At 31.6% G+C, this 72089-nt stretch overlaps 2 long non-coding RNA genes across 2 annotated transcripts in view; one reads left to right on the top strand and one right to left on the bottom strand.

The window, feature by feature from the left end:
• Positions 1–23934: 23934 nt before the first annotated feature.
• On the bottom strand, positions 23935–39177 carry LOC134725024 (uncharacterized). Its single transcript, XR_010108510.1, has 6 exons — positions 38846–39177; positions 32229–32428; positions 30205–30322; positions 29071–29137; positions 28121–28235; positions 23935–24136 (listed from the first exon to the last, which is right to left on the bottom strand). It is a non-coding gene; the product is annotated as an uncharacterized LOC134725024 (long non-coding RNA).
• A 24150-nt stretch (positions 39178–63327) lies between these two features.
• The window catches only part of LOC134727002 (uncharacterized), a 10933-nt gene continuing 2171 nt past the window's right edge, over positions 63328–72089 (top strand). Inside the window, exon 1 of the long non-coding RNA XR_010108699.1 lies at positions 63328–63430. This is a non-coding gene — a long non-coding RNA (uncharacterized LOC134727002). The remainder of the gene's footprint in view (positions 63431–72089) is intronic.

Consider the following 72089-nt stretch of genomic DNA (forward strand, 5'->3'; position numbering starts at 1 on the left):
TCTTAATAGGTCTCAATTTGTTGATAACTGTTCACTTTGAAACCATAAATGTCCTACCCGTCCACAAATTGTACATTTGTACGTACTCAACGTGTTAATATTATATGCAATATGACTTAATTCATATGATTTGAAATCCGTTTCAGAATTTAAATATCTCACATTTACAGTAGAACAAAAATTGCTCTCATCTTGTGTGAAAAACATCCAATGCCTTATAAAAGCAAATTTGAATGCCACTAATCCCAATTTCCTATGTTTGCTTATACAAATGTATGCATGCCACCGAAACAGCAATTACCTGTGGTATTTTGATACATGTAATTGAAGTTGTACTTATTTTAATAATTGCATACATGTAGAAGAAAATCACAAAATAGTGTGATACTTATGAGTACATTTATAGTTGTTCGTGTGTTGCCCTCGGATATAATAGTTTGTAACCTGGATTTGATTTCACTCAATCGATTTATTACTTTCGAACACCGATACAAAAATGTTGCCTTTATCGGATGACCTAACATAATCATGATTATGTACATCTCACAAAATGTTTAAGAAAACAATCGTCTAAACAGAAAAAAATCTTGACAATATGACAGTCAAGGTAATGAACCACAAAATTTAAAAAATCTGATAAACTCAAATTATGTTAATCAATCAGTATATTCTTTATTTTAAACCATTACAACAATAGTGCTCATTAGACTAGGAAAACTAGGACAAGAACCTTAAATTAAGATATTATCTTATTTAAATAGAAGTGTTGGTAATATTTGCTGTTGGTTGGTAAATATCAAAACCTCTATTACTTTATCACAAGCCCAGTAGTCAGCGCTTCTGTGCGGCATTGATTATTGTCATATTCATATTTAAATGATTACAAAAAAATAGATTTTTTTAAATGCAAAGGCTTAACTACCTCAGGAATAGATTACCTCAGCTGCATTTTGGTCAAACTTTTAGGAATTTTGGTCCACAATGTTCTTCAACTTCGTACTTTGTTTGGCCTTTTTTTAATAACTTTTTATAACTTTTTTGGATTCGAGCGTCACTGATGAGTCTTTTGTAGACGAAACGCGCGTCTTGCGTAAATACAAAACTTAATCCTGGTATCTATGTTGATTTTATTTACAACCGTAGAGAACCGTCATGCAGTATTTGCAAAAAAGACTAGTGGTTATCTTTCTTCCTACATATAAACAAAATACAAAATATCTTCTGTTTACTCACAAATAACTAGTGCAAATTTGATATAAAAGTAATTTTTCAGCTATTGTCAGATCATGAATATGGAATAAGTCACTGTATGTAAAATGAACAACGATCAAATCAATACTTCCTGCTACAATGTATGAATACTCTAATTTAATGCGTTGCTTGGCTTTTTCCTGAAAGCAAAATAAGGACATGTAATATGAACGTTAATACTCATGAAAGATGCTCGGCTAACTACATGGTACGTCATACGTGCATAATGTTATCTGGGGTACAATGTATAAAAGAAACCTAGTGTTAACATTTGTATTGTATTGATTTTATCCATTCAACGCCTTAGGGTATAAATGTGCATTTCAATAACAAAAAAAAAGTTAACGAGACAACTTTGATTGTTGACAAACGAATAAGATGAACAATTTGTGTGTGTAATGTAATCCTCAATTTATATACTACATATCGATAAGTAGGATGTATAAATAAATTCATTGGATATTCAATATTTTTGTATAGCTTAGACCGTTGGTTTCCCGTTTAAATGGTTATACACTAATAATGTTGAGAACCCTTTATAGCTTGCTGTTCAGTGTCAACCAAAGCTCCGTGTTGAAGGCCGTACATACATCTATAATTGTTTACTTTTATAAATTGTTACGCATACGACATCTTCCTTTATCTATAGTCATCATTTATTTTTACTGGAAATGTTGGTAATATTTAACATCCAAACCTCTTTCATTTTATCAACAGCCCAGTAGTCAGCACTTCTGTGCTGACATGAATTACCAATGATATGGTCATATTTATAAATAAACTGTTTGAAATTTTTGAATTGCTAAGGCCAAACCATTTAGGAAAAGTTGTATTTTGGCAAAACTTTTAGACATGATGGTCCTCAATGCTCGTCAGCTTCGTACTTTATTTGGCCTTTTTTGTACTTTTTTGGATTCGAGCGTCACTGATAAGTCTTTTATAGACAAAAGGTACGTCTGGCGTAAATACAAAATTTAATCCTGGTATTTGTGATGAGTTTGTTTACAACCATAGAGAACCGTCATGCAGTATTTGCAAAACAGACTAGTAATTTTCTTTCTTCCTACATATAAACAAAAATACAAAATATATTCTGTTTCTTTACATATTACAAGTAAAAATGTTATTTAAAGTTATTGCTCTACTATGGCCATATCATGAGTATTCAGTAAGTCGCTGAACGTAAAGTAAGCAACAACCAAATCAATACTCCCTGCTGTGATACTCTAACTTGATGTGTTCCTCGACTTTTTTGTGATAGCAAACAAGGACATGTGATATGAATGTTAATACTCCTGAAAGATACAAGACTTAAAACATGGTACGTCGTACGTGAATAATGTTATCTGGGGTTTAAAAGAAACATAGTATTAATATTTGTATTGTATTTTTTATGCATGCAACCCCTTATGGTATAAATGTGCATTTCATTTATACAAAAAGTTAATGAGACAACTTTGGTTGTGGACCAAGATGGAATTCATAATACATTTTTGTAATGCACCATATACTCAACTTCAATAAGCAAACTCCATATCGAAAAGTATGATACAAATGCTCCCTGTATGTTGAAATTTTAAACATTTGAATAGCAAAAACCGACAGCCTTAAACAAAATTATCGCAGGCACCAACTAACGGTAACAAATGGTTACAAACTCTTCATAATGGATGGATCAATTGTATTGTATTCGAGTTCAAATGAGAGTGTGCACCAACCCGATCTCAGTGGAGAACTGAAAATATTGGTAGTTCGGTATTTATTTATTTTTTTATTATAAACCTCTTAATAATGATTTATTTCCTTTTTTATTATATAAAAATTGGAAGGATTTTAATTAGCATAAGTTGGTTTGAAATGCATTTTTTTTTAAACGGATTTGATACAGAACATATTTAATTAAGTAGAATGTAGAATCATTCTAATACTTTATACTGGAAAATGACAAATTTTGAATAATCCCTTTAAATCAAGTACAAATCAGAATCACAAAATCTCCCTGAAAATTCCAAATTTGTACCAGGAGGATTCAAATTGAATGCTGTACCAAATTTCAAATAGGAAAAATGAAATTGAATAAATTTATACTATGATATGATATTCTCCGGAATAAGTTTAAAATCAAAAACATTCTAATCAAAAGAATTCATGAAATTAAACTTTAGTACAAATTAATCTTATTTTTTTTTTATATATATCTGATGTTATTGAATATGATTTAAAAAAAAAATGTCTATCCAGTTATGATTTTTCCGGTATTTTATTTTTACCAAATAATATTGGTGTAACAAAAAAAAAACGAATAGCATAATGTTTTTCTGAACAGTTGCAGACCGAATCCATTCGACAGTCCTAGCGAGTTCAAAGAAAATAAACACCCTATTTCACTCACACAAATGTGTTAATTACAGTGAGATATACGTATAATTAACTTTTTTCAAACTTAAGTGGCAAATATTTCAACGAAAAAATAAACCCAGTATAATCTATATCAAAACGAGAAACACTTATGTACCACATCAACAAACGAAAATTACTAAACATGAGGTTTCTGTGATACCCAGCCTTACGGTTATCAAATTTAGTGTAATTTACAATCTCGTTTTTTGTGAACTATATTTTATTGTAATAATTTGAGTTAAGTTTAGTTCATTGATTAAACATGATAATACAATTTGAAGCAGGACGGTTTTTTTTCCTGTTGATATTCATAATTAATGTTATCTTAAAGCTAGAGTGCAAATAGGTGTTATCTACTTCTACAACAGTGTGTATACTGCTCTAATTTCTATAAATGGTTATTGATGAAATGTATATATAGATATACCAAAGCAAAAACCGATTTTTCGAAAGTTATTTTTGTAATTCACAGGTAAATAATTGATACATTAGAATATATTTTATTTGAAAAAAGCGGTGTCAGAAGGTATTATACAAAATATGACATGAATCATAACTTTTAAAAACAATTTCGATTCTACTAACAAATGTATCCGTAAATGACCATTACTTTTTTTTGGTTTTAATATAAACTATTTTTATTAACTTAATAACTAGAGCATACAATAGTTATCAAAAGTACCAGGATTTTAATTTTATACGCCAGACGCGCGTTTCGTCTACATAAGACTCATCAGTAACGCTCAGATCAAAATAGTTAAAAAGCCAAACAAATACAAAGTTGAAGAGCATTGAGGACCCAAAATTCCTAAAAATTGTGCCATATACGGCTAAGGTAATCTACTCCTGGGGTAAGAAAATCCTTAGTTTTTCGAATAATTCAAAGTTTTGTAAACAGAAAATTTATAAAAATTACCATATAATTGGTATTCATTTCAACACCGAAGTGCTGACTACTGGGCTGGTGATACCCTCGGGGACGAAACGTCCACCAGCAGTGGCATCGACCCAGTGGTGTAAATAGTTATCAAAAGTACCAGGATTATAATTTTATACGCCAGACGCGCGTTTCGTCTTTCATTATTAAAGATATTTGCTGTTTTGTTAAATGTGGTCTTAATTATTAAAAAAGCATTAAGCATATATTTAATTCACATATTTGCAAATGAGTTTGAATTCAATCTGTTTAACTGATTCTGAACTTGTGTAATGGTATACAGTAACCGACAGGCGTCGGAACGCCAGCCTGGTCCAGAGATCCTTAAATATGAAATACCTACAATTTGTAAACTTCTATTTATCTATCTATCTAACAGCAGTAATATATTATCTGCTCCATTGTACGGTGTTTATAATTTACATATTTCAGTTCATCTTTTTATGCTGGTGTGTATGTTCACACTGTACGAACTGTTACAACAGGAGTATGCTCCTCAAACAACAAGTGCTCAAAGAAAGTTATGAAAAAGAACAGCTGTAGATTTGTAATTTGACCGTTTGTGACCAATACATTATATCAATACTTCGACTGGGTGTAATTCTAATGGTGGATTTTGCATGCATAGCAGGAGACGTTTACCGCATCTGGCGAGGTACATTGTTATTGTTTATATGATAACCATATCGACTCATTCAGTTTCGCTCCCTTTTGAGTTCAAAGGATTTCCTCAGGTTTTTAAAATAAGAGGAAAAATGAAAACAAAACTCGAAAACAAAATTGAAATTCAAGGATATTACCTCTAATAAGAAGTCATCTTACAGGTTTATTATATAGGACAAAAGGATGATCTTGGTTTTGTGAGTCTTTGTTTACTCCTTGGTTTTGATTGTTTTTGTCTCAACCTTCTAACATTTGTAGCCTGGTCTGGTTTTTGATTTTTACGATAATACACTAGACTTGAAATTTACCCTCATTGTCGATTTTATCCGTGGCTGTCATGTAATCGGCAAGTTGGGTCTTTGCACTCAATTGTTAAATGAAATACATCAAGGATAGTATGACAAAAATTCTTTAAAATTGGTCAAGTAAGTTCTGAGAATTTCTTTGTAAAAGTAAACGAACAACGATGGACGTCAGGTGATGTGGCTAGCTCCAATGACCCATTTCGCCAGTTAATTATATAAACTAAATATCTGCCATCGCACTAACAAAACTCTTGACAATATGACAGTCAATATCAATATGAACCATAAACCTAAATAAAAAAATGTCCTCTAAATGCAAATTATGAATTATTTGGTGCTATAAATGCCACTTTGACCGCAGTACGTAAGAGTGAAATAAAAAAAAACGTGTCTATTCTGAGATTATGAATTTTTAAAACTCTTGCTTTCTCAGCTAGCTGGTTAAAACTCCGCATTTTGGTAATGTTCAAAGAAGAATTCATATCTATAACATATTTTTTTATCCTACAGGTTCATGGAAATTTTACAACTGGTGGTTATATATCAAACACATTTGTTTCACAATATCTATAGTGTGCAAAGATGATATCGGATATGTACCTTATGCTGTTACTACAATCCCTTCTCTTGTCACAAATCTAACCTACCGAATTAGACTATTTACTTGGTTTGTAATAACATGAGCAGAACGACGAATGTCACAAGTAAAGCAGGATCTGCTTACTCTTCCGAAGCACATGATATCAAGTTTTCGATGGGGTTTATGTTGCATAGTCTTTAGTTTTCTGTCTTGTGTACTATTATTTATAAAAAAAGAAGATGTGGTATAATTGCCAATGGCACTCTCCATAAGAGACCAAATCACACAGAAATCAACAACTATAGGCCACCGTACGACTATTAACACTGAACAAGATCCATACCGTATAGTCAGCTATAAAAGGCCCTGAAATGATAAATGTAAAACAATTCAAACGAGAAAGCTGACGGCCTAATTAATATACAAAAACATTAACAAACTGCAACCACCGAATTACAGGCTCCTAACTTGGAACAGGTACATATATGTATATATATATATCTATAATGAGGCGGGGTTTCACAACCCTTCCTATACATGAAACAATGGGTGTTTGTCTTTTTTTCTTTTATCAATGGCGTTGTCAGTTTATTTAATGATTAATGATTAATGATTAATGAGTTTAAACTGTTTCTCTGGTATCGTTTATCCCTATGCTATGTAGCGTACCATAGTATACTATACAACAAAGGCACGCTGTGGAGGTGCATATTGAAAGTGACAATCTAAGTAAGATTTTACTGTAAGAGTAACAATTACTCTCGGATAATCACCGACTCAATGGGCTATAACTCTTTTAATATACAAACAAACTATTAAAATAAAAATAGCTGATTGTTTGAGCCCTTGTCACAATGAACCCACGACACGAAATTTTGTCAAATGGCGGGTCATCTGTGAACTTCGTACGACAATCTCAAGATCTTTTGAGCATCGTTGCGCTGTCGTGTGTCGTGGGACGAAAATTGAACATGCACCTTTTTTGCTCTACAATTTGTTTTGTCATTTCACCGTACAGTCCTGTGGCTGTCGTGAGAGTGTCTGACCACAGTAGTGCGGTTGTCGTGCGATAAACACGTTGTCTGTGGTACCAACATAAACCATTTGAATAAAACAACCGTACGTACAATGCCTGCAGAACATTGATTGTCTGTCGTACGACAGTGCTACGTTCTTCGTGCAACATATTTTCAATTTATTTAGAAGACTACAATTCGGCGAGAATGAATGTTTGGCAGCAGTTTCCGATTTGTCTTATGTTTCAGCTTGTGGTAGGTGGTCCTTCGTCTGGTCAACAACATACAGGTTCATGCTATCCCTTTCTTTTGTTATTTTTTTCTTTTCGGGAGTAATACACTTTGATATCTGATGTAATTGAATTTCTTTTATAAAAGCAGAATTTGTATGATAATGTTAATGCTATTTTATTGCACATCAAGAGATTTTCATAAGTAGAATGCATATAAGCAAGATGTTTATGATACTATTTTAGGGTTTAAATGGTATCATAAATATGTTTGATCAATAACATACATAAATAACAAAATGAGCTATATTTTTCAAAACAGTTGGAGACAGAAACCACCCATCAATAATATCGTAGTTAAAGGACCAACAAAAACATATTGAACGCGCCAAATCTTTATTTATCACCGTTATAGATACGTATACGTCTACGTTTTCAAAACTTCAGGGTTCAAAACTCGAATCTTTCAATTTTCTGTCTTTTATTTGCTTAATTTATTTTCTTACAATGATTTTCCTGGATAATTTGTTGATTATAGAATATTTTACAATTTGCAAAAAGGCGCGTTGTTTTCCATTGGTCAATGGTTTCATCTTTTATCTCCAGTCAAAACATATCGATCTATATCAAAAGAATTGAAAGCAGGAAGCACGACATGAAAAACATAAATATAAGGAAAAAAAACCCGTAACACTGAAGATAAAGTGAAAGCAAAGTAATGGTAAGTAAAAATTGATAAATATGAATTTCGTAAAATAATCATCGACGTTTTTCACTTCATCGGATTTTATCTGTCAATATTGTAAGACAATTATATGATGAGTGTACAACTTTTTTGCAAATGTAAGACATTAAATTTTACAAATATTTGCAGTAAAATTGGAACCGATGCTTAAATGAATTCATATGTCCAGCCATCATTTAGCCAACTAGTCTATGTAATTAATTGTGGTCGTTAGTCGAGCGGTGCTTTTCCTTGTCGGGTATCTAAGGTTGTTGCACAGAATGTGAAATGAATAATGGTATACATAACAGATCAAATGTGTTCAACATTCGTAAAGGATCATAATTATGCCCCATATAGGCATTATATTTTCTGGTCTGTGCGTTCGTCCGTTCGTTTGTTCATCCGTCTGTCCCACTTCAGGTTTTTTTTTTGTCAAGGTAGTTTTAGAAGAAGTTCATGACCAATCAACTTGAAACTTAGAACAAATGTTCCCTGTGACATGATCTTTCTAATTGTATTGCCGAATAAGAAATTGTTTATCTTTTTACGGTCCACTGAACATAGAAAATGATAGTACGTATACGGCATCCGTGTACTATGGATACGTTATTGGTTTACTAAAGAAACAGTCATCTTACATATATTGATCTATCAAAAAAAGATTGCTTGTTTTATTTCTAAACTTACATTTCTTGGGGGTTATTAACCACATCTTTATCTCAAAAGGCTAACGACAAATATTTTCATTGTAGAATATTCAGACACAACACGAGATAACAACAATGCTTTTAGGCCCATCTGGTGCAGGTAAAAGTCGTACAGCAAATAATTTACTCGGTAATAAAGTATTCAATGTTGGTGGCGGTGGTACACCAATTACTAATAAATGCATACCTCAAACAGGCGAGCGTTTTGGCAATCGGCTTCATGTCATAGACACACCTGGAGTTCGGATAGATAAACACGAAAATAAAAAAATATTAGATGAAATAAAGAAGTGGCTGGAGTTGACAAATGAAGGTGTACATGTGTTCCTTCTGGTCATAGAAATGGGTCGCGCCGTCGATGTCCACAAAATATTTCTTCGATACAAGTGTTTGTTCGGAGATGAAATGTTCAAGTATGCTATCATCCTTTTCACTAATTTGGATGTTTGGAAGGATAGGTTTAAAGAAGATAACAACGGGCAAGTTCCAGATGAACATCAGTACATTAGAAGCTTACCACAAGATGCAATGAATTTACTTCAAAAATGTGGAAACAAATATGTTCTATTTGACAACAAATGCTAGGGGGAAGAAATGGAACAACAGTTAAGAAATCTGGTGAATATAATAACAGAACGGATTGCATTAAACCAAGATGAAGTCTTTACGAAAGAAATGTGTGCGAGAATTGATCAGCCTCTCAGAGAAGACATTGGTTGGGAAATAAATGCTGGGATTGTTGCAGGAATTGGCGCTATTGCAGGATTCATCATATCGAAATGTCTATAATGATTTTTTCCCATATATTTGGCATTTCAAATATTGTCTTTGAACATAGAAACTAATGAAGGAAATAGTCCTTAATTAAACAGATTGTGTATTACATAAATTTTCACAGTGGGATCATCAGTTTTTGAGGTAATGCAAATAAATAGATATCAGAGCAAAAATTGATTTTTCAAAAGTTATTTTTGTATTTCCCAGGTAAATCATTATGGTATAGTAATGTATTTTACAAAAGAAAGAAAAAACGGTGTCGGTAATAAATGAACAGGTTCATTATATAAATCAAAAAGTTTTCATTTTTTTCAATCATAATAAGAAATGTATCTTCTTATAAATATATACATGTATATAGTAAACATGATCTTATTTTGTTTTTAACTAAACACATTCACCTCGAATGTAGTCGATAATTCACATCCTGTTGTATTGGTGATGCAGGTTTTCAAATTAAAATACGTGAAGCACGAATTTAAATCATCACTTTGCAAATATAGCTTAGATAATTAACATTGTTTAACATCGAAAATGTTAAGATTGAGTAAAACAGGATTCAGCAGGACAGCATCACGAAGCTTACCATCTGTATTTTTTTTTTCGTCTGATTTTATCTAATAGTAAGGTACACTCAGATCGAATATTGAAACTCTCATAGAGTAAAACAAAAAAGAGTCATTATAATATTTGACACACTGTCCCATGATAACGCTTTATCTTTCCAAATATCACATATTACATACAAAAACAATAAAGATTTATTTTGATAAAAATAAGGCCAAAGACAAGACAATACTATAAAGTTCTAAGTCGACATTGATGTCAAACTTGGTCGCACCAAATTCTAATTTACCAGCTGTCTTGAATGGACATAGAAACTAAGTTTAAGGATTAAAAGTTTTATGATAAAGACAACTTCTTACCATGATATAAAAAAAATCAAGATTGACCTTATAGTCAAGGATTTGAAGAGAAAAAATCATCAAGAATTTTGAAAGGCACAGTGCGTGTACTAGTAGTGTAATCGCATACAAAATTAATTTCAAAGATAATAAAAAAGTGATCTTTGGATGGTCATGGATCAAGATGAAAGCAGCACCAAATGGTACATGGCACATCGTCTTAAAACACACGCAAGTCAAATATAAAATACCAAAAAAAATCTAAAAAAAAGAACTCCGAGGAAATTCAAAACGGAAAGTTCCTATTCCCATGTCTACAATCATCACAAAAAAAATATTACAAAAAATGAAGCACGATAAAAGAGTTGGCGGCATTTTATCTAAGTTTGTGGTTTTCTTTCTGATATTGTTCAACATTTCACATAAGTAAAGCAACACGACGGGTGCCTCATGTGGAGCAGGATTTCTCACCCTTCCGTATCACCTGAGATCCCCAATCCCCTGTTTTTTTATGGATTCGTGTTGCTGAACCTTCAGTCGTCTATATTGTGTCTTGTGTACTATTATTTGTCTGTTACTTTTAAATTTTTTAAAATTCAAAACAGAAAGTCCCTTATCAAATTGCAAATCAAAGGATAAAACACATCATGCAAGCGAATGGGCAACAACTGTCATATTCCTGACTTGGTTCAGGCATTTTCAAATGTAGCAAATGCTGGATTGAACCTGTTTTTTAGCGCTAAAACCTCTCAATTTAATGATCATGACAGTCGCATTAAATTCCTTTATTTTAATAACGATGTTTCAACAAAACAGACATAGTTAATACCGTAAATGTTGTACTCAATTTTAAAAGTCTCTGGTACTTTTTTTCTTATTAATATTTCCTTTCTGTTGCCTACTATTCTTTTGTCGTTTTGTGTAAATAAAGAATACGTTTTGCAATGGAGATGCGTTTTATACAGCGAATCATGAGACATTACATAAATATCGAGTGGTGGAAGTTAAAGTACAAGTTTTAAGATTTAAAACGTTACATGTCTTGTTCCAGATAAAGTAGAAATTTCGTAGACTTTAAGGGTAAAAAACTTGACTTTGAAAAAGGTTAATTATTGTTTTTAGATTTTACGTTGACCCTTATAATCATCCGTTATTGTCTCTTAGTACTGAAATCAACAAAAAAATTAACATGATTATTTTGTTTTCAAAACAAACAAGTGTACTGTTCGATATAACGGATTCAGAGGCTAATGTCCATTGTACAAAACAAAAAACACATCCGTCGCAGACTAACAATTTGTATGTGCTAAAGATATTTGATCATAGCCCTAACAAATGGATTTCTAGAAAATACCCGAAATGTACTTTCAATTTTTGTTTCATATAGTTATTTTTAAGGACACTTCTATTATATATTGATTAAATTTGATTAAATTTTAACATGAAATAACTGTTTTATTTTCACTCTTGAGATTTACAACTAAAGATTCGCGTTTCGAAACTTAAAACTATTTGACTATAGTGCGTGATGACATTTTGTGAGGTAGTTAGATGTTTGCTATACATGTTTACCACGGTTCATTTCAACGCACTTTATGACAATACCATTTTTTTTTGCTGTGTGTTAAGAAATCATTTTACTTTGTGTCCTACATTGGCCACGAGCATCACTGAAGAGACATGTATTGTCGAAATGCGCATCTGGTGCAACAAAATTGGTACCGTTGATTTTATTACTACCACTGGGTCGATGCCTCTGCTGATGGACTATTAGTCCCCGAGGGTATCACCAGCCCAGTAGCCAGTACTTCGGTACTGGCATGAAAATACGGATTTTTTCTGTTATTAAAATTTGCTGTTACAAAATATTAGAAATTTATTATAAATTAAGGAATGTATCTCCCTCATGCAAAGCTCTGATTCCTTTCACGAATTTGGCTATACTTTTTGGACCTTTTGGATTATAGCTCTTCATCTTTTATATATACTTTGGATTTCAAATATTTTGGCCACGAGCATCACTGAAGAGACATGTATTGTCGAAATGCGCATCTGGTGCAACAAAATTGGTACCGTTGATTTTATTACTACCACTGGGTCGATGCCTCTGCTGGTGGACTATTAGTCCCCGAGGGTATCACCAGCCCAGTAGCCAGTACTTCGGTACTGGCATGAAAATACGGATTTTTTGTGTTATTAAAATTTGCTGTTACAAAATATTAGAAATTAATTATAAATTAAGGAATGTATCTCCCTCATGCAAAGCTCTGATTCCTTTCACGAATTTGGCTATACTTTTTGGACCTTTTGGATTATAGCTCTTCATCTTTTATATATACTTTGGATTTCAAATATTTTGGCCACGAGCATCACTGAAGAGACATGTATTGTCGAAATGCGCATCTGGTGCAACAAAATTGGTACCGTTGATTTTATTAACCTTTTTGATGTTAAATCTATAAGTCGTGCAGTCATATGTTTAATATTTAGAACCCAAATGATTCTGATTTTAAACATATTTTTTTCATAAAGATATGAAAAAGATTGAACAAAAGACACATCATTAACAAGCTCTCTCTTTATCAAATATTCAAGGTATCCATACTATATCAACAGCCAGATCTGAAATATAAAGCATTAAAATGGAAAATGGAATGCTACTTATGAGCATACACAAAAAAATACATATAAACAGTGTGCATCACAACTAATATATTATGTAGAATTGTGAAGGCGTGTATATATCAAATTTATATATCACCATTTGAAAGTCATTAAAAATATATAAATAATGTTTGGAAGAGACAATAAAGTTCATTTGTGAACTAAAAAAATATAAAATGACGAGCACTTGTGTCATTAATATATTTCTGAACAGATCTAAAAATAGCAATATTTATACCATTCAAGAAAATAATCTATTTCTAAAAGGAATAAGTCATTATCTATTTCATCTTTATTATCAACAATGTGGATTACGGAATCAAGTATGATATGTATAACATCCGTTGTATTAACACATGAAAAGGGAAATGGTGTTATCTTCAACAGGGTAGTTAGAGTTGATCAAACAAATTATTTTTAGGTTGATAGCATTACTTATAAACTGACAATGATATAAATATAATAATTCCGTAAAACAAATTATCAGTGATTTTACATTTGTCTAGTCAACTTTCGAACATACTTTGTGATACTTTTATGTTAAGATGGGGATTATTACAAAGCATTATAGGAGTATGAACAACTGCCAGTTCAACCAAATGAGGAGTACGATTCCATTTAAAATGTATAAAACAGTATCATTTTATGTTATTTTTCTATTCTCATTCTAATACAATGGAGGTTTATGTCTAGAAGCATTATGCCTTTGTCCAGTAATACTTCCAGCAAAAATATTGGACACTTTTAAAAGGCTTGCATTCTCGCGCTGAAAGCAGTTACCCCCAGACAAAAAAAGTCAACTCCAATTTTGATATGATAAAATCATGGTTAATACGTTTATGTGAATTCCTGTCGAATAAATGTTTAACTAGGGCGAATAATAATTTATATATTAAGTAAAAACAACATATCGACGTTGAATGTATTTCTATTATTTCTATTTATTCCGCTGAAATGAACTTGTTTGAAATTTAAAACACCATTGTTATTAGATTTGTATACCGCTGTCAACAAGACTAAACATGGCGACAATAAGTACATGTTTGCAATGTTTTTTTGTTAGCGAGACAACGGATGATGAATTGATAAAAACTAGTTAGGTATCTATATAAAAAGACAGACAATACACAGGCATAATACAAAATCTCAAGTAGTTACCATTGTTATTATACATAGAAAACTAAGTGTGCAAAACACATTTACTTTTTTCTATCTCTTCAAAACTTGAGCTGAATATTGAACAGCAATATTCATAATATGACTATTGAACCATGCGTGATATATGTAAACTTTCTTTCACTCAATTATGGCTATACATAAAAAATAAACTTTCGATTGTCATACTAAACGGTACATATATATTTATATCGACAGTAGAAGTGGAACAGGAAGCGCGATAGTAAAAGCATAGAAACAGGTAAAAAAACAGAATCAGAAAAATAACAGCGGGTAAAAAACAGAAACAGAAAAATGAAAGATATTATCAAAACACAAGGATAAATTAATAAGGGTAAATATTATCTTTCTAAAGCATACTGGATATTTGTACCTGTCAATCTACAAAGAAACCTATGTAGATGTAAGTATAAAATTGAGAATGAAAATGAAGAATGTGTCAAAGCGACAACAACCCGACCATAGAGCAGACTTACAAATAACCTTTTTGTAAGTGTTTTATTGAATTATAAATGCTTCATTTCAAGCGGCAAATATTATGAACATGTGCGGGATATTGACTTTTTAATGACATGTAGATATAAAAAAATAGACACGCTGAGTCAGACTTTTAACATGGTACCACAAGAGAAAAGTTTGATTTCTTGGGGTGATGTATCTATATGGCACTTATGAAACAGCCATTTATACGGATTCCAAAGTTACATGTATGACAATGACAAATACGTGTCGGTAAAATAACACTAAATTATGTCAATTGCACATAATAAATCGTCTTTATGTAACTTACCCACATTCAAATTATCAAAGCGTATGTCAAATAAGACACGTCGTCGGAAAAATATGTATTCATATTCCTTATAATAATTTAATACATAATAAGATTCAAGATAAGGCCAAAAGTTCAAAATACCACGACATTGCAATCAGCAGTCATATATATGATCAGCAACAAAATGCATTTTCTGGTACAAGATTTTTTTAAATGATCTAACTATCTATTTCTTTTATATAGAAAAACATGATTTATGTTCCAAAAAAACTAATGATAGGTGAAAGTCATGTTGAATAACTTTATAATGAATAGTTTAGAGCTGTCATAAAATGATTTAACAGTAACGCTGATGTCAAACGGACACCACCGTGTCCTGATGGATGATCTACTTACATGACACACAATAATATATCTATAAATAATGTATAAAAAATTAGTTCCGAATATATTTATGTTTTAAGTTTACCATGATAGTGAAGGTAATCATAAATAATCACTTCAAATATCACACGTTGTCTTTGGATTTGTTCTTGCGTGCCGAGTAAAACAAATCCCCTTTCATAAAAAGGACAACAATGTTTACAATATTTACAAGGCTTAAATGTATGTACATAGTACGAAATTAGACTCATCAGGAGCACTCAAATAAAATCTGATGTTAGGTCAAACCAATACGAAGTTGAATAGAATAAATTATTGAAAATTCAGATAGATGTACCAAAAACAATTATGGTAATCTTTAATTACAGGTAAAAACCTTAATGTTTCAAAAAATGTAATATTATATATTCGGTTAACAGTTATCAAAGGTACCAGGATTATAATTTAATACGCAAGACGCACGTTTAGAGTACATAAGACTCATAGGAATAAGAATCAATCATATTCAATGTCGACGAAAAAGCACTGACTACATGTATATATTTGGTGATACCCACGTGGAAAGTAATTATAAGCACCTTCCATTTCTACGCAGTGAAAGAGGCGCAAAAAATACCAGAGTGACAGTCAAATTCATAAATCAAAAATTAAACTGACAACGCCATGGCTAAAAACGAATAAAAACTATGTGTGATCCCAAGGGCTCCGGAAGGTAAAGCAGATCCTGCTCTACATGTGTCACTCGTCGAGTGGTTCATGTTATAACAAATCCGCTAAATAGTCTTATTCGGTAGGTCACATTCACGAAAGGGCAGGGTATTGTAATTATGACATAAGGAACATATCCGATATCATCTGTGAAACTTACCCTTTACGACATTGTAAAGCGTCTACATATCTCAGCTGTTACATTACCCTCGTGTATGTTCACACTTTTTCTTCACAAAAGAACTTAAATAAAGTTATGAGGAAAAACGACTGACTTAATCTTAAATTGTACCCTCCATCTTGGTCTGAATTTATTTTTTCTGCTTTTTTGAAGTAGTATAATGTCGATAAAAATCTTATTCACACAATTATAATCCTTGTGTTTTGGTTTTATTTTTATATTGAAGGAGCTTATCGTCTATTGGTACAGTGAAGACTGCCCTATTGTCTTAATTTGTGATTGAGCTACGAATGACCATAATTGAAAGAAATTTTTTTTTTACTAATTTCTTGAAAAACTCCAAAAACATTGAGCTAGAAAGAAAATCATTGGCGAGAAAATTGTTTGAGAAATAAAACTTATGCTCGTCGATTTATTAAAACAAGATGCAGATAAAAAAAAATGTAAAGCAAATTCGCGCAGACAGAGAAATGATCTATTCTAACCTGGTGGAAGTTTTTGGAGTTATTTTAAAGTTCTTACTTATAAAACGTACGTTTTCAATTGAAAAGAAAATACTATGTTTTGTTTTTTTCTTTTGTTGGTACACACATTAGCAATTGAATTTGTCTCTAGGAATTTGTATATTTCTTGAATTTGTGTGGGATTTGTTTTGTCAACAAGAAGGTTTTTAGATAAATCAACCCTGCCAACTTATACTAAGGCTATGTACTGAACTATTTTAAAGATGTGTCCTATGTTTATTTCAAAATAAACTTTTGTAAAGTTGCATGCATGCAGATGCACATAGGTAACTGCCCAGTATCATTTCTTTCTGTTGTTATTAGACGTAGCTTCTATAGTCACTGTTAGGTTAAAATGATCAATTATAAATACATTGTCTGTAAGCGCCTTGCATAATAGTTATGAAATGTACCTGAATGATAATTATACACCTATGAGAACCTTATTTGTTGAATGATCTATTTATAACAAAAGTAGAATTCAGAACAGGAAACACGAAAGGAAATACACTACATTTAGTGCAAAAAAGAAATATAATACATTACATAGAGAATAATACATGGCAAAATCCGTATCATATGTCGTATCATCCCGAGACATCAATATCAGCCCAAGGGCCTTTAGGCCCGAAGGATGATATTGGTCGATGGTGATACGGCATGTGATACGGATTTTGCCATGTATTAAACGCTCTATCATATATTTCAGCAGAATAGTATTACATTATATGAACTGTTTTCTGATCCATAGCACTGGGTTACCTTCATTTCTGCTTTTGTCTTGTTTCAAATCCTTGAAATGGCTGCTCAATTATTTATACGAAGCACCTGGGTTACCTTACAATCTGTTGTTTTAAAAATATTTTGTTTGTATATATTCGAGTGTTTTGTATTTTTTATAGTTTTTAGTGTGCCAAAAAATATGTTGTGAAAACTTGATGTTCGTGTCGTCACATACAAAATATGAAAACTTGACGTTCGTGATGTTACATACCAAACAATGACGTCATTAAAAAAAATGACTATTTTGAAGATTTTTTTTCTTAAGCAAAAAAAAACAAAAAAACTGACTTTACGTAAAAAAAAAAAGGTATGCGATACGGGTTTTACCATGCGATACGGGTTTAGCTATGCGATACTGGGTATGCGATACAGGGTAGGTGATACAGACTGGAAAAACGAACCTTTATTAGACTGTATTCTGTACTAAATTATATGATAAATACAATTGATTCACAATCACGGGAAGTAAATATTGATACTAGTAATCTAACTATCTCTTCGATATGTTTCTCTTATTCAAATTACATTGTTTACAGAAGACAAGAAGAAATTTCTTTCATGCATCTAAAAATATTTGATTGATTAATTGAAATAAAAATCGAATTTGAAGAATGTATATTTTATGAGCCTTCATAACACGCCTGGCTAATAAACCCCTTACATGTTCATAGTATATGACATGTAACTTCACATATTTTATAACTCATATAACATGTAACACTACCATGGATTTTATCAAGACTTGATAACTTTAACAATGTGTGTGACCTTCGTCGCTACGCCAATTAGCATTATGATTGCACGTCAGAGAGAGAGAGAGAGAGAGAGAGAGAGAGAGAGAGAGAGAGAGAGAGAGTTGTTGAACTTTTATATTAATTCGCAATTTGTTCACACTTAATGCACCGTTTAAAAGAGGTCCAAAGTAAACATGATTTTCTGAAGAGCGTCACTGATGAGTCTTTTATAGGCAAAACGCTTGGGTGGCGTAAATACAAAATTTCATCCTGGAATCTATGATGAGTTTATTTACAACTATAGAGAACCGTCATGCAATGTTTGCAAAAAAGACTAATGGTTTTCTTTCTTCCTACATATGAACAAAAGATAAAATATCTTCCGTTTCTTTACACATAACAGGTAAAAAATTAATTTTTAAATTATTGCTCTACTATGGCCACATCATGCATATGCAAGAAGTCACTGGACGTAAAATAAGCAACAATAAAAATAATACTCCCTGCTGTTAATACTCTAATTAAATGCGTTGCTCGACTTTTTACTGATAGCAAAACAAGGACATATAATTTGAATGTTAATACTCTCAAAAGTTGCAAGACTAACCACAACGGTACGCCATACGCGCATTACGTAATCTGGGGTGTAGAAAAAAACCTAGTGTTGATATTTGTATTGCATTGTTTAAATGCCATCAACCCCTTAGGGTACAAATGTACATTTCGTTAATAAAAACAGTTAATGAAACAACTTTGATTTCGAACCAAGATGAGATGAACAATACATTTTTGTAATGCATTGCACCATATACATGACTTCAATTAGCATAATACATATCGAAAAGAGAATGCAAATGCTTTTCTGGGTGTAAAAATGTTTAACATTGGAAAAGCGAAAACCGACAACCGTGCGCAAAATTATCGCAGGTAGCAACTAACGGTCACAAATGGAAACAAGTCCTTTATTTTGGATGGCTGAATTATATTGAATTGGAGTTCACGATGAGTGTATGCACCAATCCGATCTCAATTGAGAACTGAAAATATTGGTAGTTGTGTAATTTTTTTTTATTATAAACCTCCCCATATTGATTTCTTTTCTTTAACTATTTAAAAAATGGAAACGATTTTAACTAGCAATAGTTGGTTTTAAATGCATTTGTTGATTAATCAATAGAAAGACCACGTATTTGTTACAAAACATATAAAATTAAGTAGAATGTAAGATCATTCTAATACTTTTCAACTGGAAAATGAAGGATTTTGAACAAGGATCCCTTTAAATTGAGTACAAATCAAAACCAGGAAATCTGCTTTTTTATATTGAAATTTCCATATTTGTACGAAGAGGATTCAAAATGTTGAAACAAATTTTAAATTGGAGCATTGAAATTGAAAAAAAAATCTACATTATGACATTATATTCTCCTAAATAAGTTTGAAATCAAAATCATTGCAATCAAAGGAATTCACAAAAGTAACCTTTAGTACAAAAAAAACAAGTCAAAAAACACTTTTATATCTGATATTATAAAATTTGTTGAAAAAGAAAAAAATAGAAATTTCAATAATGGTGATAACGGCATTTCATTTTTAACAAATATATTTGGTGTAACTTGAAGAACGAAGTGTAAAACGTTTTTCAGACAAAAACATTTAACAATCACAACGAGTTTCAGAAATGGATTCACCGTATTTCACTCACAAAAATGTGTTTATCACAATGAGATATTCGTATAAATCAACCTATTCCAAACTTCAGTGGCAAATTCAAAAGTTAAAGGAGTTGTGAATAGATATGAGAAGATGTAGAACTGGTTTCAATGAGACAACTCTCCATCTAAGCTATAACTGGCCCTTAAATTTACTACTGTAATCTGTAATCTATATAAAAAAAACGAGAAACGAGAAATTCGTATATACCACATCAACAAACGAAAGCTACTCAACATCAGGTTCATGGGTAACCAAGCCTTGAGATGATCAAAACCCGATTTAGTGTAATTACGCAGTGATATTAAGGCACTTTACGAGAAAAATACGTTAAAACACATATTAATTTTAAACAATTTTAACTTAATATTGCCAGAAAAGAATTTCTTATCAGCAGTAATAGTGTTAATCATTAGAATCTAAATTTAATTTTTCACGGTTTGTTTATATCAAAAGTGAAAGTAGTCACGTGACCCGAGCAGCTACTGAAGGTGTTTATTTCATTTTCAACTCCAAAGTCCAGCGTGTTGCTGGAACCTTTCAACATAAAATAAAGCATCAATGAAATCGTCTGAATGTATATTTTCTGAAAAATGCTATCCAAAGTTTAAGCTATACTGACAAAAGGTAAAAACTGGTGTAAATCTGATGAAAAAAGGGATATTTTTACGATTTGTCCCGTTTACACCACTCGTTTTCATTAATATCAAGATATTTACGTGTTTGGATAGCAATTATCTGTTAAAAGAGACATTTCTCGTTTCAGAATGGTTACAATCCAGTCATTCTGTCTCCGGGAACACGCTGGACTTTTTAATATTATTAATCGAGTTTTATTGTGTATCGTTTCAGGGCCATTATCAATCGCTTGAATGACGTTGTATGAGAACACCTTGAACATTTGCGGACAGATCCAAATTTCCGGAGAAGTGTAAATACCGCGAAAACTTGAACTGATGGACAGTTTTGCGCCTTTAATACAATGTGTTATTAGGTCTTTCCACTTTTCCGTGGAAAGACCTATTGTATTTGTTCTGATTATTATTATTTTTTTTTTTTTTTTTTTTCTTCCGCCTAAATTTTTTCTTGCGTAGTATTGATGTTTCAAAAGATGTCGCTTAGATATTTGGAATATGATATCGTAATGCGTATGCGCTTTTAAAACTGACAACTGCGTAACCAAATACTTTACGTTGTAAGAGTTATCTCCCCAAACATTGTTATTCTTGTGGCCACTACTCCTTCGCAACTGTAAAAGATTACGACAAATTTATTTTACCAAATTGCTCGTTACATCTTAGGGATTAGGATATTCATTTGGACCGAAGCTTTACGGAGACTCCATATGAGAGTTATTCCCCCTTTTTCATTTGATTCAAGTGATATGCATTTCTAACTGGTAAACTATAAGTGATAGAGATCTAGGGTCTTCAGATTTTAAGTCCTTGGTCCCAAAAAATGAAAATGAGGTCAAGGTCAAAGGTCAAGGTCATATTCTAAATTTTGATTTTGGCTTATTTTCACTTCTTTTCAAATACCGTATGACATATTGACAAATAATTTTTCATAAATTGTTAGTTGCAACATGTCCTTACTTGTATATTTTGGTTGAAAGGGTGCGCATACAATAAATGGGAGTTTTGGCCCATCTTACATTTAGAATTACGCGTAAAGTTAAATTACTCATTAACCAAACATATTAAAGACCTAGCTACTTTTGATTTAAGGTCCTTGGTTTATGACCTTGAAGTTGAGGTCAAGGTCATAGGTTATTACGAAGTTCTAGATTTTGACCTTTGCTTTAAATTCATATAAATACATCATAAAGTCATAGGAACCAACATTTTAAACTGATTTTTCATATTTCAATATCAAAATAGATCTTTACTAGTGGAAAGACCTACAATTGTTCTCTGAACAATTGGTTTTTAATTTGTATTTATTTTTATTGTTTATATATTATTTTAGTTATTCATTTGATGTATTAAACTTTTACTACTGCCAGAATTGAAAAAATAAATATTTTTGTGATCAGATATTTTTTTTGTCAAGTCCATGTACGCTTTTAGGGGTGCTATCTTTTAATACTTTGTAAAATATACCCGATTTTGTGATATAAGATGCATCAAGTTGATAAATTTTAGAATGAATATTCAGATGTACAAATTCTATTGTCCCTCATTTCTCACTGCCCACTTTTAAAACTTTCCTACATATGGCCCTTGCTACCTTCGGCCCCCCCTTGTAGAGTAGAATATTATTTCCAGATTCATTTTTGAAGAGGACACCTTGAAATTTTCCACCAGCATATTTTGTTTAAATTTCAGTGTTTAAAGTTTAATTGATCGACTTAATTTCACAATAATATTTATATTTGACTTAGTTTTCCATCATTTGTGGAGAAACACCTACCTTATTCCAGCCATACCTTCATATATTCCTGAACATCAAGTTTACCTGCATCACCAACGGAAAGGTAATGTTCTGCATTTTTCAAATGAAAAAAATCTTCAACTAACAATCCACTCTACAGTATAAAGTGTGGAATAGTTCATAAAATATTCAGGTATAAGAACACGGGAAATTTTTGTTTGGAAAACAGGGTTGTGCCTGTTCCAGAATCACAGAATACAAACACGATTTGATTTTTAATTCCTATTAAGGGGTGCTTCAGAAAATACTATGTCCCAACCAAGGACCACACTAATTTTACACCCCCACCGCCCACAGAAAAAATAATAAATTAGAAGAATACTCTGTTCGCATTTAAAAAATAAAAAACACCAATTAATTATTATTCTTCCCTCGGGATGACATAGTATCTTCTGAAAAAAGATTTCTCCAAAAAGAAGTGGCCGTAAATTTTCAACTGTATTTCTGTATAATTTAATTTTGGATGTAACATGTCTTCTGATTGGCTGATGTCGTTCTGTTAATCAGCCCATAGAAATAATTTACCGACCATGCAAGGGCCTTTTAGCCAGTCAAGGTATTTAAAAACTTCCATTTGGCAGACATAGTTATGTCATGTGACTGATCATCATCAACGTCTTTTCATGATTTACTCTGGTTAAAAATTGAATGACGAATTAAATTATAGGAAATGACTAATATTATTTTCTGCCTTTAAATTACACGTGTTATTTGGTGTGCACCACATTTTTTAATGTTATTTCTTCATAGACAAAAAAAATAAATAACAGTCATTCCTTAAATAAAGGGAGTTGAAGGTTTGACCCTGCCAATTCTGTGTGACTGTTCTCAGTCAGGAGCCTGTACTTTAGCAGTTGTCTTTTGTTGCTGTACATCATATTTGTTTTTCATGCATTATTTGTCATTTCTTGGCTTTTACGCATAGCAGACTATGCGGTTTTGTTTTTTTCTCATTTTTGAAGGCCATACCTTAAGTAGCTAATTTCTGTGTCATATAAATGAAGATAAAATTGAGAATGGAAATGGTGAATGTGTCAAAGAGACACGGAACCGAACATAGAACAGACATAAAAGTTGTTTCATCATGTTCATAGGCATTTATATCATTTTTTTTTTTTTTTATAAATGCCATACAACTTATTTTTTTTTCAAAACAACTTTAGTCTGAGATTGCAATATCAGGACCTGTCCCTCAATTTGGTCTTAATTTTTCTAAAGAAAACAAACAAACACTGTTTTTCTCCGTCATTTGATTACATAATATTATAGCAATTGTGAAAAATTCAACCTTTGAGATACAATTTTTTATTCATATTTTTATATCACAAGTTCACTAAAATTGTATTAATACCAAATTCATTTTATATTTCACTAAAACTGTATTACATGTATCAAGATTATTTCCCATTTCGCTGAAATTGTATTACCAAATTAGTAACACAAAGCTATAAAGCAATATTCATGTACATCAAATGCAAACTTGGATGTCCGATTTAAACAATTCAGTTGTAGTGGCAGTTTTTGGTCCTTTTGTTACTTTTCTCTGTTGGCTGCAACACATAAATACTACTCTGGTTTAGAGAAAGTCTGAAATTAGAAATAAAATAATTACAGAATTGAGTGAATAACATAATACCTCAAGCTATACTGTATAATACATAATATACAAAGTATAGCAGTCTAAAATATTTGGCTTAAAAATGCTATAAATGAAAAAGTTCTTGAAACTGTCACATCGTCATTGGCATCTTAACAATGTGACTTTATATGTATACTCTGGATACCAAACATGAATACTTAAAGTATTTTTACTTTTAGTACGCTTCAGAGTGGTTTCAATATAGACAAAGAGAATATTTTGAGGCTCAGAATGTGACTATCTTGTTTATTTTTTTTGTTGAGAAATTGCATACCCCAAAAAATTAAATTATTGGAATTCAAAATGGTGGCTTTCATAGTTACAGACTGGTAGAACGTGGAATCTAACACCTCAAAATATTTGTCAACGTCAAATAAAAGTATCGTTACAAACTAATTGCATTAGAATGGATTTTAACCAATGAAGAACTGAAATAAATTGAACCACACGTTGATTTTTTTTTTTCATACAATTGATGTCATGATGTAGAAAGGGATACATTGACAAATTACAAAAATATATGACATTAATAACAAATGAAATTATTAAAAGCATCAAGTTGAATAGAAGCCTTGATTCACAGATAATTACCAACCGATGAATCTAAACAAATCACACAGTATAGCAATGTTATTCATATGAATTAAAAATATACCAAATTTCATTAAGTGATTTATACATAGTTCATGAGAAAGATAGGACTGAACAGTGTATATATATGTATGGTAGACAAACATTACTTTCTTGACCTTTAAAAGCCCACCCACAATATGGTATGTGTTTTTCTCATTGTTGAAGGGCAAACAGTTGCCAATATTTGCTTCTTCCCATTTTTTTTATTAGTATATATAACAACTTGTGTACTTTTATCATAAAAATTCCATAAGCTATCACATGTATCTAACATTGCATATTAACCCTTAACCTTCAAGACCTTCCCCCTAAAATATATACTTACAAAATGAATTAAATTAATTTTAGGATGAACTACTGCAACTTTGCAAAAGTGATCATCAGCAGATCCACCAAAGATATAGAGACAATAAACTGGTGGAATACCCAAAAAGATAAAGAAAATAAGAAGGAGAGACTGACAAATAATATCAACATGAAAGATAGATACTACAACTATTCAATTTTTATGGAAAAGTACCCAAAAATGTATTTGAATTTTGATCAATTTAGAAGCAAAACCACAAAACTACAATCATATCTCTCAGACAAGAAATATTGGCAAAATCTTAACAAATCTGGACAGCAGCATTCTTTTCTTGGCCATTTTTCTCTTAAAAATTGGCTTTCACTTAGCTCCAATGAAAGGCTTCAACACCAGCTAGTCGACTGTAGACCTTGTTCAACTGTTCATTTCAACTTTTCAACTCTTCATAAATCCATAGCACCTAATTTTGAAAATGCACACCAGCTTTACGAACAAGGGACAGAAAACATATTAAAGATAACATCACCAAACAGCAATACCACTACCAAGGGAATGAAAGTAATAAAATCAATCGTCAACATCATCCAACCCATAGTAGAGCAACGTTTAGATATGAAATTTCCAAGACCCATTTCAGATTCCATCATGCTGTCCCCACCAGTAACACCAAAGGAATTGCAATCAACAAAAATTAAAGTTATGCAAGAAAGCAGGAAAAAAATCAATGAATCTTTCACCGACGGAGGAAATGACGTTAACAATTTCCTTTCTTCATCAATTTCCTTCCGTGAGCATGACAGGATCCGCCTCGGCAATTTTTTTGAAACCAAAGACAACGCCCAACAGAGAGTAAATAAGAGTCTAGAGAAAGAGAAAACTGGTAAGAGGAAACACAAAAACCACCATGGACAATTTGACTCTTACAGATTTGACAGAACAGAATTTTTAGCCGAGATTAAATCCAAAAATGAAGGGGACACGATCAACTGGACAGCTCTAGCCCGTAAATATCAAATGACCTGCAACGACAAATTTCCTGCAAACGGGGGGCAAATTATACAGGAATATGCTAGAAGCAAAGGAATTAACACCATCAAATTCAAATCAAAAGTTTATAAAAACCAAAGGGCATATTTTAGAAGGGTAAGGAGGGCAAAAAAAGTGGTTATCGTCAGCAGAACAAAGATTTCCCTCCCTACTCCAAGGCAGTCATCCCACTTGAAGAAAGATATAAAGGTAAAGATAGCTTCCGGAGACTTGTATTTAGGGGAAGAAATAGCACCAAAGGACATCATTTCAACTACAATAACAGATGGAAAATTGCAGCAGAAAACAACAGTTATACATGGTAGAAAATTCCCCCTCGTTAGACTGAGAAGAATAGCTTTGCAGGAACAGGTAAGCAGTGGAGTATTACGATATTTTAGTGACCAGGAATATGACAGCTTAACCATGGACCAACTTACATCTCGTTATATCAGGATCGGACAAAAACCACCAGCAGGAACTCTTTCAGATAAAATAGAACATCTAAAACTCACTGAAAGAACAAGAAAAATTAAACTATGGCACGACCACAGCTGCATCTTAAACCATTCCTATGTATGTTTCACCATCTCATGGCTATATGATCCTGCCAACTATTTTACTGACATAGAGTACCAAGAGAAGTATAAAGACCGTAAGCCAATTAATGTTCAAGGTATAGTAGAAAAACCAAAGTTATATATTTTCGGCCAATCAGGTAGCAGCGACGTAGAACAATCCAGTTACACTGCAGTTAGAATTGAAGACCTCCAAATTTTATCGGAACCTATCACAGCAGACAATGGTAATATTAAAATTTTTGATGTGATGTGTGTATTCAGCGGCGACGGTCCAGCAAGACAATTTGAAATCGGACAGCAGAGAGGTGGAAATTATCCCTGTGTATGTGGAGTTCACGCGAATGCTCATGGAAATTTTGTTCTTTGTTATGGCATTTCACCTCTTACACTAGATGAACGAGTCGGTTTAATAAAATCCACACGATGTTTCGAAGAACTGAAAAAGGGAAATTTAAATCCATTCCAAAATTTAAAGAAAGACGACCTCATAGAAGAACTAGAAAGCAGAGATATTGATATTCACAACATGTTACGTCCTGAACTACAAGAAAATCTATCCGCCCTACTTCATGGAATTTGCAGACCACCAGCTCTAATGACAACAAATCCTACTCTTTCAACCCATGATCTGAACTTAAACAACTATGAAATATTTGGCATGGAACCATTACATGATCTTTCCAATTTTATACAGAACATTATAACTGAATTACCATCCCATATAAGCGACAAAAAACTTCAAAAAGAATTAGAGGAATTTTCAAAACACACCATCGGAGATAAAAATCAAATAAAGGGATCCGATGCGCGCCTATACTTAGTAAAATTATCCCATTTTTTAGCTTCTTCACAACAGACTGATCCAAGCATAAGACAGATGATTGACTCGCTTCTTGAAATAACCAACATTTCGTATTCTAAGTACAACACCAGATCTCCAAAACAGATACTAAGGCTATATAATCAAAGCTTTCTTCTCGCGATAAATTGCAGAAACGTTGTCGGAGTCCCGTCTAAAATGACATCAAGGAAATTTTTTGGTAGTCATTTCCACAGTGTATCCATCCATCTTGCAGAAGTTCAAAGAATATTTAATTTAAGGTCCCTCGTAACAGAACAAGAAGAAAGATGTTTTGGAGATCTACGAAGAATTTCAGAAAACACCAGTAACCGTCAACCAAAAACCGTATGCGACAACGCAGTTCTTCGATTCACTTGTCAACAATCCAGCAAGCAGGACAGTATTTACATTCAAGAATCTATCATTCAAAAGCTCGCGAAACAAATTCAGGCCAAACCCAGAACTTTAATTCCTTCAATCATTCTTAATACAAGACCTATTTTATTACAAAGCCATCTGGAGAGGATAAGTGATTACATCTCACCTGGCGAAGGAGTTTGGTGGCATATGGAAGATGGTAACATGATCTTCCATGATGGTCCTGATGATGAACCTTTTCACATCGAAGGTCCAGATATGCACCACTTCCGGTCATCCTCCTATAAAGAAGAACATCAACAACTGAAAGACATCTGGGAAAAGGTTATAGAAAATTATAAAAGAAACATCATCACATTACCACTTCAAAGAATTAAGACGTTTGACAAAGATGGCAAAGTCGTGTATATAACACCAACTGAGACAGGTATGTATAAACTGTTTAAACCAATGTCAACTCCAAAATATTATATTATTGATGATATTTCAAGACTATTCATGAGAAATGCAATGAAAATTTCCCAAGCAACAACATAATTTAGATTATAATATTTTTTGATAAATCGGGTCCAGACATAACTGAATACTCTTGCAAAAATTCGAATTTTTTTGTTATATATACCTTTCTTAACTGATAAACTTTTGTTTTATGGCTGCATCTCTACTAATCAATCAAAAATAACTTTATGATTAAGGATATAAAGAAAACACGTGCTTGTTCATGTTTGGAATTAATTGTGTTCCTTGTTTACAAGCATGTTTAAAATCCAGCTCAGTATAACAATTGTGTACAAAGCAATGTAGAATATTGATTTGCATGTTCTCAATTTGAATTTGCAAATATTTTGCTGCTAGAAGTTTTAAAGACCTTATATTATATATTCATCATCATACATATATTTGGAAATCTAGGTATTTTTTCGAATAATAATTTCATGATTTTTTTGGTGAAAATCTGGTATTTGATACATTTTAATTCTTACTTGTTTGACAATATTTCAAGTTATGAAAGTTATGCCTAAAGTAATAAATGTTAAGTGAAAAATAACTTAAAATTCTTTTTAGATGTTATTATTTAATTCCTTAAAATTGCATCTTAATACTGTATAAACTTACCAGAAACTACTGATGTTTTTTGTAGACTTGCCATCTGAGTCAACAGACAACTACCAGCACAACATACCTGTACAAGGTAAATGATAGATTTGAATGTTTCTCAATACTTAAACAATCATGCTAATATCAGTGATTAATCTTAAGGTAGATAGGGTGTCTTCTTCAATCGTTGATTTCGGAATACCAGAAAACAAGGTCTATATCTTTAATAGAATGTGCAAATTTTGAGAGTAGTTGGTAATTCATGTGTAAGTACTTTTATTTCAATATAGAAAATGACATGTTGTATCATATTTGTGGTTGTATTTTACAAAAAACAGTCAATTTTGTTAAATTATTTTTTTTACTAATTTTGCAAAATAAGGGGAGGCAACTCAAATGCAAGGGCAGATAATTCAGATTAAGGTACTTTAACAATGGAATGTTTTAGGAATTTACCTGTTTTATTAAGTAGCAAGAAAACGGGTCTGGTGACCACATTTTTTTCTTTTTCTTCACTAAAAGCCTACTATTAAAGTTATATTCTCATAGGTTATTTCAAAATTCTATGGCGTAGATTATGATTTATTGCAGAAAATTGGGTTTTCCGTGCATACTCTTTACAAAATCTGTCAATTTTGAACACCATGTAGCGTGAAAATAAGCCCAGTGATCATTCTTTTTATTGTTTTTTTTTACGGACAATTTTTATGAAATCAGAATCTGGAAAAACAAACACAAAAATAGTTCTTTGTATTATAAGTTATAAATGTGTCTTTTTATCTTCTTATTATGATCTGGAAAAAATAAACTTGATCGTTGGTTTTCCTGTTTGAATGGTTTAACACTAGTAATTTTAGGGCCCTTTATAGCTTGTTGTTCAGTGTGAGCCAAGGCTCTGTGCCATACATTAACCTGTAATCATTTACTTTTTAAAATTGTTATTTGTATTTGGATGGAGAGTTGTCTCATTGGCACTCGCACCACATCTTCCTATATCTATTGACCAATTTGTGTACTGTCTTTCATGTCAATTGTATAGCATATATATATATAATTATGTCTATCGCCTTTAGCAAGATCAACAAAATCAATTTTGGACAGAAAAGCTGTTTCTGTTCAGAATGATTAAGCATCATAATTGTAATTCCTTACCTGCATTTTTTTTTCTTTTTTTTCCATAGAATTTCAAGGCAGTAGTGGCACCATAGAACCTGCCAACGAGGATCAACCATCAACTTCGCCGGAAAAGAATTTAGAACAAGGTATATTACTACAAAGGAAATAATGTATTAATATAATATTTATATTCTTAAAAGGTGTGTGTTAACTTCATTGATTGTTTATTGAATATAAATTCAATCACCAATAAAGTTCATTTAGCATATTAAAAACACAGGATTATAAATACCAAAATTATTCAGGTAAGAAAGGTACAGCCTTCAGGTTAATATCCTAATCATAGTTTGCCCTTTTTGTTGACACTTTAGTTAACATTCCTTTCAGAAAATGTTATGTAATGTAATCTGCATAAATTTTATTTCAGTAATCTACATAAATTTTATTTCATCTGAACATTTATCATAGATCCAGATCAAATTCCAGACATAGAAAATGAACTTGAGACCAGGGAGGAGACCAGAGAGGAAACAGAGAGGAGACTGCTTGAGAACAGCAACATTAAACATTTGTACAAATCACATATGAAAGGTAATTAAATACTTCAAATCAAGTAGAGATTCAAATTGATGTGACCATTAAGTAACCTAGAACAAAATTGTATTTTACCACAAAAAAAAATCCAGATTCATACAGACACCCATACCAGGAACATGCCTACCTAATAACAGTGTTGGCATAGCGTACAAAAAAGACTTCTAAAATTCTTCTGCACTTTTTTTTTTTTAATTGATGGACATGATAGATTTATTCCTGCATCATTAACATACATACATTGTTCCTACATGATGCCTTTAATAAACATTTTTTTTTTATATTCTTGTACAAATATATAAACAATAAGCAGCTGTTAATGACATATAATTTTATATGTATATATAAATAAACCAATATTACATGCATGCAAATACTTTTCTACTTTGTTTTGTCATAGAAAAAATAACATTTTGAGATTTGTTGACCAAATTATGTTGAATGAAGTATAGTAACCTGTAGTTTTTTTTATTCTGGGTTGATTTGGTCTCTAGTGTAGAGATATCTCATTGGCAATCATAACACTTCTTTCTATTTATATAACTGCACATCATTCAGATATACAGGACATATATATAAAATATGTTTTAATTTCAGTTTTGAGATGGGTTGAACAACCATACAGCACTGATGCTCATGAAAATCCGATGGTCAAACCTAAAAAATTACCAGGTAGGTTACACAATCATCATTTTCTAATACTTATCAGATATTACAGCTAATTTCCTAATGCATGTAAAGCAAAACTTTGGTTGGCTTGCTTGCTTTGTTTGTATTTGTTTAAACAAGCTTTGTAAACAAGATTGACATCTTTAAACAATATATATAGTCAAAGTTTAACCTGTATATATAATATTTGAATTTAATTGGGTGTTATCCTAATGATTCTACAATATAAAAATAAAGCAAGCAAGATAACTAAAGTCTTGCTCTGCATGCTTTAGGAAATTAGCTGTAATCATATATTGAAGCCAATAATGGCTTTATAATGTTAGATTGCTGTTAATCACACCTTTTTCAAAACAAAACCTTTGATTTCAGCTAAGAAGCCAATATCATGCAAAAGGAAATTATTTGATTCTGAAATTTCCAACCAAGAATTTGGTAAGTAGTAAAGTATTAATAGTATTACCTAAACTTTAATGATAAGTTAATTAGAGCAAAATAAGAAGTAAAATACCATTTCTGAAGAGCTATTTCTTAATCAAATTTGTAACTATAAATACAAAAATTAATCACTGATTAATATAATGCATGTCGATAATTAATATTGTTACCAGTTGTGTGCTTAATTAAAGATTATGATAAGAATGATAGGTATGCAGCATCTCATATTTTAGGGATAAAACATACATTTTCATGTAGCTATTTTTGTAATTTAACTAAATTAAAAGAATAAATAAAGAATACTTGTGAAAAGGGATGTACGTAAAAATTCAGTATAATTTTACTATGATGGTATTTACCTTTTTATGCTTCAGCACCACGTAGAAAGAAGACAACATTCGATCTGGTTGTCCAACTACTCGGCCCATCATCAGATGTGGATGACTGCATTAAGTACAGGGAATTGAAGCTAAAACACCCCGGTCATAAATCCTTCATATCAGCTTTTGATCAATCTTTCTCTAAGCTACAGATCGAGGTCAGCAAAAGGTATTTTGCCCTGAAAGATAAAACAGCAAAAGATGATGGAAAGGAGAACAGGGAGAATCTGTTAGCCGACAAGGAGATTGCTCAAAAGCTGCTTGATCACTGGGGAGTGTACTACTTTTAATGTCCAGTGCACTACATAATAATTCTTAAAATGTTTAAATGTTGCATATAAAATAATTTTACTAAATGCCATACCTACTTAAGTTATAAAATAAAGAGATGTAGTATATTTGCCAATGAAAAGTTTAGCTCAAATTGTCTAAAAGGACATGCATGTAGTTTAAAGCAGCTATTGGTCACCATGAAGCACAAGAAATTCAAGAAAAAACAATTTTCTCAATTCTACTTTATCAAATACTACCTTTATAGCATTTGACTATAATTGTTATTTCTTAAAAACATCTAATGTAGGTGCAAGTTATGTATCATAGCATTTTTAATAGATATAAGTAGATCTATGTGGTTTGAGTGCCAAGGAGACAACTCTCTCATCCAAGTCACAATTTGTTAAAGTATTTATAGGTCAGTGATGTCTTCAACACAGAGCCTTTGCTCACACCAAACTGCAAGCTATAAAGGGTCCAAAAATTTGACATTTGTAAACCAATTTTAATTGTAAAACCAACGGTCTTAAAATAACAAGAAAAACTTAAAATCCACATCAACAAACGACTACAACTTAACATCAGGTTCCTGACTTAGAACAGGGGCAAATACATGTAATGTGTTTAAGTTCAGATAAATTCCATATTTTTTAGCCTCTTGGCAGTTGTTTAACTGCAAGTGGCAAATATCACATGCATATTAGGACTAGAACATATTTATGTTATATGCTTTAATTCATACTAGATAACCACTACATTAATGCACATTTAATAGTGAATTGATCAATCATATAATTATATAATTAGTACTTTAATATGTTAAATGGTGCACTGGATATGTTTTGTATGTGCACCCTTAATGGCTTGGATCATAAGGCTATTTTCATAAAGGCAACATATATATAAGGGGACGGGGTCAGGTTGTTAAGAACATACCCTGGTTACACTTTGAAACAGGGAATTATAACAAACTACTAAAATATGTGTGTTGAATCCTCAGAATAATTCCTACTGCAGATGTACATGATGTATCACGATAAGGGTAGGAAAATTTATACATTATGTAATAGGAGGCAAGGAATAAGGAAATGTGATATAATTGCAAATGACACAACTATTCTTGGTAGATCGACTAGAATGTTATTTCCCATTAATATAAGCATGATAAGAATAAGGTAATGTGATAGGATTGCAAATGACACAATTATTGTTCATAATACATGTATGTATAGTCATAAAATCAGAATAGAATATAATTGTAGATTATTGTTTGGGAGGGCCTTTAACAATGAGCAAAACCTATACCAGGAAGCAAGATTCAATTCAAACCAGTAAATATATTGCCTGATTTGTACAAAACAAATGGTAATTTCAATGGCTGCTCTTCTATGTGAACCTTAATCACAAACTGACCTTCGATAGGTGCATTTACTTAAACCTTGTTGCAACTACCGGTATATTCATTTTCAAAGCCTGCCCCTGTAGTTTTAAATAGACCTTGTGGTTAATATGAAAGGATTTATGAGAGGGAAGTCTTCAATAGACAGACATGGCTGATACTGTATTCATCTTTAGTATTAACTTTTTGAAATTAATATATTTTGTAATTAAGTCCAGAAGACTGCATACCGGTATATGTTAATCTGAAGAACAACCTATCAAGAATATAATATTGAGACTTATAAGTGGAAAAAAATAGGAAACTGAAGTCATTTACATGTTTGATTTCAAAATAGTTTCATTCAAATACAATTTTCAAATATTTTAGGTGTATAATGAGAATATTAATTCAAGTTTGGTTTAATAATAAGCATGGTTGGAAGCTTTTTCCTAAATTCTTTTTTTAAAACCGTGAATACAGCATCAGCCTCATTGCCTGTACTTAAGTTACTGCCACGAGTACAACCAGAGATTCCTATACCAAGCTTCCAATAACATCAGGATGATACCGCTGTCAAGATATGACAATGATTTACTCAATAATCCCAGGGGTGCAGAAATTCTCAGTTCAACCCATAGGACACATTTATGTAACAGGACAAGTATCTTTAAAGAAGTTATAAGACAACATCTGAATTTAAGAGTCCTTCCTTTAACTATCAGATATGACTAGTATACTATCGGTCAGTGTGGGATTCCGCGCTATACCATAATAGGATAAGCTAGGTCATTGATAGGATTCTGAAAGTATTTTGGGTCAGTGTGGGTTTTTCTACGCTATACCCTTATTCAAATTCTTTGCTCAGAAGGAAATTTTGGAAGAGACTCAAAGATCATGAAACACCTAATCAACCATGTATCTTGAATTTAGACAGAGACCCCTGTACAGACTTGCTAGATGAAAGCATAAGCAGACTGGATGGTGTATTAGACTTTAAGTACCAGCAGACACCCCTGGGATACGACAACATAGTTTACCGGATATGACTTTTCTCTTGATTCGACAACAATTAATGAATATGACTTGACTCAATAATGTAAGACAAGTGATTTAACTTCTCATCTAGGATTTCAGTTTAAAGATGTTAATGTTTTGTACACAGTTCTTGTGGGCATTAAAAATTTCTCCTTTTGAAGAGTTAAATTTAAAATATTAATAAATAACGATCCAAAAAATAATAAAATAATTCACAGGACAAGGTATTAAAAAAATAAGGCCCAACAAGAAAATCAGAATGACTGGCATAAATGACTTATATAATTTTTTTTAAAATTGCAAATTATTTAGTCTTTGTGTTTCAAAGAAGCCTGAAGGTGCAATTAAAACAGTGGTTTCAAAGAAGAAGTAATGAAAACAGTGGTTTCAGAGAAGATGTGAATGGCATTTAAGTGTTTACTTGCTGTGTAAAAATTCTCAATGCTTCATTTCATGCCATATTTTGTTTTGCAATATTTCATCAGTCCAAGTCAAGCACCATCAGGAACTTTGAATATTAATTCAAACTGATATTTTTCTCTTCCTGGATATAAAAAGTTTTATAAATAGAGTAAATGATAAATATGAGAGTAAGTCATATTCTTTCTTAATTCAAATATAGGTCAATGTTTAAAAAATATCAATAATGTCTACATGTAACCTTATTCTTCAAATGATGGCAAGCATAAAAACTGCATTTAATTTGTTTAAAAAAACGTAAAAATAACAAGTACATTTTGTAATTGAAATCAGTATTGTTTCTTCAGACTAAAATAATAAAGGTTGGCTTCAAACATGGGAAAGTTTAATACATACATGTAAATAGAAAATTTAACTAATTTTTACACAGCCATTTTGATAAAAGTTAAAAGTATAAAAAAAAATTCTCTTGGACTGAATTTTGCAATGTGGTGGTGGGTGGGGAATGCAGCCAAGATATTTAAAATCTTGCCAGTCACAAGCCTGGAAGGAAGGTAGCTTCGATGGTTATGGAAGTAACCTTCTGAATGCAGAGTGAACCACCATAAGAAGTTGAGCGTTATTTTTCAGAATATATTATAAATTTGTAAATAAAAAGAAGATTTTGTCTATCATCTTCATTATAGTTTACTTTAATATATAAATTTGCTTTGAAAATAAACTGAAACATATATCTAACATATTTATTTTATGATTTGATCGATCTGTGATGCTTGAATATGTTGATTCAGTTTTGTATGTGTTGGAAGTCAATTTCAAAGATTTCATTGGTCAACCTAATAAAAAATGTTCAATAAAATACAAATCCTCCTTAGGCTAGTACGCAAGCTTTAAACAAACTACAAATGCAAGAAACCACAAAAGAGATGAATCCACAGCATATTATAATTTTGTAATTCTTTTGAAATTTCACTTCATGAAAACTCTAAGGCACTAAAATTTCAGATATCCAATGCATGTGTGTACAGAAACAACCTTTACTTTTCATGCTTGTAATAATATTATGAAAATAATTCAAAATAAAATTCAGGAGATTTGGTATAATTGCCAATGAGAAAAACTATCCAAAAGAATCCAAATGACCTTGATTTAATCAATTATAGGTATATATACAACCTTTAACAATGAGCTGAAACCATACTATGTAGTAAGAGGGCTTATATTATCGACAAGTCAAATCAGAATTGTACTCATCCGGATAAAAATGGTAATCAGCGATATTTGTATAATATATACATATAAAATCAGAAGATGTGGCATGCCAAATATCCAGGGGGAAAAAATCAAAGAGAAGTTCACAGTTTAACTAAATGTCACAGTATGGCCTTCAAACTTGAGACAAACCCAAAAGGGGGAATAGGACCTTTACCAGGACTCCAGGATCAGGTGTTTTTAAGCTCCAGATTTACCCAGGACTCCGGGATGCAGGAATTCTTTTTTTTCGAATTACAGGATCAGGGATTTTTATTTTATTCAAATTCGGGACTTCAGGATTTTGTGTTTTTAAGCCCCGAATTTCGGGATCATGAACCCTCCCATGGCCATATCACATATAATATAAATAAGAAAATGTGGTATGATTACATATGAGACAACTGTCCACAAGAGACCAATTTCGCACAGAATATTTTTCCCTCAAAAAGGGGGGGGGGGGGGGGGGAAACCCTTATGAATTTTATTCACCATCTATGGATCCATAGGGGTTCCTTAGTTAACTGTATAATGAATTTATTGCATGCTAGACTGTTTCTGCTGCGTTTTGATAAAAATAAACAATTAAACACAACATTAATAGATGATGTCACCATTAACGTGCCATTAACCCCTATTATGGTCTCAAAGGGGGTCACCACGTGGCGGCTTTAAACCAATCACAATGTGATACATGTAGTTTACCCGCTGTGCGATAAAAGCCTATATTGGAACTTTAATGACCTTATTTAATTTATATTTTTGATAGCTTTCCAATATTTTGACATATTCTCAAGCTGGAATTTGAATAAAAGACTTTTTCAATGACTGCTAGGCACTAGTATGATAAACTTGACAAGTACAGCTGAAAATAAAAAATTGAACCAGCAAGTTTTAAAAATCTTTACTTAAAACATATAAATAAAATGACGGAAAACAGGCCTTTTTGTTATCACTGAACTACACTGCAGTATATACATATTATATATATGTTTAAGGGTCAGCTGAAGGATGCCTCTGGGTGCTACAGGGGATTCTCACTGTATTGAAGACCTATAAGGCTATTGGTGACCTTCTGCTGTTGTCTGTTCTATGGTCGGGTTGGTGTTTCTTTGTAATATTCCTAATTTCAATTCTCAATTTTTACTTCAAACTAGTAGTCAGAAAGATTTTTGGTGCAGAATATATATACCTATTCCAGTAGCACATAATACCAAATATGATATGTGTAAAGGAACCAGGTCTTGCAAGGTTATATGTATATGTATTTTAATTAATACTGTCTGGGTGTCCCACAAAATATATTTTATTAGAGCGGCCATAATTATTTTGACTAAAGTAAGACAATATGTTACTGCCAGATTGCAATGAGACTTGCCTATCAACCAGTGACCAAATGAGGTAAATATTAGTGACCATTGGTCCTAACAAAAAACAAAACCATAACTTGTACCAAGCTATTATACTAAAATAAGGCCTAGTCCAAGTAATTATGACGTCTGGAAAGGCTATTTTAATTTTTATCTTCGCTGCTAGGAAGGTGTCCCAGAAAAAAATTAAAATATCCTTGCCAGACGTCATAATTATTTAAACTAAATGAAATAAGGCCCAGACAAAACAAAACATAAACAAATTCAAACAAAATACTGACAGTCTAATTTATCCACACGACTACAAAAGAACAAATATGATATTCGCATACTGACTTCAGATGCACATACAGAATAAGGTACATGTAGGGTTAGTTAAATATGTTACAAGAAAATGAGGGGGGGGGGGGGGGGTAAATCCTCCTCTTCATCAATTAATTAAATAAATTATGACTTTTGTAGGGCTAATTAAATTCTTATCTATGATATTTTAATAGGCTGATTTTTTTTGTTACTAAATTATAAATTGATCACCAGAAATGATTTATCTGAACTAGGACAAGCAGGTGCTCACAACAAAACAATAACAATTGTTACGAAGCAACCCTGTGACAGTGCCGTAACTATCGGGAATGCAAGTGGTAGTATACGTACAAATTCATTTCATCCGCTCCTCTATCAATTTAAAAATGAAAGTCAATTATACCTTTCTTAATTTCCCCCATCTGAACACGTGTAGCATGTTTGCCAAAGTTAAACTCGTTATTTTCTAACTCTCCACCTTTTCTCATCTACTAAAATGGATGAATTACAAAGTAAACAACTTACATTCATTAATGCTTACATATTTTGTAGCTGTCACTTACTTTTGTCGGTATATTTTCACACATTAGAGAAAATAATTGCTCCGGCAAGGTGCTTCCATTCTGCAAACTTCCAAACATCTAATGACGGCGATTTGGGGACGATCGGCTTCTCATTGGTTGTTACTCGGAAGTAGGCGGGGTGTAATCCCGGCAATAAAAACATCTATTGCAACCATTTATTATATATTTTCATCAAAAAAATGCCGTAATCTTGTTTTAATAATTAAATGACATCATACCAGTATCCCTTTTTTATCCGATTGCCTGCATGCAATTTGTATTTTACAATTTTATCGATGGACGCTGCTCACGGAGTCCGCCATTGATGAATATATAATGAGGTAATTGCGGAGTTACCTACCCCTGACAAAAATTCGACGAAATTGCCTTAAAACATCACTGCGTAACAGCCTTTTTTTGCTGAAATATATTTTATCGCAATAATTTTACTTAAGTTTAATTCATTGATTACACATAATAATACAATTTAAAGCAGAGCGTTTTCTTTCCTGATAGACAAATGATGTTTACTTCAGCTTGAGTGCAAAAAGGTATATCTAAATCGGAAGTAGAATTTGAAGCCGGAAGAACTACATTAATACATACATTCAAGTTATACAAAGAAACAAAGAACTTTACAGGCAAAAATGGTGAGTAAATATTTTCATCGAAGGTTTAACCTATTTAATCTATCAATTTATTACACAAATAATATGCTTATATTTGATTTGATTAATTCATGTCCAGGGCCAAATACTTTGGACTACAAGTTAGACTTGCCCTTTTTTCATAATCTATTGTATGCAGTTCTGACACCATATTTAACATTACATTTATTCCAAGGATGCACGATCTAAATATTTGAATTGTCAAACTATTTTTCTTGCCTTAGGTAAATTCTAATTCTTGTTTCTGTTACATCGCATTAAAAGCCTTTAGACTATTTCTAGCGTCCCTGATCACTTGACCAACTAAGCTTTATAAAAATACTTTTTGTAACTCGAGTTACGCCTCTACTATATATAGCTAGTCAGGGCCAGAATATAGAACGTATATAGAATAGTTTTGTCTTTCGTGAGAGATGACAATTTTCATGCAGTCATATCAATATCAATTAACAAATATTTTTTTTTCAAATATAATTTCTCAGATGATAAACATTGTTACAAAAAAGCTGGAAATCCATTTTTTTTTAATTATTTTAGAATATACTACACCGGACAAACCCGGAGATAAGGGCAATGCTTTTAGGCCCGTCGTGCTGGTAAAAGTCGTACAGGAAATAATCTTCTCGGTGATAAAACAGCATTCAGTGTCGGTAACGGAGGTCGGCCAATTACCATTAAATGCAAATCTCAAACCGGCGAAAGATTTGGCAAACGACTATCAATAATCGACACCCCTGGCATTTGGGGAGAGGAAAACGTGAACAAGGAACTTTTAGATGAAATTAAGAAAGGTCTTCAAATGTCAAATGAAGGTCCACATGTATTTCTTTTCGTCACAGAAATGGGTCGTGCCGTCGATTTCAACAAAATATATTTTCAATATCAGAATTTGTTCGGAGAAAAAATGTTCAAGTTGGCAATTGTCGTCAAATGTGAACATAGATATGTTGTCTTTGACAACAAATGCGAAGGATATGAAATGGAAGGACAGTTAAGAAATCTGATGGAAAAAATAAAGAACTTGATTACATTTAATGAAGGCGAAGTCTACACCGAAGCGATAGCAGAGAATAATCGGCATAGCGTCATTCCTCTCCAGCAAAGAAGTAATTGGAAGTAACCTGCTGGGCTTTTGGCCGGAATGCTTGTAGGATTTGTCGTATTGAAATATCTGTAACATTTCAATGACATGAATGATTCTCTTTGATTATATAAGTAACTACTGGAAACATATTCTTGTACGTTTGAATGTAACGCTGATTTTAAAAGTGGATATCACGAGATTTTGATGAAATGCATATATAAAGATACTCTAAAGCAAAAGTGGATTTTACAAATGTTATTTTTGTATTTCATTTAAATCATTAATACATAAACATGTATTTGTATAGACTGTTTTCTTCCCTTTTGGTCGTGTTGATGTCTCTGTGACGCATTCCCTATATCCATTTTTATTTTTTTTATTTATGAAATTTTATAACAAGATTATTTTACAAATTGAAAATTTTACATTTTTTCCGATTTTATGTACAAATGTAATTGTACAGCAATCACTACTGAGTTATTTTGAAGATGTGAAATGTATTATTATCTATAAACTATCAAGTAATTAGAATACACTCACTTTTAATGATGTTATATATATTCTTTGTTGTTAAATGTTTAATGCAAGTCTTCAAATATTACAAAAAAATGTAGCACAAGTCTTCAAATATTACAAAAAAATGTAGCACAAATCTAATTTATAAACTTGCAAATGAGCTAAAGATACTAAACATTGTTTTTTGAAATTTAGTTGGACTAGCAGTACTATATCATGAAATGTCTACCCATACCATCTAATAAAGGATTCGTATTTCACGAAATGGTGGTGTACGCTCATACATAAGTATAAAGTATAAAAAAAACATACATCAGTCTGTATTACAAAATACATAGAAAAAAATACAAACGTCATAACGATATCCGACACTATGTCTCAAAGAATGCCGACCAAAGCACGACCATGTCACAAAAAAAATGAAGTCGACCTCAATGTCAAAGGTTAGGACGAGATTGAAGCCTGTTAAAACATTTAAACCGGTTGCATTTATACGCACCTGCCCTTTCTAGGTCCTGTTACTCAGTGGTTGTCGTTTCTCGTATTTTATATGAGTAAGACCTTTGGTTTTCCTGTTTGAATTGTGTTACACTAGTCATTTTTGGACCCTTCATAGCTTGCTGTACTATGTCAATCAAGATTTTGTGTGAAGTTCGTTCTTTGACGTATAATTGTTAACTTTTTAATGAATGGTGACTTGGATAGAAAGTTGTCTCACTGGCACTCGTACCATATCTTCTTTGTGACAATGACAAGTACGTATCATTTAATAGTAGGTTGAACTTGATTTCAATAATAATAGAAGGACATGACGAATTTAAAACGTCACATGGCCCAAGTTATTTACCATATACCAAATACTAAAAACCTATATTAATATCAAAACGTTCAATTTGATGTCAAGCAAATCCATTTCTTACGACGAATGATATCCATTACTATAACTTGTTTGAAGTTATTGAACTGATTTTTTATGAAAACGATGCAGTTCAAAATTTGGAGTAAGGGCATTAATGCCTGGCTTTGGCACAAGAAAGAAAATGTTTGATAACTATTTTAAATTTGCACATTATGTTTAGAAATGCATCAGTCAAGTAATATATATAAAAAACATAACGACTTTTATCTAATGACGTCACAACTGCGGTATTATACTGTTTTCACAAAAAACGTTGAAAAATACAGAATTAATACAGTTTTCTATCTCTATTTCCATTGTTGAAACATCGTGCGAAGTCAAGATTCAACATTCATATTTAACAGAAGCTTTATTATTACTAATGACATACATGTTATTTCACCAAGTATGAAGTTGTTTCTTGGGTGCGCACATACTTAAATATACTGAAAATAGGATAAAAAAAAAACAAGGTAAATCACGAAAGTTTAGAAAAAATGCAAATTAAGGGCATACGATACAGTTTTGATCCTGTATTTACAAGTTCGTGAAAATTTGCATATAGGCTATTTTTTACCTGATTAAATCAAATATATAATAATAAATATACCTTCATGTGCTACTTTTTGAATAAAACGAGGTCGAAATTTTGTATATTTGCTAGAAATTTGTGGCCGTAATTTCTTTTTCGAAAGAAAGACATAACTTTTTTGTTATAAAAGGTAAACACAAATTGTTTTTTGTTAAATAATCGGTAATTTCTGTATTTTATAAGTATTTGTAAAAATTATGCATTTTTTATTCAGAAATAACTCAAATGTTCCTGAATTGAGGAAAATACGTCATTTTTTGCTGCATGTTTATCAAAATTAAAAAAAATCCTCTATTTACAGTCTTAATTTGAGTCACATAATCTCCCTGCAAAATGAAACAAATTGATGTTTTGAAAAATAGGGGTCCATGAACTCGTTTTCAAATTAAATCAGTTTGAATGATACAAATCAGTCGAAAAGTGCATCTTTTCCCGATATGTCACAGTTTGACGTCGCCAAAATAACATTTTACGTTAGCAACGTCATTACCTCCCCTGTAACTTTATCGTATGCCCTTACGCCATGGCATCTTGTTTAATGACAACTTTGTTTCGTTTTTCTAAATACCTTGTACTTTACTCAAGTTTTCAGTAAATTTATAATATGTGTGATTTCTTTTAATGGGCATTAATTTTTGGATCAAATGAGGGCCTTATTGCCCCTGCTCCTTTGTATTTAAATTTTAGATTTATCGCTTGTAAACCATGCGTTTTTAAATAATGTAGCATTAATATTGATGCAAATAGGTAACTACTCTGCTTCATTTATTTCTTTTATTGCATGCGTAATTTATATAGCCACTATTTGATTGATATGGTTTTTATTGCATTTTTACGGGAAGGGAGCATGGAACTCGTTTAACAAGAGATCTCGTATTTTACGTCCTCAATCTGACCTGATAAGACTGTGTTCTTGTACATCCTGCACATGCATACCATTAGGGGAGGGGGACATACGTCATTGACGTTGATTTATAATTACGATAAACAGAGTATTCGTGATTTTTAGCCGATAAACTCCACATTTTTTGAAAATCCATCGATAGTCGTTAAGTTTTTCATTGGTTTAAACTAAAGGTGTCAACTCGGTGAAGATTTACTAATCGATGACTAGTTTTATTTACCGAGCGATACTATAGTTCTCGCTCGATAAAACATTTACAAAATGGAAGCACAAAAATAATACCACTTGTAGGTTGTTGTCTAGTGAAGTTAAACCCTCAACATTATTACCTAGGAATAGATAAAATAAAAGAAATTGTGTACCATAATTAGCTCATGAACTACATGTACTTATTATGTAAACTGGCTATAATCTAATCGAATAATTAAAAAATAACTATAGAAAAAAGATTACTGATAAAACAGAATTTGGTAACCGTTAAAAACACATTTAATGATAAACAAAAGGGTGATGATTAGGACATATTAATGCTTTTAATCATTTTCTGAGGTTCGACATAGGGTGCAACGAATTTGTTAATATTAAAAAATATATTGTCAATTTTTTCTGAGACGAGGCGATTTCTGAACTGTGTACGGTATCTTTACAGTCCTTTTAAGAAAATATATGATCTGGTGGTACAGAGGTGGAGGAATGACTAACATTGACTAAGAGTGTAAGCCTTGGAAAAGTGTTCTGGTTCATTACCTACCTATAACAGGAGGAAAAGGCAAACATTCGAATCGTATTTAATTTGTATAAAAAAATTTATTAATATTTAATTTCCTAGGAGGCGATCTGGATAAAATTATGTTTTGTTTACGCTTAGGAAAGAAACAACATTCTTATAGGAAACCGATTGCTCGAGTATCATTTTGGTATTTGATACTCGATACTGTCAATCGATACTCGTGTACTCGTTGACTCCCCTAGTTTAAACACCAGTTGTTGTCAAAACCGATATTCCTTCTTAATATAAAAACATTATTTTTTTTAAATAATGATGAAGATGAAATCTGATTTAAGGCAATGGCGAATTAAATGTCTTTCTTTACTTTTTTAAAACATTCGTGAATTTGTTCTAACTTATACCTACAAACTACCTTAAAGTTAGCTTTTTACTGTAATGAAATGTTGTGCAGCGTAAGCCTAAATGAGGTGATTTGTCTAAATGCGTTTTTGTTTTCGTTTTTTCTTTCTTGTCATATTTGTTTTTTTTTTTTTTTGTTGTTGTTGTTGTTTTGTTTTACCTGTTGGTGAGTATTGTTTTTATTTTGCCATTTGATAACGGATATTTCCTCGGAGTTCAATATTTTTTTTATTTTACATGTGTATGCATAACACTAAAAAAAAACCTGATCTATTAATCATGTTAATAGCGAAAGTAAAAGTAGAATTTGAAATAGGAAACACGACAGGAAATACATTAATTCTAGTGCAAAAAGGTACTTGATTTATTGTGAAAACAAGATCACGGTAAGTAAATATTATTTAGAATGGATTTCTGAACATTCTTGTAGATATCTTTCTCTTATTCAAGTAGTCAATGTTACAACAAGACATGTTAGATCTCTTTACGTTGGATTGATTATTTAAAATAAATAAAATATAAATGATTTTCCAGCACGACTTGATGGCATTGACAATGGGTGACATTTGTTGCAACGCTATTAAACACTCGGGTTGTATGCAAAAAGTTATCAATATATTAAAAATGTTTCAATACAAGAGAGCGAGAGAACACTATTTAATCAAAACCATTGAATTTCCAAGACATCAGTTGTTTTATTTACTTTGAGTCAAAAGAAAATAGTCGATAGGCAATCATTATTTGTGAAATTAGATAAACACTTATTGCACAGATTGAAAGAAGAAGATGAAAAAAGGATTTGGATTAGACACCAAATAAGAAATATGTCCACTCCTTCTTCAAAGTTTGACAACTAAAATATTTTAAAGATAATTTGACGAAGGTCGACGTCATACCAATAATTAAGTTTCAAAACAATTTCCTTGTAGATACAGGTGATAACATCTTTTTATTTGCTTATCAGAATAAAAGACTTTGACAGCCGAACATTCTTTTTGGTCGATACCAAATTAATATTCATTGTATAGAACCTAGCAACTCTAATTTTTACATTAGTTAGGAATAACAATCTTTGTCAATAGTACATTACTATTAATAGTTGTCATCGGTTTACCTGGTCGGAAAATGTCTACCCAAGTCAGGAATATGGCAGTTGTTTTCATTCATTCAGTTATATTTTTCAGTGCTATGGACTTCATCCTTTATGATGTTGTCAGCATCGTCGTTGTGGTCGTCGATGTACAAAGATGTTTTTTTGTTTCAAGACAATAACTTTAGGAAAGGCGTTTTTATCTTTATAAAATTGTACCACATCCCGTCTCTATTATTTCTTTCAGATGATATGATGTATTCAAGGATGAAATTAAACTTTAAAAAAAACCAATCAAAACAGGCAACAATCATCAATCAGCAGGAACATCAATCCTGATGTAAATGACTTCTTGTTCTATTCTGTTTTCACAGTTATTAGACGTTATATACACATTACAAACACATGACTTCTGCTTTAATTCTATTCAAATGTAATATATATAAATATAGATATATTCAGTGTTTTAGATATATGTAAATGTGAAGTCATTCATTTCCAGTCAGACTTTCGTACCCTTTACACAAGTATTTCCTCATTCCAAATTTGAAAAAAATGATCCTGCTTTGTTTCTTCAAAATAAATGACCAACATAGATAAATGAATTTTGTTTCAGGGAAGGATCAATTTAACTCTGTAAAAAATAACGCAAATTCAACCAAAACATATCATTTACATTCGCGTGTGCACCAATTTTTTTTTGTCGACTTTTTTGTGATTGATCTTTTTGTCGAATAATTGAGTTATGCTAGTATTGTTCCTTAACCTCATACTTCGATATACATGTATATATGATGTCCTCTCACTGAATAAATCTACGTTTAGTGACTATCTGGAACGTCGCTCCCACTGAATTCGATAGGATACAACAGATTGAGCTCAGTCTGTCTGCAATCTTAACACTTAATTTAGAAATTTACAAAAGCGGTCGGTTGAAAACTTAGCGACAAAAAACAATATTTCAGTTTTAAAACATGTCGACTTTACATTTCTGAGAAGCAACATTCAAGCAGCGTTTGAAAAGAAGAATACATCCCTGAAATGAAACAAAATGCTAGAGCCTGAAATACATGTCATAATGTCTTTTTAAAATAGACAATTGTTGAATATTCTTACTTAAACAAGGTTTCTGATTTATTTTATTGCATCATCTCTTTGAAATTTTTAAATATCTGTTTCCCCGATGGTTGGATATGTTCATTTGTGTTAACCTAAAACCTGTCAGCTTTTCCTGATTGTGACATCAATAAATTTTTAATTATTATCAAATGTGTACATGCATGTGAATGTGCTGCAGGATCTGAATACCTTCCGTCATACATGTGAAAGATTAGCTAGCTATAAACCCAGTTTTAATCCACCATTTTCTAAAAATATTCCTTGGAGTTCAGTTATTTTGTGATTTGACATTTTTTCCAAGCACCTGAAATCAGCCCTATTTTGGCTCGTTTCGTCTTGCTTTCTCGACAAATGTCAAGCATAACTGCAACAAAAAGATAAATCGAGCTAATTAAAAAAGCTTCATGTCAATAACTTTTCCTATTGTAGTGAAATCAACGCCATACGACGAATTAAGTCTAAGAATATAAAGAGGTAAAGTTTATTTAATATGAAACTGTCTTATAAATGTTAAATGTATATTATATATTTATATTTTTCAGTAAAGTCGCTGTTTTCAAACATGCTCTGGTTTATAATAAAAAAGCCAAAAAATTGCAGAAGTACATCGACAACATGCACATGTTTATGTTGGTTGCTGGGATCGGTTTTACTGTGGTGATTTTTATGGTGAAGAGCGGAAAATCCGACGGTGTGACTTTTAAATATCAATCAATCAGTGAATAGCCTTGTACAGAAACATTAGCAAACCTTTTCTTTTAGTAAAACGATCACAACTTAAAATAATATACAACTGAAAGGAACATACATTTTAGATTGTTCATATGTTATCAACATTCACTGAAAACTTTAGGAAACTTTGTATTTCGTTAATATATTTGTATTATACTGGTCGTTTGTTCAAGACTTTAAACATGCATTGACAAAGAAGTTCTAATAACATTTTGTTTGACATAAGAACAACTATGTAATTCTTGAATGTTTCTTTTACCGAACTATGACCTTATAGTTAGGCATGATATAATACTGTTCTATATGTGCATTTCTGTATGCATTTGCACGAATAATTATTTATCAATTTTAAATACTTTCCAATAAGGAATATACATTGTAAATGTTCCAGACCATATGAGTATTTGGACCATATAGGTATTTGTTTTTCAATAATATGCATTAGAAAACATTATAAAAAACAATGATTTCTTCATGCAATAGTATTATTTACAATTCAAATAGCACTAAATAATAATGCCAAAGCTACTTTTCATCGCTAATGGTATTCTTGCTTGTATGCGTAGAGTGACATTTACTTCCATACGGTACCATAGCTTTTCTTGGGTACTACTGGGTCATTCCGATGTGTCTACGATGTTTTTAAAAAGCTCTAGATCTCCAATATCGTAACACGACTGAAGTGCCTCATATCACCAGACAACTTAGAAAATTAAACTAGGGTCCTTGCCGGTTACGTCATTCTTTTTATAACAACAAAAACACGTATTAGTATACAAATTCTGAATATTGCACTGCTAAATAAATGCTTATTATATAAAGTTTCAAAAGTAAGCAAATTATTAGACTCTTTATCCTGTAAATTTTTACGTCAGTTTTTAGTAAAACAATTAATTTCTTGAGTGTAACAGTTCATTAAGATATGTTTGGAAGTTATCTTCCCAGGTCGACATTTTGCCATTCACTCATAATAACACATCGAAAAATGAAAAAAACAATGTTTCCGGGTAAGGTGACATGTCTATCTGCGGACTGTTATCTTGTGAGCTAGTACATTAGTATGTCGTCTTAATTGTTTGATGATAATGGAACCTGATTATTGTTATGAAGATCTCTGAAGATTCATCGAATATTCTTACTTTGCTACATGAAATTTAAAAGATTGTGTTCGAAAATATAAACAATATTCTTATAAAGGCATTGACTTCATTTTTCTGTGCGAAGTTTTAAAAACAAAATATGAGTTTGTTTGGTTCGATCAATAATGAAATAGGGAAAGATCCTTAGCACTTAGCAGCCAGTTTGGTTCAAATTGGTCGAAAAAACCGAGATACATCAATTATCCCATTGCAAGTGAAGAATTCGACCTCATTGAATCCGTATTTATATGACCTCCTATTTTATCTCAAAATTTCCGATGGTTTACGCGTGAACAAGGCCTGCTCAGCTTTTTAAAGGAAAAGAATGCTAACATTGAAAGTAAAAAAATGATAAGGCATTCGATCGCTTGTTCTTATCCAAAGAATCATTCGTATACAGGTAAAACGATCATTACGTTGACTATCTATAAAGCTATTATAGGAAATCAAACAGTCTTGAAAAATGTTCGCTATGTATTTACATCTAAATATCTCTATATTCGGCAGTCTTCGGATGTCATCTCGGTGGTTAATTAGATGGCATCTAGACTAAAATAGTAGATTAGTATATTATAAATCAATTATCAGAATTTGAGTCAAATCCGTGAATATGAATTAAACAGTTAATGTCATTTTAAAAGTTGAATGCGTATAACCTCTATTTGATCACTCGTTATCATAAGATGTTGATGTGATGCATTGAAAATGATATAAAAGACCAAGAATGGATTTTACAAAAGTTATTGTTGAATTTCAAGGTAAATTATCAATGTTAAAAGTTGTATTTGTAAAATGAAAATAGCGGTTTCGGTAAAGACCAATATGTATATGAACACGTTCACAATTTCTACGATATCTTCGATTCTATGTACATCCGCGTAGTACATATTTATAAGTTAGACATGAATATTTTCAATTAACTGAGTATCTAAGAATAACATATTTTTAATGATGAAAAAAATGTCTTGATTATTGTGTAATACAGGTCACCAAATATTTATAAAAACAAAATGAAGCACAAGTTCACAAGTGATAGGTTTAGCGCTATAAAACTAGGTTCAATTAAAAATGCCAGAACCAAGTCAGGAATGTGACAGTTGTTGTTCATTCGTTTGATATATGTTTTGTCATTTGATTTGGACATTTGATCACGGACTTTAAGATTGAATTTTTCTGGGGGTTTAGTCTTTTTGTTATTTGACTTTTTATATGGCCTTCCAAACACCGTTTCGATTCCTGACATCACTGCAGAAACTTTAATTGTCGAAATCCGGATAAAGTGTACAAAAGTTTGCACCTCATGTTAGCGGTATACCAATTTTTCCTCAAGTTTTTTTTTCTGTTTGTTAATCCATTAATAATTTAATCCTTTTTGATACATCTGATGCTCCGTTTACTTGGTAATCAACAGTGGCAGTGAGCAGGGTTTAAGAACATCAATTGTTTATATGATCCGTTCATCCTATTTCGACTGGTCTGTACAAAATTACGGTAAATTATATGGCCTCCAAAAAATATAAACTACGGAAGCCGATAAGTGCCATTCAAACAAAATATTTGATGTCGTTATTACGACATCGCTATGTCGTAATTACGACATAACATGTCGTTATAACAATATCGCTATGTCGTAATTTCGACATATCATGTCGTAATAACGACATAGCTATATATATTAAGCCCCCGAATTGTCAGCTTTAAAAGAGGGAGGAAAGATACAAAATGTACCAGAGGGAGAGTCCCCGAAATGCCGTGTGGCAGACAGTGTTATTATTTAATTATTAGCTCCCTTGGTAAAACTCCAAATTTCATATTTAATGTATTTTATTATTAAATAATTTACAAGAAGCTTATGAAGTATATATATGTTAATTGCATAACTTTTGCTATTTGAATTCATTGGTTAAAGATTTCTATTTATATTGTAAAGTTTGATATTTGCATTGTCGCAAAATCCTAGGCTACCTTCTTTGGAAACCTTAAGTAAGAAATTTATACATTTTATAGATCTCATCTTTGATTGACAAATACCAAATGTCAGAAAGCTGCAAAAATAAACCACGTTTCTAAAATACGTTGAATAATATGTGAAACTGAATTTGTCCTACCAATTCAAGCAAATCTTTCTATCTCCGTTTATATAGCGCGTACTATATGGCTTTATGTAACAAGGGTAAATTGTATTATTGTTTGCTCTATTTCTACTTTCAAACGTTGGGCACGATGTTCCTACAACCCCTAGGATTTAAAACAGAATCTTCGCAATTTCGTCCGCAAAACAAAAGACTTAATACCAGTTCACGGAATGTTTTACTTCACGATTTGTTCTGCTATTCATGTTATAACTGTCGTGATGAGATTAATTCCTGTACTAGCGAAGCCGGAACTTTTCGTCAATATAAACCTGTGCATGAATTGGAGGTAATTGAAAGACGAATCCCAAACAGCAACGAAAACCGTTTCATCGAATTAATAAAAATCCGGGATTATATTTGCCTTTTTCGCGGACGATCCAGGAGTAGATTACTATATTTTAAAATGTATATATTTGAAGATGACTTGGGAAATAATTCTCAAACTAAGGTTCAAGTAATTGAAGGGGTGTATTTCGAAAACATATGTGCCAGGGAAAATACAATTCTATTCAAATTTAACCAAGGGTAAACATGTTCGATTTCCTTGCAGAGTGTCAGATATATTTGTATTGGGGTTGAATTAAGATATAGAAAGTTTACATTGACAGATGCTATCACAGTGGATGATATGCACCTTGAGAGTTTAACATCCTATCCTATGATAAAAAAAAATTATAGAAAATCGTATACATGTACTTTCGTCCTGTCTTTCCTTCCTACATTACTTGCGACAGTACTGCATTTTTAGTTGAAATAACTTTAAAAGGGTAAACATTATTAAATCGATTTCCACAACTCGAGGTAATTTTTGATAAAATGACATCACAAAACGAACAGAACCAGAATCAACCAACAATATAAAAACCCGAATAAACTTGAAAAACTTAATCGGTCCAAATCCCTCTTTTACACCGCATTTTGAGTGTAACGTGTTGTAGGAACATCGTGCCCAACGTTTGAAAGTAGAAATAGAGCAATCAATACTTTAATTCACCCTTAATACAAGATGCCATGTAGTTTGCGATTATTTAAACGGGGATGGATGGAATGCTTGGCTTGCAAATTCAGTCCCTATATCAACTCAAAAGATATTCTTCCAACTTATAAAAATGTGATACACCCTTGTCTGGCTGTACCGCCCTTTAATTAACGATATTTAAGTCCAGTATATTAATTGTTCTAATTCTTATTTATTATAATTGCAGATGGAATCTCAAAAATATATAATTTTCTCACTGAAGGTATTCAAAGAAGGTAACCTAGGATTTTGCGACGATGCAAATATTAAACTTTACAATATAAATAAAAATCTTTAACCAATGAATTCAAATAGCAAAAGCTATGCAAATCACATATATATAGTACTTCATAAGCTTCATGTAAATTATTTAACAATAAAATATTAAATATGAAATTTTGAGTTTTACCAAGGGAGCTAATAATTAAATAATAACACTGTCTGCCACACAGCATTTCGGGGACTCTCCCTATGGTATCTTTTTCCCCTCTTTTATAGCTGACTATGCGGGGCTTTTCTAATTATTGGGGGCATTATGATGACCTATAGTTGTTAATTTCTGTGTCATTTAGTCTCTTGTCTATCATAATACATATTCTTTTTGTATAGATATGTCGTTATTACGACATAATGATGTCGTTATAACGACAAGTTATGTCGAAATAACGACAAAGTGATGTCGTTATAACGACATGTTATTTCGAAATTACGACATAGCGATGTCGTAATAACGACATGTTATGTCGAAATTACGACATGCTTTGTCGTAATTACGACATCATTTTTTTTTTAATGGCCCTTATCGGCTTCCGTAATAAACAAGTCTAAATTGAAAACTATGGTATATGGGGAGGGTTGAGATCACGCATAACATATTTAACCAAACTGCATTTTTGAACCTGTCTCTAGTCTGGAGCCTCTTTCCTTTGTTAGTCTTGTATGTTTGTTTTGGTTTTTTTATTTTTTTTATCTTCGATCATATATATGTTTTGAAGTTTAGTATGACGTCTTTCACTGAACTAGTACATATTTCTATTTAGGGACCAGCTGAGACCCAACAGCAGGTGCGGAATTTTCTCGCTGCGTTGAAGACCCACCTTTTGTCAGGTTGTGGTCGGGTTGTGTCTCATTGAAATATTACCAATTTTCTATTTTATCCTGCTTTGTCCTGTCAGACAAGTCAAAACTTGTAACGGGCTACTACACAAAACAAAAAATCCAGAGAAAGACATATTATCAAATTCAGACAAGTTACTGTTCTAACTTGGATTTGGTAATTGGTCGAGATGTACTAATTACTAATCAATTTGTTCGTCTCAGTTGTTTCCAATAATGCAAGATCTGAAAATTGGAAGCCGCAAAATTTGAACCGTGCTTCTGTTACTAGTGTTAAAAATATCTTGACTACAGGCATACATTGTACCAAATTTAGTTTTTGAAAAACGAATGATGCCTTTCAATTCCTTGATCTTTTCAAAGGGTTGTAACACAATAAGTAAATTGTTTACTTTACAGATTAACTGTTGTCTTTTGTGAAGGATGATGATTTTACCTACTATGCAGTCACTTATAAAGTTTACTAATAAAATATATGGAATATTTGTTAACTTTTAAAATATTATTTCTCAAATGACATTTTCACAAAAACTGGACATTCAAATGAGAAAGACCCCTTTTTATTGTAGAATATACCGTCAAAGTAAGAGATTTGAGCAATGCTTAAAGGCCCGTCCGATGCTGGTAAAAGCGGCACAGGAATAACCTTCTCAGTAACAAAACGACATACAGTGTCGGAAATGGAGGAAGGCCGATGAGCCTTAAATGCAAACTTCAAACAGGCAAATGTTTTGCCAAACGACTTTGCTTGATAATTACCCCGGGAGTTTTGGGAGAAAAAAATTAATAATAAATGTTTGTATATGTCAAATAAGGTCCCCATGTGTTTCTTCCGGTTACAGAAATGGGTCGTGTCGTCAAATTCAACAAAACATATTTTCGATATTAGTAAAAATGTTCAAGTATGTATGAATAATTTTTTTTACAAATGTTGATATTTGGAAAGACAGGTTTAAAGATGAACACGATCAAGACCCAGATGTTCATAAATACCTTAAAAGCATGCAAATGAATTAACTTGGAAAATGTAAGGACAGATATGTCTACTTGATAACAAACTTAAAGGTAATGAAATTGGAGGACAGCTAGGAAATAGGATGGAAAAAAATAAAAAAAACATTGATTACATTTAACATTGAATAAAGTCTGAAGAGCGACCGGAGAAGAAAGATCACCTAAGCAAACGACATGAATCGCAAGCAAGGATTTGATTGGACGTTAAAATTCGAGTTTGTATACCGGAATTATCGCAATAGTAGAATTCATCCGTATCAAAATATGTCACATGTCATGTTATATATTATGTATTGCCATAGCATGTTTCATATGCTTTTGCAAATAAAATTCATTCATTCATTCATTCATTCATTCATTCATTCATTCATTCATTCAATAGTTCCTTTTGATCCTACTACCGGAAATATATTCTTAAGAAGTTTGTGTGTGACCAATTTAATGAAATGTATATAAATAGATATTCTAAAGCAAACATGGATTTTACGACTGTTATTTTTGTATTTCCATGGTAAATATTGATACCTTAACATGCATTAATAGCAGTATGAGTAATTTTTAAACAAGTGTATCATATTTGTTCGAGTCCACATACAAACGATCTTTTAAGTAAACATTCCCCAGTTACAATGTATTTGAATCCATATCTATAAACCTAGTAACTATAAAACGCTCTTACCTTTAATTATGTAAAATATCTTGTACGTGTTGTTGCTACGTTATATAGTCTTCAATTGTAACAAAAACATAATTCACTTAATTGCAAAAAAATGTAAAATCACAAAAATACTGAACTTAGAGGAAAATCAATTCGGAAAATTCACTGTGACATGGCAAAATTCAAATACAAAACGCATCATAAACGAATGGACAAGAACTGTCATATTCCTTACTTGGTACAGGCATTTGCAAATGTAGAACATGGTGGATTAAACCTGGTGCTAACCTCTCACTTTTTGACAGTTATATTTACAATGATGCGTTAACTAAACAGACACAATAAATAAAATAGTCAAAATATGGGAACAGCAGTCATCATCGTTTAACAATTTTAAAAGGAACAATGAGTTAGGGATGATCACGTTTTTCAATTTTGTCAAATATGGAAGAAAGTACTATATTATCACATGGCAACTCATACAATGTTCAAATTTCATCTGATGTAATGGTAATGTTCACTCATCTCAAATATGAAATACATAATCATGATCCTATCAATACAAATTTAGAGGAAGAGACAATTAAAAACTCATCGTATTTCTCTTTCATACCAAATATCATAAATATACGAAAACGAAATGGAGTTATATAGACAATGACAAATGGTAACGACAAAGATACGACCAAGACACGGCCATGTCATCAAACAGGTCAACGGTATTCCCATCAAAATGTCTTGAGGTGAAGTATAAAAAACGTGTAAGAATAGATATAAAATGTATGACAATAACAATTACGTGTCATTTAGATTACAAAAGATTAACTTGAGGTATACAGTTTAAGAGGTTACTAACCCATCAACCAAATATCATTAGCTTATTTTTGTATTAAAATGTGAACATTGATATCTAAGATAACACCAAAAACTGATTTACAAATTTGTGGTCATGTGAAAAAAATCCTGAATAGAAGAACTTTATGTCATATTTCTTTTTTTTAATTTGACCTACATTCACAAGGAGAAGTCAATGGCACACAATGTGTCGTCTTCAGCTAACGTACCTATATTCAAATTCATCAAACCATATGGCAGTTAAGATCAAAGGTCAACTCAAATAGTACGCGACATATCGTCTTGAAATCATATATCCATATACCAGCTATTAACTTAATTGATAATCCTTGATTCTGATATGATGATGACACAATCTTTCAATCAGTTTAATTAAGGTCTGAAGCTGACATGTCAGTTACTGCAATAAGTTCTTTATTAATCTATGTTTAAAAATCATTTTACCAATTCTTTCTATTACCTATTCTAACATTGGACTCGAACTTTTTTAACTGGAATTTACTGTGCGTATTGATGTGTGTTTATTTTTTCTACATTTGCTATGGGTAAAGTGGGAAGAATGAGATATAAAAAAAAATCCTTAACTCCAACACTTTTTGCCCTCGTCAAAGTCAGCAGCCTCTTGACGTTGTTCGAATTGTACATTGTTTAAATTTTGTTTCATTTATATGCTTCGGATTATAATGTGACGTCCATTTTCGCTGAACTAACCATCATTTTTTATAAGGGGCCAACTGAGGCCCGCCGCCGACTGTAGACATTTCTCGCTGTGTTGAAGACCTATTGGTGGTCTTGAGTTTTTTTGCTCTGTGTATGTTTGTTGTCTCTTTGATACATTCCCTATTTCCATTTTTCATTTTATTGATTCATCAAAAGATACTAGATAGAGCCTTATGATCAAAATATAATTCGGTCAAAAGTCATGTATATGATAAACGATACAATGCGTGTAATGGTAATGTACGTTAACCTAATAATTAAGTCATAGTAGAGGAAATACTGGACCAGGTTTGTTCATTTTTTTTTAAATATCAAAAGCATAAGACTTATTTGGGAAATTTATAATTCGTTGAATATATTAATTCGTTTTTCAACCGTACCGACGAAATCCACGATATTCGGTATCCAACGAAAAATAATGAATCCACATTGTTTGTTAAATGCACATGATTTAAGTATCAAAACTGTACTTTCAGGGTCAACAAGGTCATGTTTTATAATACTTAACCCTAGGTCTTTAGTTTATGTATTCATATATCAAATATCAAATATCAAAGAAATCTTTGACTTCGATATGTTATCTAATGAATTAACACTTATAATGACGTCAAGGATCAATGAGTTGGTTCACCACACAGTGTCTCTTATTTCATAAATTGTTAGAATGTCACAGGAAATGTTGGCCCGTAATCACGGTTCATGGTTAATAGCTAAAACAATTAACTTATTATATAAAAGCTTCTGATATGCATCCGATTTTTATCTGTTCTACGCAATTAAAGATGGCATTTGGTACTTTAACAATATCATTTATTAAATATGACTAACTTGTTTTAGATTAACTTCTCAAAATACTATAAGGTCAACAGTGAACGGGAGAACCTTTTCGCTCTCCTTTTCCTGTGATATTACCTGAAAAACTCAAAACCTAATATATGTGGTAACTTGAACCCAACCTAAGTGTGGTATTCAATATGTGGGACAGACGGGACGAGAGTATTTCAGAAGAAATCAAGAACATCTGTACCGCTTTCGTAGACCCAATAAATTCAAAAGTTTAGTATATCAGCATTTAGATAAGCATAATCATAATCTGAAATATATAAAATTCCAACCGCTCGAAACCGTTCAAAAACAACCAGGAGAATCACACAAGCAATTTGAAAAATCACGCGAAGTTCGCGAATTGTTTTGGATAAAAAGACTTCAAACAGCTTATCCTCTCGGTCTAAATGATAAAATATTAGGGCAGGGGAACATATCTAAAACTCATATCGATGTCATTAATATTGTTGATAAACGACTTAGAAATAATAGGTCTCATGGTAAACGCAAGAACCGCAATCAACGTATTAAACATCGTATAAATTATACACTTGCTGATCTGTTATCTATAATAAAGAATAATGGCAGACATCAAGTATTATGCAAACTGGGTCAGATACCTATAAGTAAATTATATGCTATTTTTCTTGAGTGTGATAAAATTTCTTTTTTTTAGCCCATTTTATGAATACACCCGTATTATTACAGCCTTTTGTCATCACAGGCTTTTTCCTATTATTGATAAACCTGAAAATCGTAAACGACATTTTCTCAAATTAAAATATATAAATAGAGGTATTGATTTTATTAATTTGTCTAGCATATTCAATGACTCTTCTGTCTATAGCTTAATACCTCCATATTTTGATAATATAGAACAACCCATTATTTCGTATTCTTATAAAAAACCGAGCAGAAATTTGATTTTCAATTATACGTCAATTACAACAGACGTCAATATAGAAAATAATGTTCCTTCCACTTGAGATTGCGAAACATCTAGTTTTAAATATGTTCCCTATGGTCATGTTATCACAGGAGACCTCAACATAGTCGATGACCGTGAAGTCATAACTTTTCTAAAGAAAGGACCGAAATACCGTCCTCCATCTACAATAGATTGGAAACAGTGTCGTCAGGTCATTAAAGACGCTCTGTCTGCCTATTGTAAAAATTGGTGCAAACGTAAAAAATCCGATAAAAAATCTTTAGACAGTTATTTGAATAAAATTATGAATACTGTTGATATTAGAATATCTCATTTAGAAAACAATTCTGAAATTAATAATAGAAACCATGATATACCCATTTCTAGAATAAAAAAACAAACTCAATGTACTCGCAGAGCGGTTTGTGTTCGTACCGGCAGACAAGGCAGCAAATAATGTAGTGGTGGTGTGACGCATATACTACACGAAAGTTCTTCAAAACGAAATTATCAATTCCTCTACATTCAGGTCAGTGCGCACCACAGAGAGTCAAATCGTTAACAAGCATACCACTGCCACTGCCCAGCTTAAAGCATCTTCCGAACATTTGAAAGTCCCTACCATGTACTGGTTACCGAAATTACACAAAAAACCATTTAAATTCCGTTTCATCTCCGCTTCGAGTAAGTGTTCTACTACTAATCTATCAGTGCTTCTAACCACCTCCCTTACTACTATCAAAGAACTGGTTATTAACTTTTGTAATAAAGCTTATGAAAATAATGGTATTAATTATTTTTGGAGTGTTAAAAATTCTTTAGAGGTTTTAGATAAAATACATGCTTTCAATGGTCCTTACAATTCTGTTAACAGTTATAATTTTTCTTCTCTGTACACTACATTACCACACAATCTTATAAAGAAAAAGTTTTTGTATTTGATAAAATGGTCTTTCGAAAAATCTCATTGTAATTTTATTTGCTGTAACTCGTTTAAGGCCTTTTTCTGTAACGAAAAAGGAAAGTATGCTAGATACACTTACTGGAAATGTGAGGATATGATTGAAGCTTTACACTTTCTGCTTGATAACATTTATGTACGTTTCGGCGATAAAGTGTATCGTCAGGTAGTAGGTATTCCTATGGGCACCAACTGTGCCCCTTTAATAGCAGATTTATTTCTATATTGCTATGAATCTCAGTTTATGACCAAACTCAGTAAAGACCCATCATTGTTACATTTGGTTGATACATTCAAAAATACCTACCGTTATCTGGATGATATTTTTTCGTTGAATAATCCAGAGTTCTCTAAATATACTTCCGAAATTTACCTAAACGAACTTACTTTAACTAAATCTAACATAAACAGCAGCAGTTGTCCTTTTCTAGATTTAGACATTTCAATTTCAAACGGGAAACTTCACACTAAAATTTACGACAAAAGAGACGATTTTTCATTTCCTATTGTTAATTTTCCTTTTTTAGACGGCGATGTGCCTTTGGCTCCATCATACGGTGTTTATATATCACAACTCGTTCGGTTTGCCCGTGTGTGTTCTGATGTCATAGATTTTAACGAACGTAATCAATGCATCACTGGTAAATTGTTGTGTCAGGGATTTCGATACCATAAATTACTTAAAACTTTTACTAAATTCTTTCATAGATACAAAGATTTGATTAGTAAATTTGGCTATACCTGTAGAAAGCTTATTAAAAATGGTATTTCTCATCCTAAATTTTATGGTAATATTGTACTTAAAGCGAGGAAATCACTATGTGATCCTTGTAAACTCATCGAACCTTTAAACAAACTTATAAGTAAGGGTTATCGTACCAATATTGTAATTAGATCTCTGAATATAGTTCACATTGGCACTAATATTGATTTTGTCATTAGCAAATTAAAACATAACTAAATTTCATTATCTTTTGAGGCGAGATGTATAGGGGACACAGCCACGTTAACTTTTATTTCTATAGAAGTCGCTCTTCCCTATACTACTACCTGTCGATACATTTATTTTTGGCATTGCACAAGTCATGTCTTCTTTGACTATTAATGACGTTAAAATACTAAATCTCTGTAATGTGTTTTAGTCGATTTTAGTCTCTGATGCATGATTTTTTACTATTAATTGGTTTTGGCTTTTAACTAGCTGTCAGTAACTGCGAGTACTCTCAAATCGTATTTTCTTGTTAATTCGACCTGTTGATACTGTTTATAATGCTTTTTTGTCATTTTTTATTTATATGGATCTTGGCTGTATACCAGCTTTGATTATTTGTAATATCTTCAATTTTTCACTTATTCTTACAACATTTGTATAAACTTCAAGATTATAAAAAACCGGTTTTTTTCTAAAGTGAACATTGATTGGTTAAATATTTCTCAGTGTGTTTGAATTTTTTTGTTAGCCTTTTGGTAATGAATGTTTGTCTCTAATATTTAATTAACTGTGCATTTGTATTCAGATATCGCAGATCAAATTTATTCGTTCATTGTGTAATCATACGTTTTTTGATTGAGTTAAGTCTGCCAATTGATATTTTATCGTATGTTTTTATATGTTGTGATGTTATGCTATTGTTTCAGAAAAAGGGAGAAGGTTTGGGCCCATTAAAACGTTTAATCCCGCTGCAAATGTTTGCACCTGTCCTAAGTCAGGAATCTGATGTACAGTAGTTGTCGTTTGTTTATGTAATATATTCGTGTTTCTCGTTTCTCGTTTTGTTTATATAGATTAGACCGTTGGTTTTCTCGTTTGAATGGTTTTACACTAGTAATTTTGGGGCCCTTTATAGCTTGTTGTTCGGTGTGAGCCACGGCTCCGTGTTGAAGGCCGTACTTTAACCTATAATGGTTTAATTTTTAAATTGTTATTTGGATGGAGAGTTGTCTCATTGGCACTCACACCACATCTTCCTATATCTATATTCTACCTTTCAATAATTTAGGATTGGACTTTACCTTGACCATTTATTTGTAGTCTCAAAAACTATATAGACATATTCTTGAAACTTTAGTTAGACAAATATGACTACAACTCAGTATAAACAGTCTAATCCGTTGCTAGTGATGTAGGTTCTAACCGAACTTAATAGAAAAAAGCTCGATTTCCGATTTGTGTCAAACCAGTCATCAAAAGTAGTCGTTCTTCTACAATATAAACACATACTTTAATTTATAGTAATAAAAAAATTAGGTTATCTCTCTTTCTACACACATCGTTTGTCATCACAAATGTTCTCATTTATACACATTCTAAAATTATTGTCCCCACTATAATCCTGCATAAAAAAAAACTCAGGCTGTTAATTAAGCATCAATAAATTAATAGTTCTTATAATGAATACTCCGAATCAATGCATTAATATTGTTGTTGGTTTGTTTTCAGAAATAAACATCCAATGATATGGAATGCATGTTCAGGAGATTTGTGGCATTCGCCAACTCGGTAGACCTATATCAAACAAAAAGCTGTTAAAGTTTCTAGGCGGTCAAATGTTGAACAAATAAAAATAGAACCAACAAACTGATTTGTACATTGACCATAAATAAAAAAAACCATAAAATAGATTGTTACAAAAAACATTTTACGGCAACAACCAACTGTATTCCAATCTCCACCGTACCCAAAAACAGCAGAGTACAGGCATTATTTGTATAGTTACTGGAACAGCTATAAAACTTCTCTGTCGTCTTTCTTATTTTCTGTTAAAAAATGGACATAACTTCACTTGATTTTATCATAACGTAGTGGTTAATTGATTAACCGTTGAAACAGTGACATCGTGATTATGTTACAGTAACAATTTCGTTTTAAGTAGGTCCAAAATCTTTCCAACCTAAATTTAAACCCAATTTTAGCAAAGGAAATTGTGTTCTTCAAGATATTGTGATTAGAAACAAACATGACAAAATTGATTCATTAAATAAACTCATTATAGATACCAGGACTAAATTTTTTATATACGCAAGACGCGTGTTTCGTCTATAAAAGACTCATCAGTGACGCTCGTATCCAAAACGTTATAAGGCCAAATAAAGTACGAAGTTGAAAAGCATTGAAAACCAAAATTTTGAAAAATTTTGAAAAACACAGCTAAGGTTATCTATGCTTGAGATAGAAAACGCACTTAAAACAATTATACTTGCAAATATAGCTAAACATTAAGTTTTTTTTATTATAAATTTAAACAACATTTTTTTATTAAACAACTTTAGTGAACTGACAAGAATAACAAAGAGTACTAGTAATATATTTTCTTTTATAAACAGTTGCAGGCAGACACCAGCAAATACCCATCATAATATTTCCGATATATCAAAAACATTTTAATACTTTGATTGTTTAAAACTGTGTTAAAAATGACTAGAAATTATGTCATATAGTTGTTTAATAAAGACAAATTATAAGGTTAAATTGTAAAAACAAAACATTTTCACAGAAATTATTTTGGAAGTGCCTACACTAATAGTTATCAAAAGTACCAGGATTATAATTTTATACGCCAGACGCGCGTTTGGTCTACATAAGACTCATCAGTGACGCTCAGATCAAAATAGTTAAAAAGCCAAATAAATACAAAGTTGAAGGATCCAAAATTCCAAAAAATTGTGCCAAATACGGCTAAGGTAATCTACTCCTGGGGTAAGACATGTAAAAGATATGTTTAACACACACTCTTGATTTTAATCATGTATTCGCCATAGAAAAAGAGTCTATCTTAAATTGAGGTAAAATATATAACCTTCCAAATACTGTTTCCATTACTAACATCATTGAAGAGACATCAATAAAATTGACGAAATCCAGATATGGTGTACACATTTTTGCACCTCATGTTTGTGGTTTGCCATCTTTTCCGCAAGTTTATTGAATTCTGTTTGGGATAATATTAATATAAAGAATAATTTTGTTACATTTGGTGATCAATTTATTTGGCAATAGCCAATGGCAGTCAACAGGATTAAGAACATCCGCTGTTTCGATCTGTTATTCAAATACATTTTGTAAAAATATACTTTTTCAATTTTTTGGTCTTTTGAAAAATGTTGTGTATGCTGTATACCCTTCTACCAAGAAAGATATTTTACATGTTCACTTATAAAAAATGCGATTTTTATCCAACGCAATCGCATCGCAAGGTTTTAAAGATTGTTAGACGGATGTAAGGTCAACAAAATGTAAGTTGGGTAAGGTTTTGACTTTAATTTGTTTACATAATCTTTGCGTGCAATAATTCGTTGCAAAGCAAAGCACTTTGGTTTTTATAAGTTATTGATTAATACTTTATCAATTTTGTTATCTTAAGTGTTACTATTTCTATTTATAGTGAATATAAAGAAAAATTTATACCAGGAAGCACGACAAGAAATGCATTAATTCTAGTTCTAAGAGAAACAAATAATAAGAAAATAGTGAACACACAATCATGGTAAGTAAATATTTATAAGTATATATTTCAACTCATTCGGAATAAGAGACCGAACAGCTGCTACTGAGATATTATAATATGTCACCAATGTCCAGACTGAAAGTTGATGAACTAAGGTTACAAAAAAGTTCATCAAAAGATACCAAGACTTTTTTTTATAAATATACCGTAACAACTTCACAAAAAATACGTGATGGTCTTTAGGTATATAAAGCTCTTATGAACTGACGTTATTTATCATCTCAATTGCATGTTATAGGTTGCAATCAGTAAATACACACAATGCAATTTCTCATAGGAAATGCCTTTGCGGTTTAAACTATGACACTTTTACTATGAAGTTTCGTGAAAATAAAATCCCAGAACGGAAAGTTTATATGCACTACTATTTTATTCAAAGGTCAAAATATAGTGCTGTGCGGCATATTTTCAACATTTATATGCCCTGAACATCTAAGAGTTAAAACTTATTCTAACATTTTACACTACCCTTAGCTCCATTTCTTGACCTCCTAAGAATTGAGTTTTTCTCTAATGGTTACATTCCCAAGTGATGGCTCTATGAGATGGAACACAGAGATCATAAATGCGAACCAGTACATTAACAAATTAACACACCTATAAATATTATATATCTCTCCAAAAGAGGCGTGGTTGAAGAAACAGCTGAATTTACCAAATGCAACCTATAGTGGTCTTTTTATTTGTACAAAAATGTTGTTCATTTTAACCATTACTGTTTAGTCCATGATTTATTTATCTTTTTGATGGGAACAGATATTTTTACATCCTGCAAATGTGTAATGGTACAAATATCCTGTTTAATATGTTTGTCTCTCATTTTTTTGCTGATGTATTTTGTCTACAGAGTTTTAATGCAATTTAGTTTTTCTTTGTAGAAATAGGTTCTTGTTTTTATAGTGATTATGATATTAACACAATGTTGGACAACTGTTCCCAAACTTTTAACAGTTAAACTTATAATGTCAGGTTAATTTTCTCACACATTGTTGCCAGTGTGATTGAAATCTAAATGAAGTGCAGGTAGAAGGTTTAGCTACCTATAAAACAAGTTTTGATCCGCCAATTTCTATATCAGAAAACGTCTGTACCAAATAAGAAATATAAGGCTATTTTGCTTTTGTTGCTTTGTTTTTGCTTTTGGTTTTGTCACTTGATAGGATACTTTAAATTTGCATTTTCTTTGCAGTTCGTTCTTTTGTTGTTGTTGTTGTTAAATTACTTTTTTTTAACAAATTCTTATTAACCCTTTTTCTAGTTTTATTTTAATTTCACAATACCTGAGGGTAGAGACGTCTGTAACACTCTTGTGGTTGAAAATCTTGGAAGCGATGGAAGATCGAGATTTCTTTTAGATATTATCTAAAATTGGCAACTGTTTTTGATCTATAAAGTGTCAGAATAGTTTAAGATTGAATTTTAATTTTAATAGATGATGAATTTAACATAAAACAAATCAGAATCGGGTCTAAGCTTCTATGATTTTGCATCCATTTAAGCTCGCCAGGTTTATACTGAAACAATCTGTCTTTAAAACTGATCTATTTTATCAAAGTTACCATTTTGGTCAATAATTGCCCCCTTTTCAGACGTTCCCTAATAATTGTAGTACATTTTTTGCATTTGCGTTTACGTTTGAAAAATGGTCTGTTCTTGACTTGTTAGGTTTTTTAGGAATTCCTTTCAGTAAACATGTTTAATGAGTCAAAATTACGATTGTTTACCCTATCTCCCGTTTTGTACAGTTGAAAATATCGTCACGAATGTTAATAACTAGTTTAGGTAGGTTTAACGATTGATTTGAATTAAGTCGAGTTTGTTCAACCTTTTTGGGTTTTTTTTGGAGTGGGTGGGGGGATTTGGCACATAGATTTGAAATGTTTTGAGTCTAAAGTTATGCAAAGGAAAGGTGTAAGGATATCTATATGTTACTGACAGTTTATTCAATTTCATATTTAATTGTTCATCTGGGATAATAATGTTTTTTTTTTCTATTTCCTACCAAATAAACATTTAAGTTAAACATAGTCAACAAGAAGCTGCTAAATGAATCGACTTTAGATAGATATCTTTTATTTAAATTTTTACAAAACAAAAACATTTGCACTGTTCAGTAAGACATATAAAGGTAATCATACTTTATCAGTATTTTTCTGTTACTAACATTCACACATATTTAGTCTCTACCCTATTTATATTAACAAAGTTTTCTGTCGGTACGCATACTATCTGTTTATCAGGGCTAAGAATGATTTTATTAAAAAAATATTTTGAAAGATGCGTACGTAATGCACTTTCAGTTTCAGTTCCGGTTTGAAGTATGTGTTAAGAAATAATATATCTAATTATTCGCATAAATGAGATACACATATAGACGTTATGATTGTGTATATTTTGATTAGCTTCGTTCTGGATTTGTTTTATTCACATATATGTGAAATATACGAAAGGGATCGTAAAAACTCATAACCGCATGAACTTGGAAATAAGCGATCTCCGTTGTAGAAAAAACGGCAAATATAATTCACCGAAGTTACAACTGATGTTTTCTTGTTTCTCAGTACATCAATTTAATAACAAATGAAAGCAGTTTAGGATAATACTATACACTACAGCATGATTTTAGATTAATCTGAAATGATTTGTTTATTCGTATTAAAAAGTAAAATCACAAAAAAACTGACCTTAGAGGAAAAGCAATTCGGAAAGTCCATATAAATCACATGGCAATATCAAATTAACATAACGCATCAAAAAAGAATGGACAAGAACTGTCATATTCCTGACTTTTTACCAAAAGTTTTTGTACTAAAGAAATAAGAAAAAAATTCGCATTTATAGAAGTATACATTAATACAAAAAATTGTCGTAAAAATACACCTTTATATTTTATTTAATCTTTCTGCATTTTATTTTAAACAATATTTTCTCTTCAAAACATTTTTGGGTTTTGACATGAACAACACATATGTTAATGATTTTTTCTAAAAAGTTTCAAATGGCATCAACCGAATTCTACTTACCATCGGGTTTGTACTACAATCAGTAAACCGCGGGTGCCACCTATAGAGCAGGATGTGTGAACATTAGATCGCCCCCAGTTTCAGTGCGGTTTGTGTGGCTCAGTTTTCTATATTGTGCTTTGTGTACCGTTGTTTATTTATTAGTGTCTTCTTTTTTATTTGCTAGTCATCTTGCTAATACATGTATAGATAAGAAGATGTGATAGGATTGCTAATGAGACCACTCTCCACAAGAGCCTAAATGACGGAGAAATTAACAATTATAGGTCACAGTACAGCATTAAGTAATGGACAAAGTACATACCGCATATTCATTTATGAAAGACCCCGAAATAACAAGCATAAAATGATTCAAACGAGTCAGTTAATTTTCGACATATGAGTATTAATCTACTTTTGGTATCAATCGCTTCTCATTTGCAAACAGATACAAGGAAACAATCATTAAAACCTATTATTTGTATATCAACAACTTAAAACATTCATTAAATCAGTGTTAAAGATAATAATCCTTACTACGAGTTGATCTTATAAGACAATTCTTTAATTGATATTTGAAAGTATTTGTTAAAGAAGAGAGAGAGTACGAATAAAACTATGTTTCAGATGTTTATTGTTAAAAATAGTAGTAAATAAAACTTTATCAAAGAATATTTACCAACACTTACCATAGATGAAAAACAAATTTTAAAATGATAAAAATGTATGAATCATATCACGATGACTTTCGCAACACTTCGAGCATCATTGAAAACATATATTGATCTGTCCCGTCATAAAAGCGTTGTATTTTCTGAAAGCTTTTAGCCTTTGTATTAGTTTTGATGAAATAGAAAATTTAAATTACACTGTGACTCATCTACTTCGGCAAAAAAGTTCGGACCTGATAGTATCTAACATCCGACACGGTGACGGAACATCAATAGATAGAGATAAGGTAGGTTTCGGCGTATTTTCTTTTTATCTTTTATCATGTTTATGATTTCGCAGAATATATATATACATTTACTTTTTATACAAACATTAACTAATTGAAAATAAAGCCCATTGCATCAAAGTGTATACTTAAAAAACGAATTATTATGATCATTGTTTGCAAATTATACTTTCAACAAATTGAAGAAAGACAATTACCCACAAATGCATGTTGTTGACAATTTTGAAGTCATGTGGACATTTTCTAAATCTTCACATTGTCCTATTACTTACTACAGTTTTAGAAAAACAAGACAATTCACAGTGATATCCAAATACTTTCTATTTTTTCTTAGATGATACCTTACCGTGTCTAAATTACACGCAAATAATGTAGTAGGAAAAAATAAAGATACTGGCATGGAGATTACAAACGTAGTCACCTTTAGCACCTCACTACTTGTATATCTGTGTATTGGACGAAGACAATGGGCCATGTCAAATTATCAGGTTTTGTCGAAGTCTATCAACCTTATTTTTTAACCAAACAATTTATAACAAGCAACGTTAACACGAATCTGAACATTGTCTATCGAATGAATTTTAAGATATTTGTTTTTTTAAGAAATAGTTCATGGCAGCCGTAGATTTGTTTTTATTGAACTATCAGTTGGGGATTTATATTCGATTATTTTAGCATGAGAGTTAGCAAGTGGCAAAATACGAATACAAATGCCCATCCCATGGTTAAATGAAAACAAATCTACGGCTGCCATGAATTATTTCGATTCTGATTGTAAAAAATCGGTTATTTTGTTAATCGTGATAGCCTTATACATACGATACTGTTGTGGCTGTTCCGTTTTTCCCAATATCAACGATATTAGTAATTTTATATAATTTAATTATTATTTTTTTATAATCGCATTTTTAACCTGTATTTTAATTTTTTTCAATTTAATTTTATTTGTTCTTAGGCGTGCAAGAAGCTTTAAAACACCCGGTATTCACATTTGATTTTTTTGTTTCCTAAAACATATTTGTGACGTCACCTTGTTTCGTTGCCAAGTTAAGACAATAACATCATTTCGTGGAATTTTCGCTTTAAGAAATTTTACCATTAAAAATAAATTGAAATGGACTGATTTGTTTATTTTGCTGTTAAATAGATATAAATATATTGTATCTGAATATTGGCCTTCGTAAACTGGCGATTTTGATGTCGAAAATTGAGAATATCTGACAGTATAAATAATTTTAGTCGTAAAGCGGAACAGCCGTTTTTGTGTATTACTGCGTTTGCGTTAAAGGTAGATATATATTGTGAGTATACTAGTTGAAGATAATAGGTCGTCATATAAGAATGTAAAATAACTTGTATCAAACTTTATTATATTCTATACTAGTAAAGCTTCAATGTTTTACTATACTACTAGTATACGATTTGTTTACAATATAGTCCAGTCAATCTAGCATAAATTTGACCCTAACCTGAAAGTCATTGCAACATAAGATTTTAAAGTTTTAATCTTTATAGCATTATACACCAAATATACATGGAAAAAAGTCACATAACGGGAGGGATTGTGCCTGATATTTATACGATGAAGACATAATCTTTCAATCAGTTTAATTGAAGTCTGGAGCTGGCATGCCAGTTAACTGCTAGTAGTCTGTTGTTATTTATGTAATAGTGTCATTTTATGTATTTTCTTTTGTTACATCTTTTGACATCGGACTCGGACTTCTCTTGATCTGAATTTTAATGTGCGTATTGTTATGCGTTTACTTTTCTACATTGGCTAGAGGTATAGGGGCGGGTTGAGATCTCATAAACATGTTTAACCCTGCCCTATTTTGCCCCTGTACCAAGTCAGGAGCCTCTGGCCTTTGTTAGTCTTGTATGATTTTAAAATTTAAGTTATTTGTGTATAATTCGGAGTTTATGATGACGTCAATTATCACTGTACTAGTATGCATATTTTGAGGGGCCAGCTGAAGGACACCTACGGGTGTAGGAATTCCCGCTACATTGAAGACCCATTGGTTGCCTTCGGCTGTTGTCTGCTATATGGTCGGGTGGTTGTCGCTTTGACATATTCACCATTCCCTTTCTTAATTTTACATAAAATCTCACTTGAGGAAGTTAAAAAAAATCACAATTTAAAATTCCTATGGCGATTTGCATTGAAAAGGGAGATAACTCTTGCAAGAAAGGCAGAAGTATCAATAAAAATTGATACAAAATTATAACTTTACCGCTTCTATTCATCAGAATGTATTGATTCTTGATTTAGCGGTATTTAGAGTATAACAAACAACACTAAAGGTGTTTTCATTTATTGTATCAAGCTATAATCTAGATTTCTTAATTTATTCGTTGACCATTTATTCCATTTTTCAACATGTCAAGGTAAAGAATCTGAAATTTATTAAAAATAATTAAGCATATATTCTTGTTTTTGTGTTTTAAAGTTTCATTAGATAAGTAATTTTCTGAAAAAACATAGTATATATTATTTTTTCAAAATGGTTACAAAGCTTCAATTTTGCAATTTCTTTAATGAAAAATGCATGGGAAAAAAACTACCAACAACACTTCAGTTTTGTACATTTCATGAGCAGAGGATTATATAATTTAGTCAAATACAAACTTATAACCCCATCAAAGTATCATACTTTACATAAATTTCAAGAAAAACAGCCGAAAACTGACCAAACAAGACTCATTTTTGCAAGACTTATCTCCCCTTCCAATGTTCATTTCCATAGGAAATTTAAAATGCTGATTTTGAGTTTTCCTCAAGTTAGATTTTATGGGAAATTTTTCTTTGTATATAAAGGGTATAATGCTATAGATTAGAAATTAAACATTTTCTGTTGCAATTAGTTTGAGGTTAAATCTTAGTTTGACTGGACTAATATTATATTTACTATTTACTAATTATTCATTAATTAATTTATTCATTCAATCATTGACGAACAGTCAAAAACAGTCTTTATTCTATATTATTCTACCTGAGTTAATCATGTATGCAACCCCGCCAGATTTTCTGGTTTTATATATACTATGTCACTCGCGCTCTTATGGAAGTTTTCATTTTTGAGCACACATAAGATAGCTTCGGGATTTGTAATTTTCTCCTGAATTTCAGGTTAGCACATTTAACTTCATAGGCATGTTTTCGATATCATATTCATAGATCAAATTCAAATGCAACTTTAAGACAACCTTTGAAACAAAAACTACAATTAAGTGTTTCCAATGTCAATAAAAGTTGGTTTGATAAATTTCGAAATTCATCATAATTACGTCTTATTTAGATCAAACAAAGTGGCCACTCCCCTCGTAAACATTGACAATGAGACAACTTTCCTTTAGAAACGACGGTAAAGTTATCATAGTTAGGTCAGCATATTGCATATAACAATGAGACAAACATCCTTACCGCATAGCAAGATATTACAGGACAAATGTTAAACAATTCAAACTAGAAAAGTAACTGCCTATCTTATGTTCAGAACGAATACACTATGAAGCAACCAAACCAACCTCTGAATTACATGCTCCTTGATTCGGGACTGGCCTGGCACATACAGAATGATGGGATTAAACTTGTTGGCGCCTCCTGCCCACATCACAACAAAATAACAAACAATCAAAACAATTGAAAAAAGCTTAAACTCATCTGATGACAGAACCTGTAAAGTAAATGAGCGATTTTCGCCAAAAGTTGTATCATTTTAAAGATTACCCTTACTTAAATATATACATTTCGGGGACTTTTTTAGCTGACTTTGCGGTATGGGCTTCATTGTTGAAGTCCGTACGGTGACCTATACTATAGTTGTTAATTTCTATGTCATTTTGGTTTCTTGTGGAGCGTTGTCTCATTGGCAATCATACCACATCGTCTTTAGTAAGGTAGGAACGTTTGGAGTTCGATCATTTATTTTGGGTAAGGGATTATTTGGTCTCAGAAGTGAGGAAAGGTTGCAATGGAGGAATTTGATGAGCCATTTCATGAACTTATTAATGAAACTCATTAGCTGTTACAACTGCAGTCAACAGCATCGATGGTCAACCTATATATGATTACTGGTTTTGCTGCTTTTGTGGGAAAAAATTAAAAACAAAAAGTGTCCAAAAACGTCATTAAAAAAAGACACTGACAAACAGAAATATGAATGCTAAATCCGTCACAAAAAGTCTGTAGACAACGTCCATTTTCTTGGCCACATGAACACACATGTTGAGAATTAACCTTTTCAAGTATGGAAAATGTAAAAAAAAAATAAGTACACAAATCAAGGTTCACACAAAAGGCACTTGAAAGTTTGTAACACTCTTAATTCATAAGGTTTCAAGTGTTCAATGTGTTCCAATATATTTGAGGGTTGAGATATACTATCTGACCATATGGCAGGAAAACGTAAAACATATGTGTAGGCTAAAATCGTTGCCAAGTATTTTACAAAGGCTTTCGATACAGATCTAACCGATCTTATCATATAAGGAAAAATCATCAATCAGGATGAAAAGTATGTTATTTAAAGTCGTATTTTATTGTTAGGCCTCGGTTATATTTATAGAGAGCCATTTGATTTTTAGGGGAAGAAGCTAAAATTACAGTAATTGTCCTGCATTTGTTTTAAGTAATAATCTTTTAATGCATAATAATATCTTTCCATCCCAAAAA

Source organism: Mytilus trossulus, chromosome 7 (assembly GCF_036588685.1).
Source record: "Mytilus trossulus isolate FHL-02 chromosome 7, PNRI_Mtr1.1.1.hap1, whole genome shotgun sequence".
Classification (NCBI taxonomy): Eukaryota; Metazoa; Mollusca; class Bivalvia; order Mytilida; family Mytilidae; genus Mytilus; species Mytilus trossulus.